We start from the raw sequence: 72,089 nt of genomic DNA, 5'->3' as shown, positions 1-72,089 counted from the left end.
GACAGCAACCCAAGTCATATACTGTTTTACAGTCTCCCTAATTGGGACAGGGACTAACAAAATCTGAAAATAGTGAATGTGCTTGTGAGAACTCAATTGTTCCATTCTAATCATGGTCACTCAGTGGCAGATCCAGAACTTCAGGGGGGGGGGGGCTTACTGTCTGACCTAAGGGGTGCACAATCCAGTCATGCTTCAGTGATTCCCTACAAAATAATTTATCTTAAAACAAACTTGGAATCTGTAGGAAATAGTTATCAAAGGTACCAGGATTATAATTTACTACGCCAGACGCGCGTTTCGTCTACATAAGACTCATCAGTGACGCTCATATCAAAATATTTATAAAGCCAAACAAAGGAAAAAGTTATTCTCATCGACTCGCTAAACAACTTGTGTAAATACATCATAGACAGTGCTGTATTTTAACATATGAAACACATACCTGGGTTTTGGTGGTTGCTGAGTGCAAGTCTGTTTTTGTGCAGGTACAGGAAAAGGTAGGCTGGCATGAACAGTAGCACTAGAAAGTGCTAACTCCTCATTTCTCTGGTGAACCTGCTCCAGTCTCCTTATCTAGATACTCTCCACAGAAGATGGTAAATCTACAAGTTGACAATTGTTTTACATAAATATTTTGATTAAACTTGAAACTGTTACATAAAGATAAAATAAATAGAAGATTTTTTTTTAATTAAGATTTTTTTTCACATGCAACGTCATAATATATTATTGTCAAATTATTTCTAGCAAAACTTATGCTTTATCATTGCAACTTTATATAAAATGCAAAATAAAGAAAATTACTAAACCATTAATGAAATTATCTAAGTAATAAATACCATCAACAGTCTGGCATGTTGGAGAACCATTCAGAGCTGGAACTGGTGAGATGGGTTCAACTGTAAACATTTGGTCAGATGTTATGCTGTCTGAAAATAATGTAAAAAGACTTGTTTTATTTAAAGAAGTGAATTAATACTTTATACTCTTCATAATAGAACAAATTATACAATTATTACAATTGTTTCTCTCTTCCCAAATTTGCATATCAATATATAAAACATTTATTTGACAGTACAGTTTACAGATCTGGAATACTTGTAAAATAACATAGTGACTGAAATTTGCTAAACAATCCTTGCTTTCTATAAACCTTCATTATGAACTGATCAGACATAATTTGGCATGTTTGCTATACAATTATAAAAACCATGCATATGGAACTGTTTATAAGTTACTATTTCAAGGCTTAATATATTAAATCAGTTGACAAATTGATTGCACTTCTTAGATTTGTAGAAACTTGAATTTCATGCATAATAATAAAGTCTCATAGGCATTCAGACCAAATCTTCTTAATATCCATGAAACACAATTTCTTAAGTAATTTATAGTAATATGTATAAATCATGTAATATATATACACACCTTGTGAGTGTCTGATGTTACAGGTGTCTTGATTAGAAATCCCTGAAAAAAATCCATAACTTTTAAGATGATAAGGCACAAAGAAAGATACCTCAATTATGTTTTTATACTGCATGCTATTTTGAAAAGGACTATAGACATGTCAAATATCCGTGGAAATTTAATCATTGCAAGTGCCTTTAAGATGGTATCAACAAATATTTATTTTATAATTATTATATCAGGAAGTAAATAAATTTTGTATGGAATTTTTACCGCACTTTTTTTTATTTATTTTTTTCAATGGGGCAAATTTTGACATAAGGGGCATTGCAAAATTGACCGCCATAATAAGGCCATGGCAAGAAAACATCAGCATTTAGTTATCATCTTATCCATCGTGAACCACAATTTGTTTTGTAGATGGTGGTTCTTTCAACAATATGAAATAAAGGAATTATATAAATAAAAGGTAACATGAATGTCATACTAGTAATCGCAAAACACATGAATCTATTTTTAGAACATTGGCGACGTCTGCAGGGAATTTCTTTAAAAGGGATATCCTACTGTCATAGCAGACGACTGCTTTAGTTTTGGGGTTTTCTTTGTAACTTTAATAAAGAAAACAATAAAAACAGACAAATTTAGGCGAAACAAAGGAATGAAAATTTCGTAATATTGCTATTTCTCAGAGGTCTCCATGCCACCGTCTATTCCCTTGAAGGAGGATGTATCTTTCATGGCATTAGATGTTTTCCTCTGTCATACTATTGGTTTTGGTGCTGGTCCTCCCCCTGTTTTATTTCTCTCCTTTCTCTCGTATGTAAACTTTTCCTTGGCATCTCGGGTTAGAATCCTGAATTTGGTTTTGACAGTTGAAAGTTTCCTGTAACTGACCCCCAGATCATTCACCTCATCTGTAATCTTGGCCCACATCTTGTTTTTTGCATCTGCAGTTATGTCAGGGCCAAATTTTCCTCTCAATAACCCTAGCTCCTCCACCACTCTTCTACTGATCAAATTCACTTCCATACTTGTGAAATTAGTCCCTCTAATTCTTGGTTGTTTCTTGTTGGGGGTTTGTTGTTCAGCCATTGTTAAACAGGAAGTGGAAGAATTTTGGGGAATTATGGGAAAATGTTAAATTAATCAGTTGTTAAATTTTTAACAAGTTGTAAGTTAACGCAGTCGTTAAATATTTTTGAACAACATAATTTAACACAGAAATTAACTAACAACAATGTTAAAATTTAAGGAGTTGTTAGGCTTAGTTAGTCGTTAGCTTAACGACACTTTTGAACAACTGGGCCCTGAAGGGATTAACATTTTTACTTTAATAAAAAGAAAAAAAAATCAAAAATAATGATAATACAATAAATATCGAACTCCAAGAAAAATTCTCATCGGAAAGTCCGTTAAAAATTGACAAAATCAACAACAAATGATGATTGGACTTTCCACTTGTTAGATATCAATACTTAAGTTTAAGTTCTTTCTGTGTTTTATGATAAAGATGTTTATTTAACACCTCAATACAGAAGGTTTCTTTTGATTTTTAACAGTGTAAGCATAACTCCCTTTGAGAAAAATTGATGCCAAGTTAAAGTAAACTAGAACACACTATACTAGAACACACCCGTGATATTGCGGGTCCGTGACTGCGTAAGCCTTATTTTAGTATAGGTATTGTCATCTGATATTAAAAGTCATGCCGATTATAAGATACATTGTTTTCTCTGCTTTTAATTTTTTTCTGTTTTATCTCGTCGACCTGGAACTTATCAATTATTGGTATATTAATTATTTGGAAAACGAAAGGTCCTGGAATGGAGTATTTTTAATCAACAGCATTGTCCTATATTATTTTGAATTCTTTGATTCGATGTTTAACGTCATGCCCGCTAACAAATTGAAAACTGTACCTATACGCCTTAATTTAAGTCCAGATTTTTAGTATTCGTATTGTTATCTTAGAAAGTCTTACTGATTAAAGTTTGAATTTAGTAGTGTTAACCCCGTGGTTATGACCCGTGTATATAGCAAAATCCTAAATATACCGTTTGGTGGTGCGCCTGTCAGATGCGGAGCGTACAGATAAGGTAATAGGTAACAGGTGAATATACTATTGGTATCGGTATCGGATTCGACCCGGAACTTGTTAATTATTGGCAATATTAATTATGTGGAAAACAAAAGGGTCTGGAGTGGTGTAATTTTTAATCTACACCATTGTCCTATATTATCTATATATAAAGTTGAATTCTTTGATTTGTTGTTTTTACCCGATGACGGCTGACAAATTGGACCTCGTTATTTTAGTATTATAGATAAATGCCCATAGGTAACTACTCCTATGAAAAGTTTTTTTTCGAATATCAAAAGTGTACCACGTATTGATTTTGTTTTTAAATAAAAGTTTTACAATTGCATCTTTTCGGGGAATGTGATATGGCCTGTCGAGCATAAAAAAAATCAATAAAAATTGTATTATTAACACAGGTAAATATGTCTCATTCGCAAATCGTTTATATAACAATGAAACTGTTTTCAATTTTACATGAAGGTATAATGATCATGTTGATGCTATCAAAACCAACTGGCTTATCGAAAAAATAAATTCTGTTTGTATAAAGATCAGCACCCCTATGATTTTTCTCGTCATGTTGTTCTATGAGCATATCTGGAACAGGAATGAGGTCGATTACTGTAAAATATAATTGATTAAATTGCTGTTACTTCAAATATAATTCACGTTTCATTGAACTACTTATGATAACATTGTATACTTTTATATAAAGGTTATTTTAACTTCCTCACCTAAAAAAACTAATTTTAGAAAGAAAATAAAATCTTTTGATTTAATTTATTAACAGTATAGTTAAGAAAGTAGACCGGGAGTAGATCAAGGTGTATTATGTGATAGCATAGCCTTGTGTCGTGTTCTTTCTCCTTAAAAACGTACATCCTTTGACTAAAAAAAATATGGCTCGTTTAATTTTCATAAAGTGTTGACAAAATATTTACTTTGGCTTGTTTTCAAAAATATGAACATTTCTAGAAATTTGAACCGCTCAATTTACAGGAATAATTTGGTTGGCTATATGGCCGTTTGGCAAACAACAATTTTGATCGTTGAAAAGCTTGAGTTCTCTTTACTAATAGTATGTGATTAATACACTCAACTGATTTTAAAGAGTTGACTTCCTTCGGTGTCCTGTACCACCCTAAATTAAAAAAACATTGCCAGACACAATTAGCTAAAAGAACTGAACATAGGGCGATTTCAGTCAGTGATAAAAATAGCAAAATTGTCTGTAAGGACATAATTGACATTTATATTTATTTTTGCAGCTGTCGACAATTACTTCAAATTTTATGACAATTAAATAGACAATTTCGAGTTCGATGCATTTCCGTCAAAAACTTTGGTTTTAGTGAACATCATTTGTGCGTTTCAATGTTGAGCGAGTGGTTGAAATATTATGATGCTATATTGCACGAATTATTCGGCAAATTGAATTCTCATAATTGACAATCAGCACTGCTATCATTTTTAAATTGTGATTAAGTACCTACGGAACAAACATTATTTCTATTTTATCCTGCACAATGACGATAACTGAGACGCCTGATGAACATTAATAGTGCAGGAATACAGGCGAATCCCCTATCTGGTAAATGATTCTGTTGTAATTTGTTTGAGAATAAATCCCCGATAAAAAGTCATCTATTTATTATATTAGTTTTTTTTAGCTTCGGATATAACATCACTAACGCTATTAACATCGGGATTTTTTATACTATACACATGGAAAAAAGTATTGCAACACCAAATTGAAATTCAAATTAAAAAAAAAATCTTGATTTTTTTGTGATAGCATTTGTTGAAATAGAACTAGTTTAACATTATTTAAATATCAACCGAGTTTAATAAATAAATATCGACTCAATAAGTTTTTTATCTGCACATGCAGATACTGTACTCGTAAACAATAAAATAGATGTTTTTATCCTCATTGTTTTCAACACTTTAAATAACCAAGTTTATAAAGTTATGTGATTGACACCTTGTAATTGGTCATCTACAACTCATAACTGCAGCAAGATGTCAGATAATCAGCATGAGAGATGCAGGTATGTCGCTGTGACAATTGCACATAGTGTTGGTCATCACCATATCACTATAAGTCGTTTTGAGAATAAAAATCGGGCAATAAACGATGTTAAAGACCTTCCGAATTCAAGAAGACCCCTATAACATCTGCTAGGGAAAATCAAGCATTGTGAAGGTTAGTCAGAAGGAAACCCATTGCAAACAATACAATCCTAAAAAGAATGTGTTGACCATACAGGAGTCTTTAAACAAGAACTGTTCGTGATCGGCTCATCGCTACTGGCTATCGTGCGATGAGACCATTTCGGGGACATTTGCCTACGAACAGACACACATTTGCCCGTATCCAATATAGTGCACAGCTCGCCAAAATTGAAAATTAGCATCGTGGAGGAAAATCCATTGTTCCAATGGAATTCGGTTTACCTTCCTTGGCCCGATCATAGCCCGAATTTGAAACATATCGAGCATATATAGGAAACTATTAGGCGTTAAGTAAACGAAAGAACACCCTAATTCAAACACGTCATGAAATAAACAATACCCTTCGTCAGGAATGGTTGCTGCTACTTTAGAAACAAATTAGTCGACTTATGGCAGGAATCAGAAGACGTTAAGATGCGGTTATCCGTTTGAATGGAGGCTGCGCACAAAGTACTAATTCTTTGGCGTATAACGATCAACCATGATGATGTGAACAATCATCTAAATATTAATTTTGAAATGTCTGACATTGTAGAGTTTGACTACAGTAAAAGTTCTATAAATGCATTTTTTTGTACAAAAAACACTTCATTTTGTTATAAAAAAATTGGTTAGATAAAACATATTTTTTTCATACATTTTTCGTTCGTTTTAATGCCAATGTAATCATTAACTACGTTTCAATATTATTTACAAATATTTAATCATATTAAATACAAAATAAGAGGCTGATTTTTCTAGTTTTAAAAAATCGAGGTGTTGCAATACTTTTTTCCATGTGTATATTACTATAACATGTTTCAGTCTCTGTTGTTTGCTTTTTTCCTGACTTGTTTTATTACTCCGGTGTTTACCGCTATTGTTTCTCCAATAGTAAAATTAATGGTCAAAATTCAAAAGCGGTATGTCCACTTGGGTAAAGCTGATGACCGTAACTCGATTTTTTTTTCAGATAAAAAAAAAGGTCAGTCTCTGTATTTCATGTTAAGGTGTTTCTACATCATTTTCTTTACAAAGCATACATACATTGGTATGATGTAAATTTATAACAGATTCACATGGAAATTACAAATTACTATCGAGAAATGTGCATGAAACAGGAAATTCGATTTGATGCGACTGTCATACCATTGAGAGGTTTAGCGCTATAAAACCAGGTTCAATCCACCATTTTCTACATTTGAAAATGCCTTAGCCAAATCAGGTATATGACAGTTGTTGTCCATTCGTTTGGAGTGTTTTATCATTTGAATTTGCCATTTGATTAGTGACTTTCCGTTTTGAATTTTCCTCGGAGTTCAGTATTTTACTTTTTACAGCTGATTTGTGATGTCTGGTCTGCGATGAGGAAAAAGTTTGCTGAATGAATTTGGGTGTGCAGTGATACAATGGTGTAGTATTGAATTATCTTCATCGCTCGAAAGCGTGTTTTGCATAATTTCGAAATGTTATTTTGTATTATATTACGCATTAGTGTTGCTTTTGTCGTACAAATGTATGTAGTGCCGTGAATAAAGAGTTGAATATATTTAATGAAATGACATAAAATACACGTTCGTCTTAGTATCTTAGGTAAATGGTTCTCTTAGATCAACCATAAGGGACAATTTGCTTTTTGAGATTTTTCTTATAACGAATAGGGACAAAAAGCACAAGAGAAGGAATTTATTGGATGTATTCAGGACTGCCCTTTGCTGTCATTGCTGTCAATGACTATACCAGAATTGAAGAAATTTATTGTAATAGACTTGAATCAAGCGCTTTCCTCATTTAGATTAAAGAAACTTGAACCAGTTAGATTTGCTTTGAAGCAATGAAAAAAAAATGGGTTTTGATTTCAGTGACTTTAAGTAGTGTTGGTTCATCAAAAGTAGCAAGAGCTCTGATTCTATTATTGGAATAGCTGATGATGTGTACATTGGTATAGCTATAAAAGTAAAACTGATAACTTAAAGAGCCTATTTACTGCTGTCTTTTTCAATTTTGGGTTTTAAATATTTTTTTTAGTATTAGGAAAATATCTTAAATGTTCTTTCCGATTGCTGCTGTCTTTCTTGTCACTTGTTTGCACAAATTCCATTTTCTGCCTTTTAGCTTTTAATCAAGCTTTTGCCATTTGAGCATATGCATTCACTTTGTATTTTATCGTAAATGTATGCGTTATTCATCATTCTAAGCTTTCATTTTATGTTCTGAAAACCAAGATGTTTCTCATAAAAAATAATCCTTTTAAAACGAAATTTGCTTTAAGCCAATGACCTTTATATCAATGCAGGAGCGACTGGTTTTTATGCTTTTAAATTTTCATATTTTTTCAAAATTTTGAAAGTTTTTTTCAAGTCCATTTTATGGATTTTAAAGAGTGTCATTAAATTTCGTAACATGTCACTAAACTTTTGAAGAGAACTAATGGGAAATTTGAACCAAAACCTTGCAGGCATGATTTACAAGATCTATGACTTATCATCTACAAAGTTTTCTCTTCAAGTTGATCAGAAATTCAAAATGGCTATCAGAGGTAATACTGGTTAATGATTTGCTAAACTCAAAATTAAAAAATCCTCTGAAACTACTGACGCAAATGAATTGTTGTTTTTCATGACTGGTGAATGGAATACCATGTACAATGTTTGACTGAAAGTTAAAAAAATCTTCTTTCAAGCTACTGTTCAAAAAGAACTGTAGTTTTGCAAACATTATCAATGGAAGGCCTTGTGCAAAGTTGACTCATTTGACGGTGATCGCATATCCAATATGGCTTCCACGGGGTGTGGTTGATTCGCTGATATTTTAAAGAATCCCTCCATTACGTGCCTAAATAAACCAACTTTACAGAAATGATGAATGTAATGTGTGTAAGCTCCTGTACAAAATTTGCTAACTTTGTTCGGAGGTCTTGTATGACTTAAAAGTTGGTATGCTGACGGAATCAATATCTGGACGGCTTTTTTTTTTTTAACCCAAACTGAATAGTCATTAAAATAGATGACAAATGCGACTATGTAAGGTACCTATATATTGAACACAGAGGAATGACGATCAATTTATTGTGGAAGGAAGAGATGCGACACACACAATGAGGTCTTTTCGTTTAATAGTATAGATGTATATACGGAAGGAATGGTACGTGTACTTTAAGGTGGTTGAACTAGGCTAAGGGAAATAACTCATTAAATTATCAGTACGTTTTGTGTCAACCATTTTCATAAATAAATTCTAATCTTCTAGGTTACATAGACTGATTTTAATCTGTTCCAGGTAAACGCTTTTAAAAATACATTGATGAAACTTGACTTTTACAAACGCTGAACTAGAGTTATCTCCTTGAACCTAGGTCTACCTCCTTAATTATCGACCATGACCCATTACTAATCACAGTAGTAGTATTCACAAAAATAGCAATTCAGCTTAATTACAGAGCAATAATTTAATTATTTGAGTGCATCATATTTTCAACCAATACCTTACATATACTAGTACATGATTTGACATTGTTTTAGAACATAATAACTGGATTGGTATGACAGAATTGAAAGAGGGAAAGTTTCGCTGGACATATGACTGGAGTAAATCATCAATTAAAAACTGGTATCCGGGTTATGGATCAAAAGGAACAAGTAACAACTGTGGTGCAGTCGGTTACCATGGTGGTCAACTCAGACCGTTCGACTACATCTGCTCCTACAGTTCCAGTTATCGATATATCTGTGAGAGCAATTTCTGTAAGTGAACTAAATATTAGCTGATAAAAGGTTACACTTAAAACACTCTAGTTATGTCTTTTTTATATTTGTATTAATATTGATTTTGTTATCAATAAACTAAAACCCAACTTAATATTGGGGTTATACACCTATATATTCACTATGATTTGATTCGAGCGCCACTGATGAGTCTTTGTAGTCTAAACTCGCGTGTGGCGTAAATACAACTTCAATTTCAATCCTGGTACATGGTATTTATGATGAGTTTATTTAACTATATATACAAATGTGTTATTTATAAATCATTTTACCGGATCTTGACAAATGTGATGACTTAAATTCTATAATACGCATGTAATTCAATGAGAAAATGTTCGCAGTTCGTGCGGGAAAGGGACAAACAAGTTCGTATTCTTTTTTCGTTGCTTACATTTATGTATAAACAGTGTGTAATTATGAAAAATGCATTAACTAGTATATTTGTTAAGGGACCAGCTGAAGGACGCCTCCGGGTGCGGGAATTACTCGCTACATTGAAGACCTGTTCGTGACCTTCTGCTGTTGATTTTTCTATGGTCGGGTTGTTGTCTCTTAGACCAATTCCCATTTCCATTCTCAGTTTTATTGTGATATAAGTTTGAAAGCACATTCAACTTATTATAATAAAATTATTGCATATTATTTACTTTTTTTATACTGATTGATTCGTATGTTTCAGGTTTTTGAAACTAGATATTCTGCTGAAGTCTTTTGAAGAGCCTTTTGACAAAACAATCAAAGAGCAGTTTTCTTTAATAAATTGTTTCTCTATGTTATTTTGTATGCTTTCATATGCTATCTTTGTATTATAACTGGTGAGGTAATGACAACAGAATGTGTTCTGTAACGCATTGGGATTTCTTTTCATTTTTTGAAATATCTATCCCCGTACATCATGTATATGTTTTATAAGTATAATACATGTGGTATCGGTGTCAATGAGACCGCTCTCCATCCATCGCAATGAGTACAAAGTAAGCTATTATTATAGGTCAATGTATGTACTTAATTGAACAAAGAGCCTTGGCTCACATCAATTAAATGTATGCTGGTTGCTTAACGTCTAGTGATAAATATGTCATGCATATTCAGAACGAGGACAAATTAACAATGAATACAATAAGTAAGTTAAGTAATAGTAGCGTCTGGGATTAAGGTCAGAGAAATTCAGACTACCACTGGAAATGAGGGTATAATAGATAGAGACAGAAAAATAGCCTTGCAACTAGACAACTTAAAGAGTTGTTGCAAGGGTTCTTAATGTGTAAAGAGCGTGAACACGAGGCATCGAATTCAACGGCCCCATTCTGAACGCACGCGGCTGAAAATTTGTACATATGCATAGCCAGGCGAACGCCCTACGTTGGCGATTTGTATACTTCCTGTCAGAGGAAGACCAGTGGTGTCATACATATATTCCCCAGTTACCCTTTGGGGTGGCTCCGGTTGTTGTCTCTTTGGCATATTCCCCATTTTCATTCTCAATTTTATTCACCGGACATGTTGGATGCCGTTAAAAAATAATAATTTAAACAGTTGAATATAGCAAAGAAAATTGGTATAGTTGCCAATGGGACACCTCTCCACAAGAGGCTTTATAGCTTGCTGTTTGGTGTGAGTCAATGCTCCGTGTTGAAGACCAAACTTTGACCTATGATGGTCTATCTTTAAAAATTGTGACTTGGAAGGAAAGTTATATCATTGTCAATCATACCATGCACATCTTCTTATATCTATTAACTCATCAGATGAATACAAATAGAAAACATCTAACTAAAACACAGAGTGGACGGGACCGGTGACTTTTATATCACAACAACAACAAAACATTAATAAAATTGAAAATAGAAATAGGGATTGTATAAAAGAGACAACAACCCGACTATAGAGCAGACAACAGCCGAAGGCCACCAATGGGTCTTCAATGCAGCGAGAAACCCCCGCACCCGGAGGCGTCCTTCAGCTGGTCCCTAGACAAATATGTATACTAGTTCAGTGATTATGGACGTCATAACTAAACTCCGAATTATACACAAGAAACTAAAATTAAAAATAACAAAGGTCAGAGGCTCCTGACTTGGGACAGGCGCAAAATTGCATGTTTTTGAGATACCAATCCTCCCTCTATACCTCTAGCCAATGTAGAAAAAACCAAATGCACAACAATACGTACAGTAAAACTCAGTTAAAGAGAAGTTCGAGTCCGATGCAAGAATATGATTCAAAAGAAAATGACAATAATACATCAATAACAACAGACTACTAGCAGTAACTGACATGCCAGCTCCAAACCTCAATTAAACGGATTGAAATATTATGTTTTCATCATATGAATATCAGACACAATCCCTCCTGTTAGGGGTTTAGTATTATACCATCATGAAATATGTGAGAAGAATATAACCCGTGTCATGCCAGCAACTGGCTTTAGAATAAATGTGTTTAATTCCGATGCAAAGACCCTATAAGTTAATCAATATTAAAACCAAAATATGCAATCTTTAATGACCTGACATCAGTATCGTAACTATTATATCCCTTCTTAATAAGTCTGTTTAAAGGTTTTGATAGCTGTTTGGTTGAATACTGATATTTTTAAGGTTTGTTAAGAATATAACCATAAAAGATTGGATGTGAAATACCTGAACGTACAGTGGAGATCACTTCTAACCTCTCATTAGAACTGTCAGAATATTCTGTCATAGAACTGTTCTAACCTGTCCTAGAACAGTTCTACCTAGAACAGTTCTACCCTAGAACTGTTCTAAGCAGAACTGTCAAAATCAGTTCTAGGTAGAACTGACTAAATCAGTTCCAGGTAGAACTGTCAGGATCAGTTCTAGGGTAGAACTGTCTAAATCAGTTCTAGGTAGAACTGTCCAAATCACTTCTAACCGTAGAACTATCAGCAGAACTGACTAAATCAGTCAGGACTGTAGAACAGTTCTAAATGACGTCACTGCAGTAAGGGCACTTTAGAATTTAGAAGAAATAAATCACTTCCAATTACTTTGCTATATATATATTAAATAGCAGATTTTCTATATTTTTTACTGATCAAACGACTTTTATTACGTTACATGTACAAATATCGAAGTGAATAGAAGGTTATCCAGCTTTAACTCATCGGAGAAACATTTTTAGAAGATTGCATACGGAAACATCATTGTTTACGTTTCTTCATTCCCCGTTTTTAACAGTCTCTTCCTAAATAAAACTCTGCATTTAATTCATGGAATTTTAATCGTAATTTACCTTGTTTGCCTTGGATTTACATTCATTTAAGATTCTGTTTTGACAAATGTTTAAACGAAAATTGTACAGTGGATGAATTTTGGGATATTAATGAAAAAAGTGTTGTATAACGTAAAAAAACTATATATACATTTGCACCATCTCGTCAATTTAGCCAGACTTATCCATAACGATTATAAATGATATCTGGGAGTCTGGAACTCAGAAAAATATACTGGATCTGAACAAGAATGAAACATTTGCCCCTGGACGTTCGGCTACAAACAAAATCATGCATTTTTCTTTGCCTTCTTCAAATTATATTAACAGTATACTATTCCAAGAAGAGAACTTCCCATGTACATGTACTTTTTATTTTATTTTTAAAATAAAGTATATGAATCAGTCATGTGAGTGTTGGATGATGCCATTAAATAGTTTTGTTTAAAAAAAAAACCATCACAAACTACTGACTTAAACACGTTAAAAAGTCACTTTAGCATGCTTAATAACGGTTCATTATTATGGATACAGAGAGGAAATAACGGCACGCTAAATTCTTAGATATGGTATATGTCGCTATTTGTCTGCCATTACTGGATATCACACAGGTTCCCGTAAAATTTTGACGTCATAAAACAAAATATCTGACGCCACAATGGAAAAGTCATTGTAGTATGCTTCAAAAGTTCAAGAGGCCGGGTCAGCCAGGATTAGCGATAAGGTGTATTGTGTTTCAAAGTCAGTGTCATTTTTATCATACGATCCGTCCTCACATAGAAATAATATTGGTTTACCATGTTTACAATGAGGCCATATACATGTATATTTACATGATAAAGTGTAAATAAGTTCAGTTTTGGTTGATGCGGTCAAATAATTTTGTTAAAACAACTCTCACTCAGTCTGATATATCGAAACCACTGAAATTTGTTTACAATTCAATATTTTGAATAAAAAGAGGACTGATATTCAAAATTGATGTGGAATTTCTTTTGTAGCCAATGTGTTCCAATATTTATTGATATTGCTGACATTTGAATTATACAATCCATCGTAATATGTATTACTATAAGTGATTTAGTATGCGGCTATATATATATTAAGATTTACATAACAAAGTGTGGTCAGTTTTGGTTGATGCTGTCACATATGGTCAGTTTTGGTTGATGCTGTCAAATATGGTCAGTTTTGGTTGATGCGAACAAAATTGTTTTCCAATATTGCTGTAACTTGTATAGTACAGTCCCTCTTCACCTAAAATTAAAACTAACGTACTGTGCAGCTATACAGATTTGCAGAAAGAAAGAGCAAATAATGTCAGTTTAGTTGATGTGGTCAAAAGATTTCTGTTAAACAGGTCCGTCCGAGGTATGAAAACTACTCGTAAACAGATATTACATTTGGTTAATGAGGATAATTTTGTTATGTGATAACGAGCCATCCTGACTCCCGGAATAACAAATGTAAAACAATTCAAATAATAACCAAAACAAATATTTCATACTACATTTGTGTACTACACATCAACAAAAGAAAATCACTGAATTACGGGCTCCTGACTTGGAACAGGCATTGACAGACATGCAGAATATGGCGGGGTTAAACATGTTCTCTTGCCGATTGTAAATCTGAAATTAATACGGCAAAATAGCAAAACTCTATATAATATTAATCGCTATTTTGCCGAAGCCTTTATATTAAGACAAATATTTCTTAAAACTTATAAATCAATTCTAGCCGTAGAATTCATAAATCAATTTTAGCCGTAGAATTTATAAATTAATTCTGGCCGTAGAATTTATAAATCAATTCTAGCCGTAGAATTTGAAATCAATTCTAACCGTAGAACTATTCTAGAAGTAGAACTGACCAGCTAGAACTGTCTAAAACTGTTCTAGGGTAGAACTGTCAGGATCAGTTCTAGCTATAACTGTCCAAATCAGTTCTAGCTTGAAGTTCTAACCTAGAACTGACTAAAAGGTGTCAGGCTGACAGTTCTACATACTGTTCTAGAACAGTTCTCCTGACAGATTCTGACAGAATTTATGAGAGGTTAGAACTGATCTCCACTGTATAAGTAGTAAGGTCGTGGTAAGATCTCAAAGGTCGCTGTACCGTCGTAGCGAGAGCGCAGCGAAAGTGTGGTTCTATTCGTGGAGACTTCGCTACGATCTCATAGAGATGTTATTACGACCTAACTACGATTATACCACGTTTACACCACGCTGTTCAAGACCATAGTAAGATTCTAGTAAGCCTATACCGTCCTCTTCACGCTTTTCTTTCAACCTGACTACGGTAATACTACGACCATTATGCTCATTGTCTTCTTCACATGATATATATAAAAGCTCTCCAGGTCTTGTTTGTCTGTATGCAATTTGGACTTCTTGTCCTTTTTCTCTAACGGCTAAACCATGATTGACACATCTGTGTCATCCCTGCTATCGATCACTAAAACATCGTTATTTTAGGTTTGATGGACCAACATAAGGTTGTGATTCAGGTTGGATTGGCCGGTCCGACATCTCTGCTGGATCAGGATTTGTTACTATCAGAGCTCCTTCTGCCTCTACATCTACCCTTACCACCACGCCCACGTGTTCTGGTAATTTTTGGTGACATGACTGTGTAGTTTCCGAGAAATCTATGTATTAATCAGATAAAAAGAGATGATATGGAACACGATGTTGACGTTATTGCTGAGAACGTAGTAAGATCGCGGTATGAACGTAACTTATAATAGTGGTAAGAACCTGCTATAATCGCATTAGAAGCGTGGTAAGATCGTGTTACAATCGAATATGGTCGTATGAGAACGCGATGAGCGTAGTCAGATCATGATAATCGTAGAAAAAGCGTGGTGAGAACGTGGTATAATCGTAACAGGATCGTTATAAAAACGTAATGAGAACGTAGTATCAGCGTGAAAACAACGAAAATTAAATGGTCATGCTGCTCATACCGCGACCTCATCACGATCTGAATTAATCTAAGATCGGGGTGAGCGTGCGATCATGGTCTAGTGGGACTCAGCTTAACTCTGTAGAATCAGCTGAACGTTTTAATTAGCTTCTATTGTTAAGAAGATATTTAGCTTCTCAATGATCAAATTAGTGTTTGTCAAACTGCTATATATGCAATGAAATTTTTCCAATCAAGTGTGTGGTTCAATTTTTATAATTTGTTTTTATAATTTGTTTTATAGTTTTGTAAAAAAAATTTGATTATTAAACGAGCAAAACTTAATTTTTAGTCAAGGTGATTGTTACTGATCGGTACTACCTTAATTCTTAACTACTTTTTGTTAATCCAATAAATGCTTCAAAGAGTAAAACGACATGAGTTAACTTAAAGCCTTTTTTTAACTGCTTTTTATGATTAGTTCTTTTGCTATTCTGTTACACAACTGTCCCAAGGTTGTTTTTTGTTGGAGGGGGAGGGGTTGGCATCGGACTAACATGTTTAACCCCGCCACATTCTGTACGTATGTGCCTGTCCCTAATCGATAGCCTTTAATTCAGTGCGTTGTCTGATGTTGCTGTGTAACATATCTGTTTAGCCTTTAAATCTTTGTACATAAAGAAAGTCGTAAATTTTATCTTTTGAATTGTTTTACCATGTTTACACTTTTCTTTTCGGGGCCTTTTGGAGCTGACTATGCGGTGTTGCTTTATACTTGTTAAAGGCAATACAGTGACCTATATATATATATATATATGTTAATTTCTGTATCATTTGGTCTTTTGTATCATAGGCAATCACACCACATCTTTTGTTTTATAATTACAAAACATATATACCCATTCATACTCATGAACTGTCTATATATAATTAAACATGTTAAAGACCTTGGAACTTTTTGAACTTAAAATAAAAAGTATATGATATAACGATATGTATTGTTAAGCTTTTAAAGAACATGTATGTTCGGACAGATAAAATGTGTAAATTGATACTGCACCTTGGAAAAAAATATACAACAGGTCAATTGAGGACCCCTTGAAGAATGTTTGCAAGCTGAACGATCTTTACAGTGCAGATTGGTGCCCTCTCCGTAATCGAGAAACACGATTCTATCGTCACTGGTTTTATAGACGAAACGCGCGTCTGTCGTAGACTCATTTTAAGTGGTATATGGGATGAATCTCGATACGCCCCATTCTGACCTTGCGTGGACGTGTATTTATGCATCACACACAGCCAAACAGTTGCTCCTTTCGAGCATGCGTTTTAAGTCTATTGCCACGGGGGAGAAAAACCTTGGTGTACACAATAAATCAAAATGTAGGATTGTTAGGTTGCCTTAATTGTGAATTTAAAATTTTGCAAGTTAAGCACTCGCTAAAAATGAGTCTACAGTTCGTCGTTCATCGTTTGTTAGTACAAACGCTACATTTGTTTCTTACTTCAACCTGATTAAACGATGTATTTGCTTCTATGTTTGTAAAATGTCCGTTTACCAACAACATGTGCATGACTTTTTGAAAGTTCAAACAGGGCCATTAAACACTGATTAAACGATGTATGTGTTTCTACCATGGTAGCGTTTAGAAAACAACAACAAACGCCACACAACGTTTACAAAATGTTGACTAGAAAAAAATGCACTCTAAATTTTTACAAACGATTACAGATGTTCGCACTAGACTAATAACAGAAATGGATTAAGAATAAACTTCTTGCACTGTACTTTTATTTTTCTTTCGACAAAAGGAGTATAGAGACAAAATAATTTCCAGGATTCATATACATTTGTACGTCTTAAAATATTAAATGTTACGATGTTAAATATTGTCTTTCATTTATTTTAAACGTAAATATTTTGATTATTAATTACTTGTTCACGTGTGTTTTTCCATTAAGATTTAAATGTATGCACTCAGAAAAATGAACTAGATTGAGGACAAAACATTTGAATCTACCCTTAAATATCTACATGTATATTATATTCAAGGTCTTAACGTGTGTCAGCAAAGATGATAAAAGTATGTGTCCTTTACTTAAGCAAAGATTACATCTTAAGGTAAGTGTACTTTATTTTGAACGATATATTGTATGGTATGTGTCGCTTGAGGGGTTTAACAACGATTAACATATACCAAAAACATAAAACAAAATGTAAAGCAAATAAATATTTCCAATCAATTGATGTATAGGCATGCAAAATGCATAACAGTACGCGGTGTGGCAGATTTCAACCTTCGAACAATCATGGTGACATGAAGTTGGAAGATGTCATCCCGCACAAGGCCTAGGTTATCAGTTCACTGACTTGAATATATATTTATTGTATACCGGCTTGGTTTAAATCGATCTACATGTACATTAGGATTATAAGGTCAAAATAAGGAGTTGAGAAATTCCAAATGCATTTAAGTAATACACGTAACTATATATATCTAAATAAATTGTTGGTTGTTTAACGTCCAGTGGAAAATATTTCATGCATGTTCAGGACGATCTATATATCTTTAGAGCAATATTATTCATAACGGAAGCGGAGTAATTATTTCGTGTTCGCATGCAGCATCATGCCCTGACTTGATGTTTTCATTGCACTCAAACATTATGAAATCACACTCGTTCATATCAAGATAATTTTTCTGTGACCAATGTGCAGTATGTATTTAGCATAAATGTTTGAAATTTTCATTAGATTTCAAAGTTTGATACAGCTGTACTAACAATTGAATCATGAAAAAGGTGCATTTGGTAAAATAGCGATGCATACTGCGCAGTGAATTTATTTGTCTGACAGCGTGGACAACAGGCTCTATGTTTTCTGTTAAATTTTCAGGTGTTTGACACCAGATAGGTTACTTTTATGTACATACATGTACATGTATGATACACGAGACATTTTTCTCAATATTCGAATATATATATTTTATCAACGCAGGCTAAAAACAAAATAATTACAAATTCAGAGGGTGAATTAAATCTCGGAAAGTACATTGTAAGACAAACAGACGAACAAAGCCCTCTGAACGTCTTGTGGTTTTTTTTTTATATATATAAATAGGTTGCTGTCTCATTGACAAATAGCTCAAGGCTCAGCAATTTGTAACTAAACAATTACTGAAATTTAACTAATGAAGTGCTTTGGAAGAATTATCTGTATTCCTACTAAGATATTTGCCGTGTTGAAACTATTAATTATTGTAGTTTTCTAAACGTACAGCAGACAGTATTTCAGGCATATTTGTAGTAAGAAACCTTTGGTTAATTAGTTTTCTTGTAAGCAGCCGCCTTTTATCATGCTTGTGTAGAAAAATCCGAAAGTGTAAAACCACAAGCTCTGAAACATCTGTATTGAACATTATACATTACAAAAACACATATATGTAAGGTACAATAAAACCAAAAAACTTTAGAAGCGTATACCTTGATACAGTAATAGAAATTAATGGGCGTGCAAAAAAAAAATATTGTTTTTATTTAGCTTATAAATCTCCAAATAAGACGTGTGTATACAAGACACATCATCTGAACTCTGACCAATCACAGAAATATGGCCAGTCAGTCGACATCTCAAGGTATTTCTTATTCAATATTATTTTATATGTACTCAAATAATTTTTATGGAACAGTAAAATAAAAAGCAACAAAATTAGTTCATGCAAAATGATATACACGCATTTCAAGAATATAAAAAAATTGGTAAAAAAATAAAGAATAGAGGATCATAATTATAATGCTAAAATATATATAAAAAATTGTAATGATGGCTACAATAAACAAAGAATAGAAAACAAATGGACTCAAAAATACAGAATAAAGAAAGCAAGACAATCCCATTCAAACCCCAACCCCGACATCAACTTTTATTCGTATCAAAAGTCATTTAAATAATAATTAATGTACTTTAATTTATGTACAAATATTTATAAATAGTTTTTATATATATAACGTACAATATTGAAAATGAAATATCATCAATAATTTCATGTCTAATGCTTTATCAACCTAGTTTTACGGAGTTTTACGGGCTTTTACCATATATGTTTATTAAAATATTATTAGTTATGAATATTTCAAAAGTATATAAACAAAAAAGCAGTCAACAGTATCATTTTTTTTAAATTGCTATGATTTGTGACATTTAACACAAATCATGCTGACACATCACAAAATATAACATGTATAAATATAAAAGTTAAAAATAGATTCAGTCGGCAAATGTGTAATGGCTGGATACGACAACAGCAACCGTATAAAAGGTAAGCATGGTTCATACATCGGTAAAAGTTTCAAAATCTGCTTTTTAAAAATCTGCATTTTTTTCTACTAGAACATGAAACACAATATGATTCTGCCATCAAATGTCGAAATGAATAATGCTGAAACAAAATAGCCAACATGTACGTTTACATTGCTCTGAACTTAATTAACCTTCAAGTTGGATTCTATAATCAATCAAAAAGTCAACCAGAATTAACTACATTTAAATATTTACAAAAATCAAGATGGTATCAAACTCTTTAACATTCGAATATTGAATACACGTTTTTGTGATGATCTAACATTACAAATTATGCAATCTCTATAGATACGGAAACATATAAGTGACATATAATTATTTTCCCCATAGATGTTGCATTTTCTTGGAGGAGGCGATGGTAGCTAGTACATCTCCATGAAATCTTTCAGTCTGTATGTTAAGAATCAAAATTGATTGTTTTTATACGAAAAAAAGGAATTTCCACAACTTAAGTTGATAATTCGAAGATTTTAATCGATAATTCTGAGAATAGCTTCCATAATATTAAGATTTTAATCGGATTAAGGAGGAAAGGACAATTGAGGAGGAACGGACGATAACTCTGTCTGTATGGGAGATTGGTGTTTGCATTCATTTTCCCAATCATATGGATGCGATGCTTCCGGTTTTATACTTACATGATCAGCATTACGGGTGGAGCTTTTCAATTAATAATGACCAACTCTTCAAAAGCCGGTTTATAATCTTCGTGTTGTACAAGGGTTATATATAAAGTCATGCCGATTATAAGATACACAGTTTTTTTCTGTTTGAACCCGTCGAACTGAAACAATAATATTAATTATTTGGAAAACAAAAGGTCCTGGAATGGAGTATTTTTTAATCAACAGCATTGTCCTATATAAGTTATAAATAAAGTTGAATTCTTTGCTTCGCTGTTTTACGTCATGCCCACTAACAAATTGAAAACTGTACCTGTACGTCTTATTTTTAGTCCAGATTTTTAGTATTCGTATTGTTATCTTAGAAAGTTTTACTAATTAAAATACTACAATAGGTAACAATTTGACAATTTAGTAGTGTCAACCCTGTGGTTATGACCCGTGTATATAGCATATTAATCCTGAAAACAACGTTTGGTGGTGCGCCTGTCAGATGCGGAACGTACAGATAAGGTAATAGGTAACAGGTGAATATACTATTGGTATCGGTAGCGGACTCGACCCGGAACTTCTTAATTATTGGCAATATTAATTACGTGGAAAACAAAAGGGTCTGGAGTGGTGTATTTTTTTAATCTACACCTTTGTACTATATTAGTTATATAAAAAGTTGAATTCTGTGATTCGTCGTTTCTACGTGATGACGGCTGACAAATTGGACCTCGTAATTTTAGTATTATAGATAAATCTAAAAATAAACAAAAAGTGTAAAACGTTACCTGTGCCGGACGTTGTCAAAAAAAACTTCTATCGACTCTGGTCGGTCATTCGGGATTTGCAGGATCACTTGGCACATTACTTTTCAAGAGATTTTAAAGAAAATTTGAATTTACAACAGGATGGGTTGTGATAAAATAAAAATGATTGTTTTTTAATCTCATGCCAATGGAAAACTTCTTGAAGAATAAAATACAGATATTTAATAGAAACCTTCATATCGAACTAGATCTTAATGATACGACTGGTTTTTGTTTGTTGAGGAGCATAACAAAAACAACAATAAAAACCGGGCAATGAGAGTCATGCATGCACTTGTGTAATATTCTAATCAAAACATTGACGCATATGTTTCTTTCTTAATCTTCAGGCTATTCTTATGCTGAACCAGAAATCCAACAATTTGTTAAAGATTTTAGTAAACTAATACTAGATGAAGCTCTTATACCACAAACTGATCCAAATACTAAAGTTCTCAATTTTAGGCAACCATTAGACTTGCAAGTAAGTATACTAAATATAATGATTTATATGTTTGGAGGTTAAGTTTAATTTTACGATACTATGAAAGACAACAGCAAAGTTTCATGATGTTAGGAAAGGTGGCTGGTCACATTTGGGTCCTTCGAGATCTCTTTTTCATAATCGCCCTTTAAAAATGTTTTGGGCACCATGATTGGTTAATAAAATTATCTTATCTTATCTTGTTCATATGTTACGATGAAGGAGAGAAAAATGGTAAAAAAAAAGAGAATATTGGGACGCTAAATTATAAAGAATAGAGGATAATGGACAACAAAATACAAAGACTATAAAAAAAATAGATAGAAATGAAGGACCCAATCCCCTTCCTAATTCAGATCCTAATTGTAATAAAACTATGATTTCAAGGAAAAACATAACTAGAATACTACAATGTCTAGCATATATATACTTACCATTGACCATGTTTTTATACACATCTTGTAATCAATTCTTTTCGCAGAAATTTTTAGATCTGGAAATTTACGAAGAACCCGTACCACGTGAGAAATTGTTGGAACTAGGAAGGAAAGTTATAGATGGTAGTATTGTACCAGGTATGATCACCGTATATTGAACGTTCTAATGATACGTTACTTTTCATAGAATTCTATACGGGGAGATTAAGAGGGATCGTGGCAACCTTTTTTCATCGATTGGTTGATGGTTGCGCACTGTTTAGTATCAACTATTCTATAGATAATCAAGACGAGAACATATTAACGCAAGTTTTGCAAAGTGTATCGACCAGAATATAGGGTGACATGCTTACTATCGTTACAATGATTTGCCAAAAATGTAGACAGCGTACATGTAGCACACGACATCTGTCTACACCAGACATCTCGTTTAATGTCCCAGTTCCGACCAAACGTGGCAGAGTATTTATACATCCCGCTCACCCAAACGGACGCATCTCTGTGGCATGGATGACTGAGAGTCCAGATGACAACATGTTAATACCCTAGAAATATTTTGCCGTTTGTGTATATATTAAGATACATTCTTGTACGTACACAAACTGAAAAAGGGTTTTCGGATGTTTCACTCAGTGTTCCTGTTTCACCTTTTTATTTATATAGTATAGTATTGATATGTTTTTGTAGGTCATCCCCGTTTCCTCAACCAACTTTATTCTGGAGTTGATCCATACAGTTTATTTGGGGCATGGTTGACCGAAGTCCTGAATTGTAATGTGTAAGTGACTTAAAAACTAACGTAGCAAATTCTAAATTTATTTTTAAAAAGAAATGACAATTGCAACAGTAATACAATTTATTACAGAGAGTATTAAGACATATATTTTAAATATATATTTTCAGGCACACATATGAAGTGTCACCCGCCATGGTGACGCTAGAAAATTATATTTTCAAAAAGATATCATCACTAATTGGATATCTAAACGGTGAAGGAATTTTCTGTCCAGGTACTTATCTAATAAAACTATGCTATCTTATTATTTTATTATTATTACATAGCTTTTATATAGCGCCTATCTAATAACATAATACTCTAAGCGCTTAACATATAAAATTGAAGGAAAATATATATCACAATGCATACAATAATAGCAATTATATATATATATATGAACATACGAATAAAACAGAAATTAAATAGAATAATGATGTAAATTAAGAGCATTTAAAGGGGAAATATATATCACAATGAATACCATAAAAACATATTAAATATAACAGTCAATCAAAAATTAAATAAAATAATGATGAAAATTATAAGTAATGTCTTGTAGAGTTTCTTGTTTTTGGGTAAACACTCTATCATTTAAATCGGAGATACATGTGCTTTTATGTTGTGTCACCGTTGTGGGTTTTTTTCTGACGAAATCTATCTATCTTATAAGCTATCTTTCCCAAACATTCAAGTATATAAGAAATTTAATAAGGAATAGAGAATAATGGACAATACAAACAAAGAATTAAGAAAAAAATTAGAAATGAAACCCCACTAAGTGCCTCATTAGTTCTAATTGCATGGTAATTTTTCATAAACATACCTGTAATTCTGTTTTTAAAAAGTAAAATATCTTTTTATTGAAATGGTTCAATACATTATAATTTTTTTTTTATAAATAGGTAGTTCCTTCTCGAATCTTATAGCTATACATTTAGCTAGATTTAGACACAATCCCACTTTAAAGGAAAAAGGTCTGTTTTCGTGTGAACCAATGGTCATTTTAAAGTCTGAGGACGCACATTATTCTGTTGAGAAAGGTGCTAACTTTCTAGGATTTGGGACGGAAAATGTTGTCAAAGTCAAATCCGATGATAGAGGTAGAGTTATTCCGGAAGACTTAGAAAACAAGATTCAACAATGCAAACAAAAAGTAAGTATGATGCAATTAAAATATAGTAGTAAATAACACAATTAAAATTAATTCTCAAAACAACGACTTTGACAGATTGCAGATACTTTTTGGTATATCTACCAAAAAATCGAGAGAAAATTTTTCAACCCAAACAAAAACGTAATTCATGAGCAACACTACAATAAATACGTAGGGATGACTGGTATCTCGATTGTTTCAGAACTAGTATTGGAAATTTTATAAACTCTTTTATCCTGCAATTAGCCTACTAATGTACAAATAACAGGTATACGTAACAAATACGTTTATATGCATATTTCTGTTTTGAAATTAGTTCATTTTGGGGTCCTCTTCGCGGTCCGCGTTTCAACTACGTCGATTTCTTTGAGAAACCGAGACAATGATTTAGATTTTAATAACTAAATTCAAGTGTTGGGAGTTATTTCAGGATAAACACAATATATATATATATATATATATATATATATATATATATATATATATATATATATATATATATATATATATATATTACTGTAGTACGCCGCTAGATTAAAACTGACGTGGAAAGGTAACACATGCCCACCGAAAGCTCTTTTTTTGAGAGCCCAGGTGGTCGTGTGGTCTAGCGGGACGGCTGCAGTGCAGGCGATTTGGTGTCACGATATCACAGTAGCATGGGTTCGAATCCCGGCGAGGGAAGAACCAAAAATTTGCGAAAGCAAATTTACAGATCTAACATTGTTGGGTTGATGTTAAGACGAGTTGTATATATATTATGTACACAGCCATGTATCACCATCATTGATGGCGATCCGATGGATACATCTGTTGTAGGGTTGTCACTGACTCAGACGTACTTATGAATATAATTATTTTCTGTGACTGTATCTTACATTAATTTGTAGGATCCTTTACTATAGATAATTTAGCTGATCTGTAACAATAACATCTTCATGCCTTATATATCATGTACTGTAGTACGCCGCTAGATTAAAACTGACGTGGAAAGGTAACACATGCCCACCGAAAGCTCTTTTTTTGAGAGCCCAGGTGGTCGTGTGGTCTAGCGGGACGGCTGCAGTGCAGGCGATTTGGTGTCACGATATCACAGTAGCATGGGTTCGAATCCCGGCGAGGGAAGAACCAAAAATTTGCGAAAGCAAATTTACAGATCTAACATTGTTGGGTTGATGTTAAGACGAGTTGTATATATATATATATATATATATATATATATATATACATTGTCGGAAAATATAAAATATTATTTGTACTCGCTGCGAAACAGGAGAAATTTAAAGCTCGACAGAGCCTCGCTTTTTGTCCTGTTTCTAAAGCTCATACAAATAAATTTTATATTTTTCGACAACATACATATATTGTATATGTCTTGTATTGTGGTCAATATGCAACGGTTGAAGACCATTATTATTAATTTTGCTGCCCATTGGGCTATGTGACATTGATATAGGCGTGCAACTTACATTTCCTTTTTTTTCATTAATTTTGCATTACATTTACATAAGAAGCATTACTCGGGCATATTTGCCCGTTCAAATATAAATCATAATTGAAAGATTGGTTGATTGAATGAGTGTTAGTAAACTTCCACTACGGTACCACTGGGCGACCGAAGGCATTTATGGTTAGACGTTTGATATAATTATTTAAACATTATATATATATTTTTTTAGGTTATATAGATCCTTTAACACATATATACAGCTCATCAATTGCATATACAAATGACTTTCTTTTGAAGATAACTAAATTTGCTTGTATTTCAGAAATGTGCTCCTATCATGTTTATGGCATCTTGTGGGACAACGGTGTTAGGTTCGTTTGATGATCTTGAGGCTATTGCTGATATTTGTCAACGGAATAACGTCTGGATGCACGTCGATGTACGTATTGTTTTGAATAAGAATAATATTTTGGCAATAGAAACAAATATGATATTTTCGTCTCATTAGTTTATGCATGCAAACATCCCAAGGGGTGACTTGCTATCTCAATCTTTTACCCGACAAACGACATTTATTCGAATATTCAATGTATACAACAGTTCGTGAAGCATGTATTTAAAAAAGAAATGCAAATCTATTGACACGTAAATATGCATCACCTGTGTTTTAAAAAGAAGGTCTATTCAAATGATTTAGCACAAACATATAAACTATGCATACGTCTCAAAGGCAGTTGGTCATGATTGAATTGTACCCCTGAAAATGGCACAGTTTAATAAATTGCTAACACATTCATGAAAGGGAATGGGATTGTAGTTACGATGTGAGGAACATATCCGATATCATTTGTGAAACGATTATTCCATAACGGTCAACCAACTCGTGATAGCGTCCGTAAATTAATAGATCAAAGTACGGTCTTCATCACGGAGCCTTGACTCACACCAACAGCAAACTATTCAGGGCCCCAAAACATGTAATTATTTCAAACGTACTTTTTCTTTCTTTTAAATATTGTTCATGTTATTTTTAGGCAGCATGGGGAGGTGGTGTCATGTTGTCTGATAAATTGAAGTATCTTACAAAGGGCATTGAAAGGTTGGTATATAACTACTATACATCTTATATTCAAGTTTTAAGTTGCAAAATATAATACATATATTAGGTCATTAGTTTTCTCGTTTGAATTGTTTTATGTTGTTATTTCGGGACCTTTCATAGCTGACTATGTGGTATGGGCTTTGCTCATTGTTGAAGACCGTACGGTGATATATAGTTGTTAATTTTTGTGTCATTTTGGTCTCTTGTAGAGAGTTGTCTATTAATACTTTGCACATTAAACTATTAAAATTGTTTTTATTGCGAATGATTGTAATGTTAATTTTATATTGTAGGTCAGATTCTGTAGCATGGAATATACACAAAATGTCTGGGGCAGGTATCCAGTGTTCCGCTTTTGTTGTTAAGGAAAAGGTTATAACAATTAATTAATGTATATTTTAAGGTAATATGATTTTTCTTTGATAGACGGCACACGTCTCTTCAAATCTCCAATTGTTTTTATGCATTTGACCCTCAAATATATTTTCTTCCGACAAACAAACTGTACACTTTGACGGTCGATACCGATTTTTTTTCCCAATACTGGCAGCGTACTTAATTGGTCTCAGTATTTTTCACTACACACATAACCTTTATGTCTAATATTTGGATTAATGATGATACATCTAGACTGATGAAATAGTATGTATACATTTTGTGTTTTTAAAAAGACCCATTGGTGGCATTCGTTATTTTGTAGAGCTGCCTATATTGTATTAAATCATTATTTGCTCCTTGCTGAAGGCCATGTATATGTTTATATTTTCGTCCTTTGGTCATTGGAAAATAAACGGACGCATAAGATCAAAGATGTCTACAATGAGTTAAATTGGTTCAAATATAATCTATATTTTACAGGGATTTTTGGAAAAGTGTAATGCATATAGAGCAGAGTATCTGTTTCAACCAGACAAAATTTACGACACTTCTTTTGATATAGGTAAATATCTTTTTGATATAGGTAATATCTTTTTGATATAATTGATAAGGCGTGTTGTATTAAACATGTTCAAACATAAAGTTACAGTAAAGTTTTGATGCAAAAATATATTAAAGTGATATTGTTCCCTTCAAACGGCAAGATTATCGTAAAAAAATTATCCTGTTTTGAAAACTAAAACTGTATTCTTCAAACGAAGATTATATCAAAACTTTCGAAATCACTGTTATGAATTTAATTAAAATGATACAAATATTCATTTCTTGTAAATACAATAATAATTCGGTATGTTATAGATAGTTGCTCTAAATATCAGATTATCAGTGATCCCTCTGTATTTAATTAGGGGACAGAACAATCCAGTGTGGTCGTAAAAATGATGTCCTTAAACTGTGGTTGATGTGGAAAGGTCGTGGTGATAAAGCTATGGGCGCTAGGATAGAGAAAGCATTTGATCTAGCAGCGTAAGTAAAACATATGGTTATTAATAACCTTCATTTTTTTTTTATGAATGAGAATTGGAATTATGAGGGGAAAAAATACAGAGATGGTCGTAGTAAGTTATTAAGTTTGTTTTTCATGACAACAAGTTAGAGAATGAGAAATATGTATAGTTTTAAGGGAAGTTTTCGTTAGAAAATGGAAAAGTTTAAATTGACAATTGTGATTATTTCTATTTTTCAAACGTTTAAAAGGAATTATGCAGTCTGTTTATATTTGAATTTTGCAGTTACCTAACAGAAAAACTAAAATCAACAGAAGGATTTCGATTAGTTTTACCGGAGGTATGAAACATATATTATTAATAAGATACAATATAAAATAATTTATTTTATAAATCATGACAGTAAAGAAGTACTGATGATAAAAGTTTTGACTTACACCTCATTAGGAGATGCGTCGACTTTTTTGTGTGTGAATAAACTGCTATTTAAAACGCATGTTCGTGTTACCACATATAATGAAGGAACAATAATACCACATTTTGCCTTGAATTTGTATGAAATATTTGCCACTGGGTGTTTAGCAAAGCAGAACCGATCAACATATTCACAATTAAAGGAAGAAGTTTAATATAATTAGCTACATTTGTATCATAACACGAGTCAAAATATCTACTCCAACAGGACGTACTTAAAGTTTTCGGTGAACTTTAATGCTACCAAAAAAACCTCTAGTGTCAATTGACTAAAACATGGCCTAGTAAACTCAATCTAGTATTTATTTTTAAGTGACAACGTTCAATAAAGTAAGGAGGTTCCGTAATACAAACGATTGATATTGATGACCCTCTCATTACTAGTTAGCCCAAAACTCGTCTTTTATATTTCAAATAATAGTCTACGCACATTAATATTTAAGTCTATTTTTACGTAAATTTTAATTTTCAGTTCCAATGTACCAACATTTCATTTTGGTATATTCCACCACGCCTCCGAGGTAAACAAGAAACCGCAGAATGGTGGGAGGAAGTCGGAAAGGTAGATTACACGTAATGTTAATAAGTTTTATACTTTTAAATCCACGGATGGCTTAGGACATATGCGTTTTTATAACTTATCCTGCAATTAGCCATCTATTGTACAAATAGCAGGTATACAAATATTTTTTTGTTTTATTTGTACTTGTACAAAATAATTATTTGTACTTTACTTGTACACATAAAGTCTCCTGTTACCCCACAATATTTCTGTTTCCTAACCAGTTCATTTTGGGGTCCTCTTCATCTATGTTGATTTCTTTGAGAAATTAGAGACGATCATGAATGATATTAGATTTTGATAACTAAATTTTCAAGTGTCGGGAGTAATTTCAGGACAAACACAATATTGTCGGAAAATATCAAATTTATTTGTACTCGCTAGGAAACAGCTTTTGGTCCTGTTTCTAAAGCTCATACAAGTAAATGTGATATTTTCCTACAACATACATATATTGTATATGTACAAAGCATGCTCCAAATGTGTCACCAATATTTGAAAAGTCTTATAACTATTTTTTTGTGTAGAGACAAATTAAAGAATGTACATTAAACATGGAGTGCATTTCTTTCTTACACAAACGATACCAGCGGTTCAGCGAACACACGCTTAGACCATTTTTTTCTAACATACGTTTGCAAAGTTTGCATGCATGAACGTTGACAAAATATACACTCGCTACAAATGCGTCTACAGTTTGTCGTTCGACGTTTGTTTGTACACAATACTCTGAAATTTCTTTCTAACTTTAATATCAATTATCTTTTCATATTTTTCTCACTTAAAAAAAGAGATTGGTTCTAACAAAGAAAAAGAGGTATAAATCTGATTGTTATAACTCAAAACAATGTCAACAGTTACTCAAATAGGTATTTTATTATGCACTCCTTTCTTTCAGTGAAGCTATTTTACATTCACCAGATGACGACGAAGAACTGACAATAAAGTTAAATATAAACAGTAGTCATGTGTGTCTACAAACATCTTCTTTGTTGACATCTCTTAAAATTCAAACCAATTGCAGAATCACTAGTCATTACTTTTTAAAATGGCCATATGTATGCTTAACATTATTAATTTATATATTTATTCTAATTATTTTATAGGTAGCTCCAGCTATAAAGGGTCGGATGATGCTTAAAGGTTCCATAATGATCAGTTATCAACCTTTATCTTCTAAGGGATTGGTCAACTTCTTCAGAGTCATTATAGCAAATCCTGTGTGTGAAAGATCTGATATGGATTTCATTGTTGACGAGATTATAAATCTTGGACAAGATTTGTAAAATATTTTTATTAAAATGATTATTTATACAGATTACATCTTCAGACTTTTATTTAAAACAAATCGATAATGTGTTGATAAAATAAAATATTATTCAACTGGCCATGCAGGACGTAGATGTTCTTAACAAGTTCACATCCATTTTGATATGCGAAATAAATCTTATGACGTTCATGGCATGACTTAAATTTTATGAATTTCAAGGCTTGTTTAAAATCTTGTACATAAAGTTATCTGATAGATAAATCACAGTCAACTAATTTTATCCTTTTTTGTGTAATCTATTTTGAACAACTGCAACATTTTCATGAGGCATATGCGATTCCTTTCGAGACCATGTTAAATATTTTATGAGTCGAATGGTGTTTTTTTTCTCTCTGAAGACTATAACCCCTTCTCAAAATTGTACATACAAGAACGAACATTCAGAAATCAGCCAGTAAAGTAACTAATGATTAAATAAATTTCAAGTTTTGTAGATTAAAGATATTTTATTAGTATGCTAAGAAGTAAGTCCTTGATAGATAAGACACAATACGCTTTGTTTCGTGTGGTGATAAAACAGCTGCAGTATATTCTGGATTTATCGTTATTAGTGAAGCTCTAACTGAAAGAAATGAAAGCCAAATACCTATAAAAGTCAAATGCATCCAAGGTCAAATTTTCCTGAACCTTCAAGTTAGTTTCTAATCAATTTCTACATATATAAAAAGACTTTTTTATATTTGACAAATAAGGTTCTTCTGTTACTTCTCTTGAACAGGTGACAAACGTTTTGTCATGACTTCAATAAATAATTGTATGGAGATGATGAGGTGAAAGTCAATCTAATTAAAAACCGATCTCTCATCGCTCCTGTTTCTGATATGTCGCGACGCGACATATCAGAAACAGGAGCGATGAGAGATCGGTTTTTAATTAGATTGGGTGAAAGTAAGCGAATCATTATGTATTTAAGGTCGCCGTCTTTAACTCCAGACCTGCTTATTGTATATGTACCTTTCCTAAGTCAAGAGGCTGTAGTTCAATAATTGTTTGGTTGTTGTCTGTCATATTTGTTTTTATTTTTTGTATCGTACATAAATAAGTCAGTTGTTTTCATTTTCAGTTAATTTGTATGTTGTCATGGCAGGGGCTTACATAGCTTACTATACGGTAGGACCTTTGCATATTGTTGAATGATATACCGTAACCTAATGTGTTTTTGTTTTTGTACATGAACTCGTCATAGATACAAGGACTGAAAGTGTGTACGCCAGATGCGCGTTCGTCTACAAAAGACTTATCAGTGACGCTCGTACAAGTACCAAAACAAGTTACATCCTCGTCCTTTGAGCTCCCATTGATAGTTCGGATCACTATTGTCATTATATCATTTCCCCTAATATTCATATCAATTTTCTTATATGAACGAATATATATTTGGTGGTGAAGATGCAAACAGAAAATGTAGGTTAAAGTCAATGGTACAAGCAGGATTCAATTTGTATTATACAGTGTTCACTCGGCTGAACAATTTGTCATGCTCTATTTCCTCCGAATTCATATGTGTTTATGATACAGACTGCAGTGTTGCATTTGGTATAAAAAATGCATTTAAAGTGAATTTAGTCGATGTTTACAATTCGTTACGGTAAATTTATGAATGTGTAATGGCCGAATCCGACAACAGCAACTGCCTCAAAGGTAAGATTAAATGAAATATAACCATTATTTTTAAGAATTGTTTTACCTACATCTTTGATAATTGTATTGGAAATTCTGTTTGAAATCATTATAAAATTATTAACGTGGTATCAACTTGAAATAAGAAGTTTGAAATTTGGCTTGAGCATTCATGGAAAACTCTCCGGACATAGGGCACACGCTTTTTCATACCTTTAGTTGCGTTATTTTTATTATTTCTGTTTTGCACAACTAGGGGCGTGCTACCAGGGAGATTTACGCCAGTCGCGCTTTTCGTTTTTAAAATAACTTATCAGTAACGCTCGAATTAAAAAAAATAAAAGGGTATATTAAGTACGAAGTTGAAGAGTTCTGAAGACTGGGATTTTTTTTGAAAAAAATATATTATGATCCCCAATTTGATTATAAAAATATTCTGGTCAATTAGTTCTTAAAGAATATTCTGAATCCATATTTTTCTCATACCTTATAGTGATAAATTTAGAAAAAAAATAGTTTTTTGATAGCGTCGAAAAACTAGATAAATATTTTTTTTTTTTTTGCCTTAGAAAAACCTATAAACCCCCCTTTCCCCCTTTGAAGTTAAATGGTTGCTCCACAAATATATTCTAGCAGACATTTACTCACACTCTGTAGCCCAATTAAAAATAATAGAGATGGGGTTTTATTTTTCTAAATAGTTTGTTAAATACTGATGCTAGACACATAAAACGTGATAAAGATCACAGTAGAAAGTTAGTAATCACCGCAAAATTGAACACAGAATAAATTAGTGCTAATATTATAGAAATTTTAAACATTTTGTTGATCGACACGGATGATATTATAATATTTAATATGCAGCTTTACCACAGATTTTATTTAAACAGTTCAATCAGTTAAATTTTCAAGTTATATGCTAAGTGACTAACCTATATAGCGTGTGAAGTATTATGACGGCTTCATCATGCGATTAACAGTTGTATATCATATAATCATCTGAGCATTCACACGAAAGTGCATTACCCAAATGGCGTGAAGCAATTGACATTACAATGAGAAATAGTAATATCAAGGTCCATTGGTTTACATCATGCAAGGACAGGAATTTCATGTACCATGTACGCATTAATTTTTTTTTCAAATAAATAAAAATCCAGGCCTGGAACTCGTATGTGCACTACAGTAATGTTTAAACAAGTACAATTCAGAAACCTTTAATATTATTTTCTATCAGAAATTAAGAAATTTATAGTAGTACGTAGAATACCAGATGAAACTTTAATAAAACAAAACTTCTTTGTTAAATTTTTGTTTGGTGATGTAACATTTTATTTTTTATAGTTATTAATAAGCCCCCAGTGGTGAATGGGGTATAGAAATATGACAACAACAAACAAGTCTTCATCCAAACAGCAATAAATCCCTTGCCAATGTTGGACGTTTGATTTGATGTACAAGTACGCTGCCACGTCCCGTCAGAACGGGGATGCTAAATCTGGGAGATTCACTTGTTGTCGAGTATCGAGTTGCGAGTTAAGAAAATCGAGTTGCAAGTTAAGAAAGTCGAGTTGCGAGTTACAAAAGTCGAGTTGCGAGTTACGAAAGTCGAGTTGCGAGTTACAAAAGTCGAGTTGCGAGTTACAAAAGTCGAGTTGCGAGTTACAAAAGTCGAGTTGCGAGTTACAAAAGTCGAGTTGCGAGTTAAGAAAGTCGAGTTGCGAGTTACGAAAGTCGAGTTGCGAGTTACGAAAGTCGAGTTGCGAGTTACAAAAGTCGAGTTGCGAGTTACAAAAGTCGAGTTGCGAGTTAAGAAAGTCGAGTTGCGAGTTACGAAAGTCGAGTTGCGAGTTACAAAAGTCGAGTTGCGAGTTACAAAAGTCGAGTTGCGAGTTACGAAAGTCGAGTTGCGAGTTACGAAAGTCGAGTTGCGAGTTACAAAAGTTGAGTTGCGAGTTAAGAAAATCGAGTTGCGAGTTAAGAAAGTCGAGTTGCGAGTTACAAAAGTCGAATTGTGTAAAAATGTGGAAACTAAAATATTTCAATTTTTTGGTGTAACTGATAACATTTCGGAATGATGATTTCTTATAGAATTGTATATAGTGTTGTTGATTATTTTTGTGGTTTGGACTCTATCTGAGTCTCTTGTAAAAATAAAATGGACTAGATAATCACTACGTTTAGTATTTTCTGAAGAAGCAGATAGCCTTTTGAAATACAGCAGATGGCTTGCATTTTAATTATTTTTAAATTTCATACATAGCACCGTCGTATTAAACGTAAAGGGACATAGCAACTAAACTATATTTCATATATGTAAAAAAAAAAACTTCTGCAGATTTCGTTTAAAGTGGGCTTTTTGGGGCAGCTGCGGAGCCGGGCAATATTCGTTAGGGACCGCAAAATTTATTGTTTGTCAGTGACACTCAAAATTGAGGATGTTAAAATTATATATGTCTTATGCATTGGCTAGAAATGAAGGGGATATGATGGGCGTGAATAAAACCAGTTTAAACACGACGCTTTTTTGTGTCTGACCAATTTCAGGAACCTTTAGCCTTTGTTGCTCTTGTATACATTTTAATTTTGGTTCATCTTTATATTTAGCAGCATAGAATGGCGTCTACATTCTTTATCTATCTATATTGTGTTTTGGGCCTGCTCAGGGCTCCCTCTAGGTGTGTGATTTTTAGCTGTGTTAATTTGTAGACCTAATGACCTTTGGTTGAATTGTATATTTTGATTTGGTTGCTGTCTTTTTGACTCATTCCCCATTTTTATTCTTTATTTTATAAATGTAGCTGTCAAAGATACTATTGTAAAAACTATATTTGCGCCATTTACAGGTAAGATTCAATTGGAAAGTATAAAATGATTATTGCTACATCGTGATTTCATACGTATTTTTTTAAAGTCAGTGGCAGATCCAGAAATTTCATAAGTGGGGGCCCACTGACTGACCTAAGAGGGGGCCCGCTCCAGTCACGCTTCAGTGATTCCCTATATAAGCCAACACTTTTTTTTCCCAAAAAGGGGGCCCCTGGCCCCGCCCCCTCCTAAATCCGCCTCTGAAAGTATTGGGTAACTTATTAAACTGAGTCACTTAGGTTTAAACTTGAGTTATATAGACGTGTTCACATGTTTGATATTGTCAATTATAAGTTATTTTAAACTTAATTAAATTAAACATCAACCCAACAATGTTAGATCTGTAAATTTGCTTTCGCAAATTTTTGGTTCTTCCCTCGCCGGGATTCGAACCCATGCTACTGTGATATCGTGACACCAAATCGCCTGCACTATATATATATGTTATAGAGTAAAATTACTTGGATTGTAAGATGATGAAGTTCGCAATTTGAATATTGCTTATAGTGATTTTTTGTCTCTCCCTTTCCATTCTTAAAAAGTCAATATACATTTTAAACCTAGATACTTATAATTGTAAACACATTCTATTATATCTTTTTCGCAATACAAATATTCTTTTAAAATTTTTCCAGGTTTGTTAAACATATTAACTTTGGTTTTAGATAGAGTGACCTCTAAACACTCGTGTTTGAAAGACTTGCTTTGGAACTAAACAAAAAATAACAAGATCCTCTGCATACATGAGGCACTCAATTTTGCGGTCATTTATATCAACAGCATCTAGGGTTTCATTTAATGCATCCGGTTAAATTCTTTTATAAAAATCTTAAAAAGGTTGGGATTCAAAATATCCCCTTCGTTTACTTCAATTTGGGAATACAAATTAGAAGTAAGCACATTATCTATTTTCGCACATAATTCACTTTTATTATACATATCTGTCACGATTGCATGGAAATTACTACCTATGTTTGGCGGCAAAAACACACGTTTTTCAAAACGATGGATGTAATAATGAAAACGGAAAATATCGATCTTCAATCGGATTTAAAAAGTCTATATATATATCGATGTAGTTTTAAAAAGATTAATCTTATTTGAATCGATCTTTTTTCAAGGTTTAAATGTTTAGATCGATCGCTTTTGTCAGGTGAATGTTAATATATATTCAGATATGAAAATAAATCTGTGCATGTTCGGCGTGTTTAAAAATGATGGATGGAATACGAAAAGTAAACATAGATTCGGCTATTTTTTTTATTATCTTCTAAATCAATAAGTTCTATTTGTTTGCTGCAAATCCTCATCTTCAAACGCATTGGCCGTTCGTTATTTAGCGATAGATATATAGTTTACACACATATCTTTGTTTAATGACTTGTGATGTACGATCCAAAATAATGATTAATAAGTCCATACGAAATTCCAATGAGCAAACTATTTTCTCAATGATTTTGCAATGTGTTATAGTTTGCGCGAGATGCAGAATTTCCTTTACTATTCTATTTTTAGGATTATTTGTTTACGAAAGGTAATTTATGGTCAGATCGGTTTTTTTGTTGTTGTAGTGTAAACGCATTGAATTAAATAAGATCAATCTCGTCCATTAAGGATACATTGTTTTTTTTTAAATGCTTCCAGAACTTAACTTATATTAGACTCTAATAAATAAGTATCACATAAACTGTTTCAAATCCCACAATCACGGGAATAACTAAGTTCAGGTGCATGCATGTTTTGTTTATCAAATGTGAATCAAACCTGAAAATTCGGTGTAAACAATATTTTTTTAACTCGCAACTCGACTTTCTTAACTCGCAACTCGACTTTTGTAACTCGCATCTCGACTTTTGTAACTCGCAACTCGACTTTCTTAACTCGCAACTCGACTTTCTTAACTCGCAACTCGACTTTTGTAACTCGCAACTCGACTTTCGTAACTCGCAACTCGACTTTCCTAACTCGCAACTCGACTTTCCTAACTCGCAACTCGACTTTCGTAACTCGCAACTCGACTTTTGTAACTCGCAACTCGACTTTCGTAACTCGCAACTCGACTTTCCTAACTCGCAACTCGACTTTCGTAACTCGCAACTCGACTTTCGTAACTCGCAACTCGACTTTTGTAACTCGCAACTCGACTTTCGTAACTCGCAACTCGACTTTCCTAACTCGCAACTCGACTTTCGTAACTCGCAACTCGACTTTCGTAACTCGCAACTCGACTTTCGTAACTCGCAACTCGACTTTCGTAACTCGCAACTCGACTTTTGTAACTCGCAACTCGACTTTCGTAACTCGCAACTCGACTTTTGTAACTCGCAACTCGACATTTGTAACTCGAAACTCGACTTGCTTAACTCGCAACTCGACTTTCTTAACTCGCAACTTGCAACTCGACGATAAGAAACCCTCTAAATCTGGGGCTTCGTTTAGAGAGTGCCACGTTGTCTGCCCGTTAAAAACCTAGCAACAACTCTAAAATAGTCCGCGTGTGGCCTGTTGCAAAACAATATTACAGTCCTTATCAAATTTACCCTCATTTTCCAGTAGCAGTATAAATTCTCAGACCGTATCCCGACAGCCTATATTACAGGACCTACAACAAAAATGTACATATAGTACTTATTGTTAATTTGCTCTAATCTGTCATGAAATATTTGCCACTTGACGTTAAACATCAAACAATCAATCAATAAAGTTAGAATGATTCTGGAGAGTATTAGATTTGTATTTTATATATATTGCTATTTCTCATTTTCACTGGACAAGTAGGTAAATAGAATCAATGAGATAAACTACATGTACCGATGTCACTTACTTATAGAATTTCAAAGTGTACATGTAATGTGTACTGTGTATCGTACCAGAGTTTTCTCCTTGATACTGGAAGATGGGTCCGTGTATATCTGCGTCCATTCGTTTTTCGTTTTGAAATATCAAAAACAAAAAACGAAAAACGAAAGTGTTTTCATTTTTCATTTTGATTTCATAAAAAACAAAATGAAAAACGAAAGTGTTTTCATTTTTCGTTTTTGATTTCTTAAAAATTTAAAATGAAAAACAAAAGTGTTTTCGTTTTTCGTTTTTGATTTCACAAACAAAAAACGAAAAACAATGGTATTTTCATTTTTCAATTTTGATTTCTCAAAAAACTAAAATCGAAAATTGAAAGTGTTAACGAAAGTGTATTTATGTTATCTTTCCAACACAGTTTAATTGTCATTCAAAAAATGACAATGTTGTCATTTGTCATTCATTTAAAGGTCGTTATTTAAAGTATACATGCACAGCGGTTGTCAGATCAATACTACTTTAATCGAAGATAATGTCGACGGATGCAAAAGTCTTTATCAATCTAAATAATAAGGGTGAGTGATCTTTACTTTTAAGTTTAGAGAGGTTAATCTAAGATGATAATATTGTAGCGTAACTAGCCTCTTTTACAAATAAAGCAAACTATTTATTGTTGGCGAGTGAAGGGCTCAAGGACTCCAGAAGAACTGGAAAAAAATGATACAAAATCTTTCACACCCTTTCTTCATCTAAAGCGCAAGTTTTAATTTATCTATTTTATTATGTTCTGGTCTCGGAGCAAAATATATAGATACAGTGTAAGACTTTTAGTATTTACCTATGTATGAACAATATCAAAAGACATATGTAGGATGATGAACAAAATAATGTAATCCACAAAGTCAAGTGTGTGGCTATTGTCACTGGTATTAAAGAGATAATAGTAACTGCAATTACGATTATCCCAATATGGCGACGGTAGATATAGGTAAAATCTTTACACTCGTTTTTCTTAAATGTAGCATGTTTTTGTCAATAGTTACTCAGCTGCAAGGTTTATCTATACCATTACATCATATTTGAATCGTAACGGTGCACTGGAATTGTCTAAGAGCTGTGAAAATAGCCGTTGAAAAATTCGGGATGATAATCGTAACTCTATGGTATTTTTCTTCTTTGATAATCGTAATTTTCTTTATATGATAATAGTAACTGAAACATAATAAATGTGTCTTTCAGCATTTCAATGGTATTTTGTGTGTTAAAAATGTAAATGCCCAGTTAAACGATGACATTAACGCATATAAAAATAAATGAAGAAACTTACAGGTTAATATCTAGGATAAATTTACCTATATATCTCTAATTGATGAGAAAAAGGATGGATTAGCTATATCCCATATTCCATAAGTGCAATCCTTTCAATTCATTGCTCAAAATGAAAGTCACGTATACCACATTTTCATATGTCAAAAAAGATATATGCCTGTTTCATTGATTTAAGGAAGGCATTTTATACTATTAATAGAGATGCCCTCTTTTACAAATTGTCTTATTACAACATAGATGGTCCCTTTTTTTAGTATAATGAAAGATATGTATAAAGAGGTTTTGTAATTGGTAAAGATCTCGGAAGGTATCACTGATTTTTTAAATTCCTCAGTTGGGGTAAAACAAGGGTGTATTTTAAGCCCTACATTATTTTCTTTATATATTAATGATTTACCATCTATTTTTGACTCAACATGTGAACCACCCAAGTTAAATGATAATGATATATCATATCTGTTATACGCTGATGATTTAGTTCTTATCAATAAATTCAGCCGTCCATATTTTTCCTTTGGATTCACTTTTTTCTATTTTATACTGATATATGATTTTAAAAATTAAATTCAAATGTTTTGATCAAATTCCCATGTATTTTAGGACGTTTCTTTAAACAGTGTGGATGGTAAAGGATCTAGAATAGTTACCAGTTTATTGTTACTATTGTTTATTGTCACTTTTGTTTTTTGTTACTTTTGTTTATTGTTACTTTTGTTTATTGTTACTTTTATTTTTTGTTTTTATTAGCCTTCCTATAGTCTTACGAAGCATTTGACAGACGAAAAAAAACACAAATATGTATATTGATAAATTACATCAAAGGGCCAAACATGTAGATTATCACAGTCGGAACTGGTTTAATTACAAAGATTTTTATAGATTTTAAAACAAATATTTTGTGCTTCAGAAAAATGCATGAAAATTAGGAAAGGCTAATTTATGTTTTCATTTAATAGAAAAGTACTAATTATATGGCAAATATGCAAATACAAAAATGTTCCTTGTTTAGTACCTTCAATATTTTTCTCTACAATATCTTCCATGCATATGTATGCAGCATACTTTTCATATACCGAATATTTATGAATCTTTAATAAGTTTGTTTCTAATTTTGCGGAATATGCGTTATTTTATTCTCATCTTTGCAGTCATTCTTTGAATAAGTATTTCTTGTAAGAAAATTTAAAGCTACATCAATTTCATTTTTTGATTTTCGGGCTTTTGGCCAAACTATAAAAGAACACAAATCCATGTTTGTCAATGAACTCCACGTTACTTAATTTCATAATACACAAAGAATCCCATTTAGGGCCAAACATTCTCTAGTCTTATATAGCATTAAATGTTTTAAGGATGTCATATTATCATAATTCAAAATTGAATTTGTGTTGTTTATAGTTTATATCTGAGATACTGAAATTTCAGTGACAGTCATGAAGTAGCTAATATGAATAAAAAGATGTGGTATGTTTGCCAATGAGACAACTTTCCACAAGAGACCAACATGACTCAGAAATTAACAAATATAGGTCACCGTACGGTCTTCAACAATGAACAAAGCCCATACCGCATAGTCAGCTATAAAAGAAATGACACTGTAAAACACTTTTCAAAGTTATCCCTTGTTCATCATAACTTTTAAGTTGTGATATCATCCATGAAAAATGATCGAAGTGACATGAAAACTGTAGCCAATAATTTCTCGTCAAACGGTTTTTGACGAATACTAAATGTCTTTCCTACTTCGTTATGGCATAATAGGGTATGTTCTAGAATTAAATCAGCAGTGGCTTCCCGGGGGCAGAAATAGCACATATAACCACCTACAATAAAATAATTTAAACAATATTAACTATATTTACTATTTACTTCAGGATAAATTATTTTTTGTTTACTGTCTTAATCAGAAATCTGATGTAAGGTGACACATGCGTGTCGCCTGACAATTATTGTCATGTATCATAATTTCCATCGCTCATTCACATATTTTGTAGCATACCTAGTTTAATAAATTTCTGTATATTAACAAAGTTCGTGTTTTCCCATTTCCAAATTTCTTGAAGCTTGTTCATACTTCCAATTTTATAATATACTAGTATGTAGCTGTTTTCATAAGAACAATTAATTATATATGCATAAAAAGAAATGTCATAAGATGTTGGGACGTTTCGTAAATAATTCATCGCCATAATTCCATAATATGCTATCAGATATACGTTTTTAGTGTCAATATCAATAAAACAGTTTCCAGTTACGATTATCGTTTTTATTTTTAAATACCATAATTACGATTATCTTTTTTCCGAGTTACGATTATCATCCCGAATTTTTCAACGGCTATTTTCAAAGCGCTTAGACAATTCCAGTGCACCGTTACGATTCAAATATGATGAAATGGTATAGATAAACCTTGCAGCTGAGTAACTATTGACAAAAACATGCTACAATTAAGAAAAATGAGTGTAAAGATTTTACCTATATCTACCGTCGCCATATTGGGATAATCGTAATTGCAGTTACGATTATCTCTTTAATACCAGTGATTGTTAGTTTAAACATATTTATTAATAGTGGATTGGAAATTTTCTCACCGGAACGGGGATCGAACCAGGAACTTATGTTTTTGTATAGTCCGATGCACTAACCTATGTTACTTTTGTATAATGAGGATCAATGGTCTAGTTCCTCGTTGAAGACCCTCCAGCTACTTTCAAGATGAAGAACAGGCATAAAAGCCCTGTTCATTAATAATTTGTATTTTTGCTATATATTGTGTGCGATTTTGTCCCGTGTACATTTACTCCACATCTCTTTATTTTCTATTTCGGACCTGGACACGGCCCAATGCTAGTTTAGACCTGCAATGTTAAAGGTCATATGTTTTTTTTTTAATTATTTGATGCCGTGGGATTGGGATTTTTAGCTTTAATGTAAACCATGTCAGGTTTTTAACTTGTATTTACAGCAAAGATAGCCAGTTTTGTGTTCTGTAATATACTGTAACAGTTTAATTTTACTTGTCCGGTCGCATCGGAACTTCTCAAAACATCTTCCGAACAATATCTGGACGTCGGTTTCGTGGGCATGTACAATTGCTAAACCACACATGAACGTTCTTTAGTCTTCGTAGATCTATTCCAACTTCAGGGGCGGATTTAGGGGGGCCCAGGGGGCCCGGGCCCCCCTTTTTGGGAAAAAAATTGGTTGCTTATATAGGGAATCACTGAAGCGTGACTGGAGCGGGCCCCCTCTTAAGTCAGTCAGTGGGCCCCCACTTATGAAAATTTCTGCATCCGCCACTGAACTTGAAGTCTTTTTGAGTCTACGACAAGCAGAATATGATATTTTATACCATTAAATATTGAAGCCATAGTCATGAAGATCGATTACTTGATTGATGTTCCGTTAACGTAGCCGCAGAACAAAAACGCTACTTTTGAATATTTCTACAATTTTAATTAGTTTTCCACTCACAAACACAATAATATTTTCAACATTTATTAAAATAATTTTTTTTTACACTTTTTACACTTTTATGTTGTTTTAAAATATCAATTTGACTTGAATTTGGGATCCCGCTAACATGTTTAACCCCGCCACATTCAAAATGTATGTGTCTGTCCTAAGTCAGGAGCCTGTAATTCAGTGGTTGTCGTTTGTTTATGTGTTACATTTTTGTTTTTCGTTCAATTTTTGTGCATACAAAGTTAGTTTTCTTGTTTGAATTGTTTTACATTGTCATTTCGGGGCCTTTTATATCTGACTATGCGGTATGGGCTTTGCTCATTGTTGAAGGTCGTACGATGACCTATAGTTGATAATTTCTGTGTTATGTTGGTCTCTTGTGGAGTGTTGTCTCATTGACAATCATACCACATCTTCTTTTTTATATTTATATGAGTATATTAAATAAACATGTATATACCAAGCTAAGTCAGTTTATATCTTGTTTTTCGTCTGACTATACTAAAGGCGAGGAGAGCTACTTGATAGATCAGGTTGAGTGATAAGCTGTCTATATAAAGTAATGGGACAATGCATGGCATGAAGACATCACCAAATCACCGTATGCAATACTCAAAAAGACATCCAGAGCTTACCATATAGTCACCAACTACCCACCAACAGGTCGTGAGCTTTGGTTGGCTCTTAACTCAAATCCAAGAGCACAGCAAAATGTCAAAATATTCTATTCAAACTGGGTGACCTGGGAGAAAAACATTAAAATTTTCCAAAGAAACACACACACACCTCAACTTTTAATAAGGAGATTTGGTATTAATACAAATGAGTCGACTATCCAACAAAGTTCAAATGTAGTGGATGTAAGCAATTATATATAGGCAACCATATAATCTTCAACAATGAGAAAAACATACGGTATTGTCGGCTACAATAGTCCATGAATTGAAAAATATGAAACAGTTCAATTGAGAAAAATAACAGCCTATATATATAGCTATTTTAAAACAACATGAATTACGAAAAACACATATAAAAGACATCAACAAACGAAAATCATTGAACTACATGCTCCTGAGTTGGAGCAGGCACATACAATATATTGTGGCGTTTAACATGCTTGTAAACAGCCAGGACAGTTTTGTTACAGCACAGCATAAGAACAAACTATACAAATCAGTGGAAAAGGGCTTAACGTATGAGATCGATACAAAACAGAAGGAAAAAAAAGGTCTAACAAAAACACATACCGAATGTGGCAGGGTGTTTTTACCTCGTTTTCAAACAATCAAAGTACTGAAGTACTGAACATCGAATGACTGCAAGTTCTTTTGGATTGTCACAAGCACTTGTCTCAGAAAAAAAATCACATCTCTATACTTGAAAGTGAAGTTAATGTACAGATATATTTTTTTTGAAACTCAGTACACATATTCTATATCATATGATCTTTTTAATTTCAATGCCAAATATAGAGTTCTGACCCTCAATTCCACGGTCCACTAGACATGGAAAATGATAGTGCGAGTCGGGCATTTATGTGGTATGGACACATTCTTATTCAAATTCTTTATTAAAGAAGTCAGTAAATTTACTACAGATAACACTACATTTGTAAATTAGACGAACTAATCTAATCAAAATGTATATCTCTGATTTCGTAATACTTATGTGTATGAGAAAAATAATATATATATTAATTTTAATAAGATTGTTGAACGAACGCGTTCAACCTTGGGATTTTATTCTTGTCAATTTTTCCAACCGAGCAGAGCGAGTCGAAAACAATTAAATAGACGTCTTTCAAGCAAAAGTTAATATGTTTGCTATACACACATATGATTTTTATTAAACTTGGTTATCAATTGTTAATCAAAAATACAGTCCTAGATAATAAAAAATCATGAAATATTTGGTCTAGTAATAAAAAAATCACACAAAAAAAAAGTAGTTGTCGTTTGTTGATGTCGTTCTCGCTTCTCGTTTTTTAGCTCACCTGGCCTGAAGTGTCAAGTGAGCTTTTCTTATATCTTGGCGTCCGTCGTCCATCGTCGTAACTTTTACAAAAATCTTCTCCTCTGAAACTACTGAGCCAAATTCAACCAAACTTAGCCACCATCATCATTGGGATATCTGGTATAACAAATGTGTCCGGTGACCTTGCCAACTAACCAAGATGGTCGCCATGGATAAAAATAGAACATAGGAGTAAAATGAAGATTTTGGTTTATATTTCAGAAATCAAAGCATTAAGAGCAAATCTGACATGGATAACATTGTTTATTAGGTCATTATCTATCTGCCCTGAAATTTTCAGATGAATCAGACAACCTGTTGTTATGTTGCTGCCCCTGAATTGGTAATTTTAAGAAAATTTTGCAGCTTTTGGTATTTTCTTGAATATTATTATAGATAGAGATAAACTGTAAACATCAATAATGTACAGCAAAGTAAGACCTACAAATAAGTCAACATGACGAAAATGGTCAATTAACCCCTTAAGGAGTAATTGCCCTTTATAGTCATTTTTTAATAATTTTCATAAATTTGTACATTTTTACAAAATATTTTCCACTGAAACTACTAGGCTAAGTTCATTATAGATAGAGATAATTGTAAGCATCAACAATGTTTTGTAGAGTAAGATCTACGAACACATCACCATCACCAAAAACACATAGACCAAGGTGAGCGACACAGGCTCTTCAGAGCCTCTAGTTATATATAGAGTTTAGACCTTTGGTTTTCCCGTTTGAATGGTTTTACACTAGTCATTTTGGAGGATCCTTATAACTTGCTATTCGTGTGAGCGAAGGATTCGTGTTGAAGAGGGTACTTTAACCTTTAATAGTTTCCTTCTACACACTGTGACTTGGATGGAGAGTTGCCTCATTGGCACTCATACCATGCACATCTTCTTATATCTATATATTCTTTCGATATTTTTGATTGGGGTCTGGAGCTGACATGTCAGTTACTGCTAGTAGTTCTTTGTTAATTTATGAATCATATTCGTTTTGTGTAGTTTCTTTTGTTTACTATTTTGTCATCGGACTCGGATTTCTTTTAAACTGAGTTTCTCTGTGCATATTGTTGTGTGTTTGTTTATTCTACATGAGCTAGATATAATTGTATAGCGGGAGGGTTGAGATCTAACAAAGCATGTTTAGCTCCGCCGTATTTTTGCGCCTGTCCCAAGACAGTAGACTCTGATCTTTGTTAGTTTTTTTATGTTTTTTTTTTTTTGTCTAAGTTAAGCCCCAGTCCCACTAGACCACGATCGCACCACGCTCACCGCGATCTAAATTAAATTCAAATCGTGGTGAGGTCGCGGTATGAGCGGCATGAAAATGTAAATTTTCGTTACTTTCACGATGCTACTACGTCCTCATTACGCTTCTACAACGATCCCGCTACGATTATAACACGTTCTCACCGCGCTTATTCTGCGACCTTCCTACGCTTATCAAGATCTCTCTACGCTCGTCACGTTCCCACGACGACCATACCACGAGTTATCTGATTGCAACACGATCTTACCACGCTACTACTGCGATTATAGCACGTTCTTACCACGATTACACTACGTTCAAACCGCGTTCTTACTACGCTCTCAGCAATAACGTCAACATCGTGTTCCATATTAATACAGTATCATTCCTTCAGTTCTATTTCTAATTAAGGTGGTACGTAACACTTTAATTTCGTTTAATTTTCTTAAAATTTTGACAAAGTATTTACTTTAACCCTTTGACATAAATATAAAAATTTCAAAAAATTTGAACCAACCGTTTTATCAGAAAAATAACACTGGTTATCTAACAGTTTGACAAACACTTATTTTGATCATTGAGAAGCTTAATATTCCCTTATGAACACTACGTCATTAAAACGTTCTGCTGATTTTACAGAGTTATCTACCTGAAGTGTTAGGTACCACCTTGATACGTAGATTTCTCGAAAAAAATACAATCAAGCCACCAAAATCTACTAGAACACGTGGGCGTGGTGTTAGGATTGATGTAGAGGCAGATGGAGCTCTGATAGTAACGAATCTTGATCAAGTAGAGATGTCGGACCGACCAATCCGACCTAAATTACAACCTATTGCTGGTCCATAAAGCTGAAATGACGATATTTTAGTGAACGATAGCAGATATGAAACAGATGTGTCAATAGATATAGGAAGATGTGGTATGAGTGCCAATGAGACAACTCTCAATCCAAGTAACAATTTTTAAAAGTAACAATTATAGGCCAAGATACGGCCTTCAACACGGAGCCTTGGCTTACATTGAACAGCAAGATATAAATTTTAAAGGTCCCAAAAATTACTAGTGTAAAACCATTCAAACGGGAAAACAAACTGTCTAATCTATATGAAAACAAGAAGCATGGTTGAGCCGTTAGATAAAATGGACAAGAAGTCCCAATTACATACAGACAAAGAAAACCTGGAGAGAATTAATATATTTTATGGGAAAATGACAATGAGAATAATGGTCGTAGTATGAACGTAGTCAGGTCGTAAAAAGAGCGTGATGAGGACGGCAAAGGCGTGCTAGAATCGTACTATGGTCGTGAACAGCGTGGTATAGTCGTAGTGGAAGCGTAGTTTGGTCGCGGTGAGAACGTGATGATCGTAGTGAGGTCGTAATAACGTCGCAATGAGATCGTAGCGCAGTTTCTTCGAATAGAATCACGCTTTCGCTACGCTCTCACTATGATGGTACAGCGACCTTTGCGATCTTACTACGATCTTAGTACGCTCTCACTACGCTTCTACTACGACCTTATTTGGCCACGACCGCACCACGATTGTTTTGAACATGTTCAAAGTTGGCCACGCTCATCAAGATCTTGAAGACCTCACCACGACCGTGATACGACCTTACTGCGATCTACAACTCGTACTACGATCATCAAAATTTTCATTTTTTTTCACAGATCGTAGTGCGATCATGGCCTAGTGGGACTGGGGTATTAAGTGTGACGTCCATTTTCACATTACTAGCATATATTTTTATTTAGAGACCAGCAGAAGCCCGGATTTTCTCGTTGTGTTGAAGACTCATTGGTGGCCTTCGGCTGTGCTCTTTGGTTAGGCTGACTGTTGTTTCTTTGACACATTTTTTATTTCCATTCTCAATTTTATTGATTGATCAATTGATTGATTGATTGATTGATTGATTCATTCATTCATTGATTCATTGATCATTTTACTACAAGCAAAAGTCATGATCATTTGAGAATCCTTTATTTGTATTGTAGTGTTAATTTCACCAATGAAACTCGACATTAATGTTTGTCTTAATATTAAATTTCTTTGTAAACTCTAAAATTACCATCTGATTATAATAAGACACGCAAGAATAAAAAAAAATATTTGACCTCCAATGTCTCAACCTTTTTTAATGTGAGTAACTTCATTGTTCATTTAAGATTTCGATTTTGATATTGTTTTTGCAAGTTTCCATAATAGATTTCCGTTAATTGTTCTGCATAAAACCCTATCGGAAAGCACATTAACTAAATTTTCCAAACGTTTATTGGAACCTAATGATTTGGCAAGGTGTTGCAACCTGTAATGTAAAAAAGTTACAGCCGATTGCACTGAGTGTGTCGGCAAAGGTAGCCTATCCTTGGTTAGCTTGTTTGTATTATTAGGTTAGGTAAACTACCCTCCTGTAAGAGTAGACTAGTTCGACAAATAACCAATCAATCTGTCTGTAGGACTAGGCTCCTTCTACAGGAGGGTGGTATACCTTACCTAGTTACTTCATAGTTCAGCTAACAAACAAGCGATCCAAAGATATTACCTTTGTCTACACACTCAATGTAATCGGCTGTAATGAAAATGCGGAGTTTGTAAGACCAGGCTCAAGCAACCAGTCGGTAGCAGTCAGTTTTCAAATATATATAAACAAATATTGCATAACACTCAAACGTACTTAAAATGTTTTTATTAATATATAACCACTATATCATCAGTTTCTAAAATATAATTAAGCAGTCAAAGACACTTTTCAATGAATTTTAAAATTTCATTTCTGGTTTATTTAAGAATTGAATGCTTCTTTTTGTAAATTCATTGGGGTGTAAAAGCGTTGACCGAAGTACATTTTGTATGAAGCGCGGAAGTGCTTCATTCTAAAAATGTGCGCACGGTCAACGCTTTTACAACCCTATGAAGTTACAAAAAGAAGCATTCAATACTTATAATAACATTTTTTAGCTATGATCAAGAAAAAACGAATTTTATATTGTTTTTATTAAATTCACCTGTGCACTTTATTGTGGGACCACGTGTTATCATGAATAAAAAGTTTTATTGAGTGATGCAATTGCTTACGGAATAACACGTGATGTGCTGTTAGCCAATCAGAATAAAGTATTATGATCAAACATACATCTAATGTAATTATTTAAGAATTGAATGCTTTTTTTTTGTTACTTCATTTAGGTGTAAAGCGATGACCGAAATACATTTTGTATGAAAAACGGAAGCGCTTCATTCTGAAAATGGACGCACGGTCAACGCTTTTACAACCCTATGAAGTTACAAAAAGAAGCATTCAATATTTATAATTACATGTTTTAGCTAGGATCATGAAAACGCGATTTTTATCAAGTTTTTATTAAATTCACCTTTGCACTTTATTGTGGGACCTCGTGCCAACATGAATAATGATTTTCGTTGTGTAATGTAACATGAGATGTGCAGTTAGCCAATCAGAATAACGAATTATAATGAAACATACATCTTATGTTATTATTAAATATATGAAGCCAAAATCAATCGCTTTCAATATATATCACAGCGTACTGCCCGCTTTACATTTTAAATAGTCAACACTTGGAGTGTTTATAGAATCGTAAATAATTATGATTTTTTTTAATGATGGCAAAATTGCACTATTGGGTGAAATAGCTTTTCTTATTATCGGCATCCTGTCAAATAGTTCATGAAAAGTAATAATAATTCTGCATTAAAGGAAAAGAAAGTTGCACTCGTGCTTTAACTTTTTTTTGCCACACAAAACTGTTTTTACAAAACATTATACCTCTGAACTAGGGGATTTCGCTTAAATATGACTGGACAAAAGTTTGTTTTTTGTATTCAAAGTATGGTGGGCAAGTAAATTATTTATTAGCTTAACAAAGATTGATCCGTGCTATAAATTAACTTGTAATTTTGATCAAATAGGCCCTAGATCTCTAGCTTACGTTCTCATCTAGAGCAGATAAAAGTATTGCCGCATAATTTTTTTATTAACTGTCTGGTAAGGGTTTTTGTAGGGTATACGACCTCAACTTTAGACCTACTTTAGAAGAAAAAAACTAAGCAGAACAACACCCTGGATTTTTCTACTGTAGACCCCAGCTACACTGTAAATATACCTGACGCCTGACGCGTCCGGACGCGTTCAAAATTTGTACACCGAATGTTCAATATTTTAACGTCATATGTTAATGCTTAGAGACGTGTTCAAAGTTTTAACGTTTGTGTTAAAACTACTAACATGTGTGTTCAGACACAGTGAACACCAGTGTTCAAATTCTGATGTAAAAAAAGAAGACAGTCGTTTGTCCGATTTTCTATCCTTCTAATTGGCAAATTCAAAAAGAAATTCTTTAAAATATATGAATGTATACGCAGGATGATGATCTGTGAATTTTTTACTAATATTTTAGTAATTGGGAAATATTAAACTTCCAAGCTGGCATATACAGGATATATGTATAGTTTATGAACTTATTTTATTATTATTACTAGTTTTACTTACAAGTGACAAAATAATGCATATCAATTAGGCCTGTTATGATAATATCGTAATAAAAATATGTCGATGTTTATCTTATTTCATGATCCGTTCAGTTTATTAACATTACATGTTCAATCAGTGTTCAAATCGCTCGAAATTTTGAACACCTCGCGTTAAAAAATATATACCAGGGTACCAAATACCGGAAACAGATATCGGCTGGTGATTTAGGCGGTTTAACGAAGAATGGATACACATAAGGAAGAGAACTGGAGAAGGGACTTCTATCCCACATGAACATGAAAGAAGTGAGTAACAAATTAGGATAATCTCCATAGGTAGTTCGATGGCTTCCTTGTTATTTTCTCATGTCAGATATATATTTGTCAAATATTCATAACTGTTATATCCAAATATTCAACAAAATAAAAGACGAATTAAAGAACAGGATTTAGATTAAACGTTCATAACAAATGATTTCCTAAACTGATGAATAACCAGTCTGTGATCGTCTGTCTGTTATACAGAATAAATGATGATTGTTGCCAAGTTATCCACGTATATTAGCTGAAGATCGCTGAACACTAAGTGTTAAGAACTCTAACATCAAGTGTTCAAAAATGAAACACAAAGGCATTAAAAACTGAACACCACACATTCAATTGATGAACACTAAGTGTTTAGAACTCTAACATGAAGTGTTCAAAAATGAAACACAAAGGCATTAAAAACTGAACACCACATATTCAAATGATGAACACTAGTGTAAACATTTGGAACACCATTTCAGTTGACTTAGAAAATGCATTCGTTTTTTTTTTATTTGCAGGAATCGTTAGATTGAAATGTTTGAATTAGGAACCGGTAGCCAATAATCCCACGAAGGTCATTTCTGCATGCTATAAAGTGTTGGAAAAAAAAGATATAAAAAAAGGTATGACAATATATGTTTATTAATAGCTTATGTGGGTGTATCATTTCTATATCTGTATACCTTAGGTCAAGAAATCGACTTTTGTAATTTATAATGTCAAAACTTGCATTTCAGTGCCATAGAATATCAATTTGTACTCTAGACGTAGTATATATCGAAATTAAAGCATAACAATCATTGCATAATTTGATGTTTTATAAAAAAAAAACTCTCTTCTATTAATTTTAAATTTTATTTTGCAGGATATATAGGCTCATAGACATTACTTGTTGTGGATGACTTTGACATTTGGAAGTTGATAACAACACATAAAATGCCACTTAGTTGATAGCTTTAAGTGAAGATGCACTGAAAAGTGGAGCGTTCATTGTATGTGATCGTACAAGAACTCTTGGAATTTGCAAACTTTTAAACTTTCATTGTGACAAATATCTATATCATAAACTATCTACTTATCACTTTGACATCCTTTTTCGGTTAGGATACACATGATGTAGCAACTATCTGTTCGTGTAGGGGTAAATACTTATTTGTGATGTGAAGTCAATTTAAAAACATTATGTATGTGATTTCACTGACTGTTACTTGTGATATCATAAGGTATTCTTGTGTATTTTTTTTACATGTCTTACATATATGCTCATTTGATTATATAAAGAATTACTTGTTAAAATATGTTTTATTGTTATATTTTGCCTGATTCAATATAGTTTTTATAACAGTTTAATTAAGTTTAGTATTTATGGAACATTATGTACGCTTGAAAATAGAACATGTTCTACATTTGAACACCATCACTTTGAACACCTATGTCAACTGTTCTGAATGTTAACATCTGGTGTTCTGGATCTTAACATTTCTGGTTTTGAACATGTTCAGTGCGTTCAAAAAGTGTTACATGGCTGTTGAACGCGTCGACGTATTAAGATTTTGAACATTCGGACACGTTAAATCGTTGAACACTAATGTTAAGGTCTCTAACATCAAGTGTTCAAAAATGAAACACAAAGGCATTAAAAACTGAACACCACACATTCAATTCATTAACACTAGTGTAAACATTTGGAACACCATTACACGTTCAAAAAGTGTTACAAAAAAGCGTTCAAGCAGTGTTCTATTTGTTAACACTTAGATTTACAGTGTACCCTTTGCACCTAGTGAGGACAATTTTTATTACATTTTCGGTAAGGATGGGGTTCGGTGTTCGACCCCAACTTTGGACCTATCTTTGAAAAAAAATAAGCTAAACAGCAACCTTGATTTTTTTCTCCAGCAGTCATCAGCTACCAAGCTCCCCTTTACACATTGTTCGGACAGAAGTATTTCCGTAGACATTTGTTTATTAACTTTTATGTAATGATGGGGTAGGGTGGGTAACTGCGGTCCACTTGAAAAAAAATTACAGGAACTCCAATGTGGTGTAGTTTATGCAGAACAATTACCGGAAATCTATGCAAAATAATAGTCTTTTTTTTATAATGTGATATGTAAAATGTTGGTAAATAATGAAAGCATGCTTCTGAATTAATAGACATAGAAATAAAGATAAACCATATGATAACCAATAGCAATCTCCCAGAGACAAACTAACGTTCATTAAGGCAACTAGTATGATGGTCTGGATTCGGGGTTCTTAATTTCTGTATTCTTTTATATTTTATGCCATATTTCTCTTCTTTATACTTTTTGACAATTATTCTCTTATCATTACATTTTAACACCATTATTCTAGCTATTTTATTTATTTCTTGGTCCATTGTCTCTATTATTTATATTTTTTGTCCACTTTTCCCAATTCCATAATCCCCCATCAACGACCTCTAGTTAATGTCACCTTATAGTCTTCACAAATAAGAAAAATTAATACCTTATAGGCTCCTAATGACAAACCAATTTAATATCCCAGTTTGAATTGTGAAATTGCGGAAATTTTGAAAATTAAATCAAGCAAAATACATTATCGTCCTCGTAGTTCGTAAAATACTGGCAGATGGATCTTGGTCATCAATTCTAATAAACTTGGATCGACCTTTCTAAACTTAAAAGTAATAAAGTTCACGCATCCATATTGTTCCGATTGCTAAAGACTTTTGCATCCGTCGACATTATCTTCGATTAAAGTAGTATTGATCTGACAACCGCTGTGCATGTATACATACTTTAACGACCTTTACATGAATGACAAATGACAACATTGTCATTTTTTGAATGACAATTACACTGTGTTGGAAAGATAACATAAATACACTTTCGTTTTTCGTTTTTTGTTTTAAATTTGTGAAACCAAAAATGAAAAATGAAACACTTTCATTTTTCGATTTTAGTTTTTGAGAAATCAAAATTGAAAAATGAAAATACTTTTGTTTTCCGTTTTTTGTTTGTGAAATCAAAAACGAAAAACGAAAACACTTTTGTTTTTCATTTTGATTTTTAAGAAATCAAAAACGAAAAATTAAAACACTTTCGTTTTTCATTTTGGTTTTTATGAAATCAAAAATGAAAAATGAAAACACTTTCGTTTTTTGTTTTTGATATTTCAAAACGAAAAACGAATAGACGCAGATATACACGGACCAAGATGCCCTGTTCAAGCTGTATGAGTTGAATTTCTATCGTAGCGACTTCTTTTTCCTATACATTTACATGCATCAGGTCTGATACTAGGTGTATGACCACAACATTTATTTTTGGATAATACCAAATATCTGTTTCCAATGACTCTTAGAGTGTGTGCTGAGATATATGCAACACCTTTGCTGCAAAACGTGTGAATGACAGTCCAAAATTGTACTACTGAGCAGAATATTTCTGAGTTTTCAAACCATAACCGGTTTGTTCCAGAATCAAAATATATGTAACAGTATATGTGCCTGTCCCAAGTCAGGAGCATGTAATTAAGTAGTTTTCGTTTGTTGTGTAACAGGTTTTTTTTGTTCATTATTTTTTACATATTTTTTTTCGTTTGAATCGTTTTACATTTTCATTTCGGGGCCTTTTATAATAGCTATTTGTGGTGTTGTCTTCGCCCATTGTTGAAGGTCGTACGGTGACCTATATAGTTGATAATTTCAGTGTCATGTCTAGATTTGTCTAATTGGCAATCATACCTCATCTTATTCTTATATGCATGTATATTTGTTGACCTCTCTAAATTTTTGTAGTTGTTTCCTTATGTTGTGGGAATATGAAAAAGAAGGTATTATTGCCAATGAGACAACTATCCACAAAAGACCAAAATGACACAAACATTAACAACTATAGGTAACCGTACGGCCTTCAACAATGAGCAAAGCCCATACCGCATAGTCAGCTATAAAAGGCCCCGATAAGACAATGTAAAACAATTCAAACGAGAAAACTAACGGCCTTATTTATGTAAAAAAATGAATGAAAAACAAATATGTAACACATAAACAAACGACAACCACTGAATTACAGGCTCCTGACTTGGGACAGGCACATACATAAATAATGTGGCGGGGTTGTTTCATTTACGTATATCCCAGTCTCTCTTTATATACAAACAAAACGTAAACCACTTATGTCATATACATGCATGCATATTTCTTTATCTACAGGATATTCCTATGCTGAACCAGAAATCCAACAATTTGTTAAAGATTTTAGTAAACTAATACTAGATGAAGCTCTTATACCACAAACTGATCCAAATACCAAGGTTCTAAATTTCAAGCAACCTTTAGACTTGCAAGTAAGTAAATAATTGAGTTGTATGCTTTGATTTTACTCAACAAATTATAAATCTGTGTCATACTAGAAACATGATTAATTGTATACATTTACTTGCTTTATTTCCGGATTTACGAGTGTTATTTTTTATTTGTTTAAATTTTATAATTTTCACAATTTTACGATTTAAGCAGTCTACGCTGGGCGTTTTTGAAACACCTAAACTGGTAGATCTACACATAAATTGTTTTAGATGTTTCGTTTTACTAGTCTAAGACTGGTATTTTGAAGGGAAAAAAAACATAGTTACTGTATTACATGATATTTATATTGGATGACTGTACTTGCTACGTCATTTGCTTGCATATTGTTTGAAGCAATTGCGATTCCAAAATTTACACCGGCGTAAAACGTAAGGAAAAAAGAAACTTTCTTGAATTTTAAATAAAAGTACCAAACCTCAAGTATAGAACAATTATCCAAAAAGGTCTGTTCACGTTTGTTACATGTCCTCTGGTAAAATTATACCAATAGAAACTGTTAATATTATCATACAAATGTAGTACAAATGACGCATGTACATGCTTAAACAATTCGATGGCAATGTTTTAAAAGAGCTTAATTTATAATGTCCTTATGCAAATACAATTTTGTGTTTTTTTTTTGTAAATTTAACTATTTTTTTTTGGATTATATAGATTAATTTTTCACTAGAAGTAGATGTGCTAAAAATCAAATGTCAAAGACAAAGAGACAAAATAATCTAAATATGGCTTACATGCTTGTTACAGATGTTCTACATTGAATTTTTTCTGTCCATACATATATAAATTCTAACTATTTGTACTTGAGTGTGGTGAATGTATTACCATCACGTGCACACGACTTTGTTTTGCCCAACAATTTACCGCACTGTTTTTGTTATGCATGTACACTTCCTCAACTTCAATTAACCATTTGATGCATTTGGATTTATACTGTGCATGTTAAATAAATCTCTTCACCCTATTTGATCAAATTTTTTTTACAGAAATTTTTAGACTTGGAAATTAACGAAGAACCTATACCACGTGAGAAGTTGTTAGAGCTGGGAAAGAAAGTAATAGATGGAAGTATTGTACCAGGTAATGCAACGGAAAAATAAAAGAATTAAATGAGGAAATTAAAATCAATATGTCATGTTTCTTCTTGAGGAAGACTATTCTTTACCATATATATATATTGTTTGTTAATTTGATTTTTTTTTCAGACAAATTTAGAAATTGTACATAATTATCATAATGCTGAAAAACATAATCGCAATATATGAACAATTTAATCAAATCTTATTACACGAAAAATACAATTGTCACTGCATTGGTTGTTATTATCTGTGTGTATTTTAAGGCTTTTTTGTTGATTTATTTCAACCTTTTTATAGGCCATCCACATTTCTTCAACACAATGTACACCGCCATTGATCCATACAGTCTATTTGGAGCGTGGTTAACTGAAGCACTGAACTGTAATGTGTAAGTGAAGCCTCTTTTAATGATTATATTACAATTAAAAAATAGGCTTTTTTCTGGCTTTACCTTCACCAGAATGTCCTAAGATAAATATTCGAAAGTCGAGGATGTATAAGTACCAAAACCCATGAAGACCTGTATTAACAAAAGGTAACTGTATCTTTAAGAGAGTGCGGGTTTGTGTTCCTTGGAATAATGATAAATTTCTCACTCATACATTTAAAAAAAAAGATATCAACCAATGGAAAGACTGAAAAAACAGCTCCTTATTTATAGAACAGACATTTTATGTAGAAAATGGTTGTTTATTAATTTTCCCTACTCATCGAGCTGATTATACTTTATAAATCTATACTGTTTATTTAAAGTCAATCGGAATACTTTTAAAGTGATTGGTTAATAATAATAATGAAAATGTAATTTAATATGCATGCATAAGGTTGGTAAAATAAAAAAAATGTTTATAATTATAGAACAAACATTATTATGCAGGCATACATATGAGGTGTCTCCAGTCATGGTGACGCTAGAAAATTATATATTCAAGAAGATATCATCAGTGATTGGATATCCAGATGGCGAAGGCATTTTCTGTCCAGGTATGAATATTTGATCAAAAATATCAAATTCAAAATATGAACTGTCATATAAACTTCAAACATTAGTACTGATAGGCATGACAGTTACACGATTTTACTGGTAGAATTTGTGTGGGTTTTTTTTCAGTTGAAAGAATCAAAATTGGTTTTATGTTTAAGGAAACTAAATTTCTGATAACGTTTAGACACTCTTCAAAACGCAAATTTTGCTGAATTTTTGGTTGCTCAACCATGACTTTGATGTTATAAAATTATTCATATGGCAAAATCAAAGGTACTTCAATCAAATGATTTGCACCACGTGACTTTGTCCCTTTTGATCAAATTACTTCCCTTAGCTTTAGATTGAAAATATAATTTATTTTAGATTTGCGGATAATCCAGTCCTTTTCTGTCATGTATCTAAAACAAATGTATCTTTAAAACTTCCTTTGGCTGATATTTACAAAAATGCTGTGAAATTCTATAGGACAATGCTTAAAATTTTACTTTACGAAATGGGAAGGTTGAAATCATCATGTTTTAAAAAGAATTTGGCCGAAAACTTAAGAAAGCAGGTAAGTCAAGAGTTATTTAACTTTAAAATTCAACCTACAAGGTGTTTCCCTATATGCGAACAAATCATGAACAATATCTTCTTGCATATGTATTGCTGTTTTGAATCTTGCTATTTTACACAATTCGAACGCCATCGTAGAGTCGTATATAGGTACGCGTACTGGTGTAATAAGTTATTACGTCTTGTTTTTTGGTCAATTTGTATGTAAAACATTTAGTGTATTTATGAACTGAAGTGATTCAACAAAATGAAGAACTCAATATAAAACTTGATCGCTTTGTTGCGGGTGTTTCATTCGAGTCGGATATCCCTTGAATGGAGAACAAACGATCTCAGCACGTTGTGTTAACTTTGTGAATGGTTTCTATATGTTTTGTTGTATTAAAAACAAAATTCTGTTGATGTCCAAAATACTAAGTTTCGAGTTGCAGTCCAAACGTTCACTCTCTCACCCGATTGACCTTCTTATATTAATTGCCAATGTATTAAAGCCCCCCAAAATATGTATGAAATATTTATCACTGTACGATGTTAAGCTACCAACAATAATTTAAAAGTCAGAATCATATCAATAAAATTGAGAATGAAATGGGGAATGTGTCAAAGAGAAAACAACCCGACCAAATAAAAAACACAACAGCAGAGGGTCACCAACAGGTCTTCAATGTAGCGAGAAATTCCCGCACCCGGAGGCGTCCTTCAGCTGGCCCCTAAACAAATATATACTAGTCCAGTGATAATGAACGCCATACTAATTTGCAAATTGTACACAAGAAACTAAAATTAAAATAATACAAGACTAACAAAGGCCAGAGGCTCCTGACTTGGGACAGGCGCAAAAATGCGGCGGGGTTAAACATGTTTGTGAGATCTCAACCCCCCCCCCCCCCCTATACCTCTAACCAATGTAGAAAAGTAAACGCATAACAATACGCACATTAAAATTCAGTTCAAGAGAAGTCCGAGTCTGATGTCAGAAGATGTAACTAAAGAAAATAAACTAAACAAAATGACAATAATACATAAATAACAACAGACTACTAGCAGTTAACTGACATGCCAGCTCCAGACTTCAATTAAACTGACTGAAAGATTACGATTTCATCATATGAACATCAGGCACAATCCTTCCCGTTAGGGGTTTAGTATCATACCATCATAACATATATGAGAAGAACATAACCCGTGTCATGCCAACAATGCATATATAAGGCAACAAATTCTCATCAGATGACAATTTGTATAAATTATTTATGTATTAAATAATTTGTAACTCTATACATGTTTTTTTTTTCGTTTTTGTCTGGTAAGTTTTATACTGGTTCTGTATTTGCAAAATATTGCACTCAAGAATTGTATTATTTACTAGTCTAGATTTATAAGGAACTTTGTGTTCATACTTTTTGCAGGTAGTTCCTTCTCGAATCTTACAGCTATACATTTAGCTAGATTTAGATATAATTCCACTTTGAAGCAAAAGGGCATGTTTACCTGTGAACCAATGACCATTTTGAAGTCTGAAGACGCACACTATTCTATTGAGAAAGGGGCAAGCTTTCTCGGATTTGGCACGGACAATGTTGTAACAATCAAAACCGACGATAGAGGCAGAATTATTCCGGAGGATTTAGAATACAAGATACGTCAGTGTAAACAAAATGTAGGTATGCTTTAATCTTAAGTAAAATTATGGTGTGGATAGGTTTTACACAATAGAGAATAATGGAATAACAATAACAAAAAAAAAACGAACAGAAAATAATGGGAAAATAAAACGTATAGAGAATAATGGTATAAAGAATAAAGAATCGAGAATAAAGGTAACTATGCTTGAATATAATTTAATATATCACATTAATTTTTCAATAAAATCGTTTATTCAAACTGAGCATACATAAATCAGAAGCTTAAATATTACTACCACATACAATGTATGTATACTATATATATACAGAATAAAATTGAGAATGGAAATGGGGAATGTGTCAAAGCGACAACAACCCGACCATAGAGCAGATCGACAACAGCCGAAGGCCACAGAATACTTGTTTTCATCTTGAATATCGAATTTTTCACTGAGTACTACTTTTTCTTTTTTTCAAACAAAGTACAATAATGTTATCCTTATATTTAACTCTTTATAAAAACAAAAACAGATTTCAAGGCAAAAATTACGATATCAACATAAATGTCATGATCTTGAAGCAAAAATTATAAGTGTCATAGGAACAAACCTTTTCTACAATACAATTTATTTAGAGTCAAACATTGCACTAGTCTTATGTAATAAATACATATTGAATTCTCCTATAAGTTCGTCTTCAGAAAAATAGAAACGACTTATTTAAAGTGTAGCAGAATAAGTGTTTGCAATAGGTCTTCTGTTGAAGCCTTCGGTGGAATTGAATGAAACATAAGGCCTGGGTACACATAAAATGTCACTTGAAGTCAAAAATAAGTTGTTTTGTTTGTAAGACTCCTGATAAATCTTTCGAAATAGGATTTTACTTTTTCTTCTTCGGTGCACAGGGTTGGGTCGTCTGATGTCGTGTAGCCTATACGATTGATGACGTTAAGTGATGTTGGTTTATATTGGTCGATCCCATTTGACATCACTGGTTCTGTTATACCGTGTCATAATAAATGGTAGCAGTCCATACCAACTTCAATTTTCTAAAAGGGCACACATGGTATTACGGTCATTGTGATTTTTGCTATGTCTAGATTACTCTGTCTTACATTTGTCTTTGTTGGTATTTCAAAACCACCATATGTGGAAATGAGATTGACGATTTCTGCCTGTAGGTAATCCAAGTTCTTGTTGGAATAAAAAGACGGTTCACTAGCTATGAATCTGTTTCAGGGATACATGATGAAACAGTTTGGATGAGGAGGAGTTCATCGGTATATATGCCGTTGCCAGCAAAGATGTAAAGTAAATGTGAATTTCTTGAGGCAGATAATTACACAACACATGTGAATGGCTTAGGATTTTACCAATCATCTGAAGGGTCCCATTAAATAATGTTCTTGCATCAACTCTAGGGAGCTTATGATGGTTTCCAATGCAGAACTTCATAACCACTGACATAAAAATAAACGGAAATCATTTCCCTTTTCTGTCACACCCTCTAACTCCAATGCATTTTCTTCCCCAACAAAAATACAATTGATGCTGTGGTGTACAATGTCTGGTTGACTTCTGTATATACTTAGTACATCTTCAATGGTGTCTTCTCTTTTTACAGTGACATTGACGACAGGAAGTAGGCCCACGCGTATTTTTTCTCTTCTTATATCTAAATCTGTGAGATCTGAAAAAATACAGTGACAATTAAAATGCAATCATTCGGTATAAATTCAAACATTAGATTTAGAATTATAAATGTAAGTATCATCTAGAAATATATTACTTTCACATTGTATACATGTAACAGAGTTTTTTTGCAAATAAGATTACTTTATAATTTGATCTTTGGGGCCTCGATGGCCGAGTGGTCTAAGTAGCTACTACTGTAATCACTAGACAGTCAACACTGAGGTTGTGAGTTCGAACCCCGCTCGTGCGGGTGCACTCGACTCCAAACTTAATTGACTTGGATTGTCAGTTTTCCAATCGAAGGTTGGTGGTTTTCTGCAGACACTCCGGCTTCCTCCATCAATAAAAACTGGACGCCACGAAATAGCATAAATGCGGTGCTTAAAACACCAAAAATCAAATCAGATCATTTAACATTTGTAGGCGTATAATTCAGTGTTCCTTGATGAGGAAATCCTGAATCTGTTTTGACAAGGACTTGTTCCCTGAACTTTAGAATATAAACGGATTGCATTTGTTTATGAAATTGTCACAACTCTTAAATAAATAGTTTTACCTACCTTTCCTATCGTACAAGCATAACAATGTTGTTTTCAATGAGAAAGAAAAAAGAGAAAGAAAAAACGTCGAACGACTGCCGTCCAATTAAAATAGTTGTTACATCGTTCTTCGGTATATTTAGAATCCGAAATAAACCTAGATTTTATGGGAAAATGACATGTTTGATTGTCTGAAATTGAGATTATAATTATCTGAAGATGAATTCGGATTATCTGAAAATCGTTCAGAAAAAAAATGATTTTTTAATTTGTTTTTTTAGATAAACCGTGATTTTTCCTAAATGATAACTTTCCAGTATTTTCTGAGATAAACTTGGATTTCTCGAATTTGAATTAAGCTGAGATAAACAGGGATTATCTGAGAAAATTCTATTTTATCTGAGATAATCTAACTTAAAGACTAAGTAATAAAAGTGTTTCAGGCGTGCCATACTGCTACGTAGAAAGATATTATAAGAGGGGTCTTTTAAGATTTACGTTTGTTAAGGATGTACTGAGGTTTAGGAATTTTTGTCGATTGTTCGAACTCCTTTGTTTTATTCCTATGATACAGGGTAAATATTTTGCTCAATAACACATATTTTTATTTTCATTTAATATATAAAAAAAAAAAAGATGCGGTATTATTGCCAATGAGACAACTTTCCACAAGAGACCAAATGACACAGAAATTAACAACTATAGGCCAACGTACGGCCTTCAACAACGAGCAAAGCCCATAAACCGCATAATCAGCTATGAAAGGCTCCGACGTGGCAAGTGTAAAACAATTCAAACGAGAAAACTAGCGATGTTGGTCATTTGGTGTTATATCGATGTGACAAGAATAGTGAAACGTTAAAGTTTTTATGACATTTTATTATTACAAATTAATCAGAATCTGCTTACCCTGCCGGAACACTTTAGATCAGTCCCCCAGTTTTATAATCGGGTTCGTGTTGCTTAGTCTTTAGTTTTCTATTTTGTATTTTGTGTACTATTGTTTGTCTGTTGGTCTTTCCTTAGAAACAACTATCGGCCAGACTTCAATAATCTGCTATTTTCTCAGCCCAATTTGCTAAAAATATTATTCCTAATATATTTGTGAGTGGGTTTTTTTTCTTCTTTCAGGAATGTGCTCCCATCATGTTTATGGCAACGTGTGGGACAACAGTGTTAGGATCTTATGACGATCTTGAAGCTGTGGCGGATATTTGTCAGCGGCATAACGTCTGGATGCATGCCGACGTATGTACTATTACTGTTTAGAAATTAAAAAAATGTCTCAAAAATGTTTCCCGTTACATGAAAGCTTTCAATTCGTTTGATTGGTTGTTTGAATTTTTTAGTCACTTAATCGACTCTAGACTGTATCGCTTTTAATTTTGTCCAGTGTTTTGTATATGGATGAAGCAGAGCAGGATTGCTCGGAAACAACCACTGATCTTTGACAGCAAAACTGACACTCATTTAGCCAATCAGTATTGCAGTTGAACTATCCTATCACCATATGGACTCGAACTCCCATCCTCACTGTCGGAAGGCTACCAATCGCTGAAAATGAACTAATGAACAATGCAAGACCAATCGGCTATATAACAATATAAAAGAAACATGTGCACATATGGTATTCAATTGTACACGATATGTTTAATGCAGCCTGTTTTGTTTCAGCTGGATTGTAATCTCATTGGTCATTGCATTATATCTTTATGTGTATACTAATTGCAATTTATATTTTAGTAACGTGTCTTTTTTTGTTGATAGGGAGCATGGGGAGGTGGAGTAATGCTGTCTGATAAGTTGAAGTATCTTACTAAAGGAATTGAAAGGTGAGTATAAGTAAGTAAGTGTATTGTTTATTAAAGTGACATGTGTATAATTCTATTACAATGAATGCATTTTCAAACAAAAAGTATAAGAACACACGGCCCATTCAATGAAATTAACATAAACGAAAGATAAATAAAGAAGAACAGTTACGTGTTATTGTAAAGGAATTGTCTGTGTTTTGTAAAAGCTTTGCATAAATATATTGCAGATTGTCTAGGAAAATGTAAAAAAACAATTGAAAAACTGTTCACATTTAGGAAGATTAAGAAAAAAATATTTCATCCCGGTGTGTACTATATGTATAAATACCCCCCCCCCCCCTAAAAAACAAATTTAGGTTAATAAAATTAAAAGACGTTAGCATTTATCATCAAACGGAACCAATGGAAAACATCTCCTAAGAAACGGGAGGTTAAACCTGGTTTTATACCTAGCTAAACCTTCCACTTGTAAGACTGTGATTCCGTTAAGTTGACCAAATTTGGTGGCCAAGCGAAACAGATATTAATCATTAATGTAACAACAATTGGGCTCCAGCAGCCGAAACTGTGGTAACATCTATTCATCACAACTGAATCTTACAGAAAAGCCAACAAAAAACTCATAGTACGTAATTTGACAAAGATGGCAACGATAAAGTTTGTCCTAGTTGATAGTACATAAAGTGTATATTTTACACTTTCTCGATTAAGTAAGATAAAAACAAGGGTAAACAAAATTAAAACTTTAATATATAACATCTTTCTTATCGTATCGTATCTCTGTGCCAACTTGAACCGATAACGCATGAACAAAAACAAATAGGGTGATGCACAAGTACCGAGTCATTCAACCAAAAGGAACCCACAAAGACTGAAAAAAGCGAAAAATCTGCAATGTAAGTAAATAGATACGCAACAACACTCGAACCCTTCTTTGTTTATTTGTGACGAAAACACTAAATATTTATCTATTAAGTCTTGGTTCTTTCCTAGGAATGTTCTGCGAAATATATAACTATTTTTACTAAGAAGATTATCCTGTCTAGTTAAAATATATTTTATGCAATTATGTGTTTTTCTTAATTTTATTGTGCAGGTCAGATTCAGTAGCATGGAATATACACAAAATGGGTGGTGCAGGTATCCAGTGTTCCGTTTTTGTTGTTAAAGAAAAGGTTATCATATATATCATTTGAATGATTTCTTCAGGTTTCCAAAATGTAATGTAAACTATTGGCCATTGATACAGACAATTTGAAGTCAGCACAGTGACGTCTTATGTTTATATTTGTAATTAATTAGTAATTATTTTTTAATTGATCGATTGATGTTTGATTAACGTAGCAAATTTATCATGCAAAGTTAGGAGTTTAGAATCCATTCATTCTAACAAGAAGTGGCTGTGTACATGTACTAATACATCCCGCAAAACCAAACAGACGCCCCACATTGACAAGTGTTTTATTGTCAGTCGGAGGAAAATCGAAGTGGCTATATTTCTATTCGTCAATCATCCTTGGAAATTGAAATTTTGTTTGCGAAATCTTACACCAATGGGAAACATAGCGATTGTAATGTTTTGGAGCTCGAGAAATAATATTTCTTCAAATCCGACGAAAGGCGGAAAATAATCACTCGCAATAATTGTCACTGTGTTAAAGATATTCTAACATGGTGGATCTTTTAACAGGGATTTCTGGAAAAGTGTAATCATGCATATAAAGCAGAATATTTGTTTCAACCAGACAAAATTTACGACTCATCATATGATATAGGTAAATATCTTTTTGACATTGAAGAGACGTTTTGTATTTGATATAAAGTTACAGTAACAGATTGTTAATATATTAATTGAGTACTGACATAAGAGGTCTCTAAACACATTAACTCCAAATGGAGATTTCGTAAGTAGAAACCATATTAATTATGTGAATCAGTAGGCTAAAATGTGTAAGGCTAAAATAAATACATTTTACCGTAACCAAGGAAAATCCCACTTGGGCTCTGAACTAGCTGCTGGTTTACTTTGATGCGCCGGTAAACAGAACCGCCGGATACTTTTGATCGACAAGTTACTATCATTTGATTCGTATCTATATAAATAGGGAGCAAACTTGAATCCATTATTTTGCCTCTGATGCAGGTCCACTATGGACCAGAACCGGTGATACTATCAAACAAAACCAGGCGCCGTTATTTATTTGTTTCGCATATACAATTTTTTTAAGTTACACACAACATTTTGTAAAAAAGATGGTGATTTTCTGTTCAAATTTATAGAAATAATCGTTGCTAGTTATTATAGTTATTAAACTTTATTTTAGATATTAAATTAAGATTACATTTTTTGAATTTTTCAAATGGTTCTAAATATACGATTGCGCTGATGCTCATATTGTCTTTTAAAAAGGTGACCGAACAATCCAATGTGGTCGTAAAAATGACGTCCTCAAATTGTGGTTGATGTGGAAAGGTCGTGGTGATAAAGCTATGGCTGCTAGGATAGAGAAAGCATTTGAAAATGCCGCGTAAGACATCCCTTTATACTGTTCTAATTAAATGTATCTTAATGAATACGTACTTTAATTATGAATGTTGGGTCCTCAATCCTCTTTGTACTTTTTTTTAGCATTTTTTTATTTGAGCGTAACTTATGAGTCTTATGTAGACGAAACGCGTGCCAGGCGTTCAAAATTTTAATCCTGTTATTTTTATGATGAGGTTATTATAAAGAATCTAGTTCAATAATGTAAAATTTTCGTATCCATTATAAATATAAAAAAATGTGTATAGTGCTTACATCAAAGTTGAAAAAAAGGGATTTATACGATAAAATGAATAAACGGAACAATTGTAATGCTGATTATATAGCTTTTTGATAACCTACCAACACTATAAATATTCCAATTCTTAAATGTTATGTTTTACAAACTTTTCTCGGTGAGTTATTTACTCTAAACATGTGAGATAATTGCACTTAGTATGTTTTTGCTAGGTGATTTCTATTTTTTTTAGACTTTTATTTCCAGGTATCTAACAGAAAAACTCAAATTAACAGAAGGATTTCGTTTAGTTTTACCAGAGGTATAAATATTTATATATAATTGTAATTTATTTTTTTTAAATTTGAAAAATCTTTCATTCGTCCTCCTTTTTATTAGCTCACCTGGCCTAAAAGGCCATGTGAGCTTTTCTCATCACTTGGCGTCCGTCGTCGTCGTCGTCGTCGTCGACGTCGTCGTCGTCGTCGTCGTCGTCGACGTCGTCGTCGTCGTCGTCGTCGTCGTCTGTCGTCGTTAACAATTTTTCAAACATCTTCTCCTCTGAAACTACTGAATGGATTTGAATGAAACTTAACATGATTGTTCCTTAGTATATCCTGCACAAAATGTGCGCTTCGATTTTTGATCCGTGAAAAAACATGGCCGCCGTTACTTAAAATAGAACATAGGGGTCAAATGCAGTTTTTGGCTTATATCTCAAAAACGAAAGCATTTAGAGCAAATCTGACAGGAGTAAAAATGTTCATTAGGTCAAGATCTATCAGCCCTGAAATTTTCAGATGAATCAAACAAACCGTTGTTGGGTTGCTGCCACTTAATTGGTAATTTTAAGGAAATTTTGCAGTTTTTGGTCATTATCTTGAATATTATTATAGATAAAGATAAACTGTAAACAGCAAAAAAGATCAGCAAAGTAAGATCTACAAATAAGTTAATATGACCAAAATTGTCAATTGACCCCTTAAGGGGTTATTGTCCTTTAATGACAATTTTTCACAATTTGTTCATCATATTTGCTAACTTTAAAAAATCTTCTCCTCTGAAACTACTGAATGGATTTGGTTAAAACTTAGCATGGTTGTTCCTTAGATTATCTTGCACAAAATGTGTGCTTTGATTTTTGATCCGTCAAAAAACATGGCCGCCGTTACTTAAAATAGAACATAGGGGTCAAATGCAGTTTTTGGCTTATATCTCAAAAACGAAAGCATTAAGAGCAAATCTGACATGGAGTAAAAATGTTCATTAGGTCAATATCTATCAGCCCTGAAATTTTCAGATGAATCAAACATCCAATTGTTGGGTTGCTGCCACTTAATTGGTAATTTTAAGGAAATTTTGCAGTTTTTGGTCATTATCTTGAATATTATTATAGATAAAGATAAACTGTAAACAGCAAATATGATCAGCAAAGTAAGATCTACAAATAAGTCAATTTGACCAAAATTGTCAATTGACCTCTTTAGGAATTATTGCCCTTTAAAGACTTTTTTCACAATTTGTTCATCATGTTGACTTACTTTAAAAAATCTTCTCTTATGAAACTGCTGTATCAATTTTCAGCCAAACTGAGGCTAAATGAGTTTCAGAGTTTCAGAGTATCTAGTATAAATTTTATATTTCATTTACATGTACAACTCATTGTAAGGCACATATTATATCATTACAACTGATCTAAAACAACATGTATCCGTTTGTCTGAGTGAAAATTTGTTGAAGTTTACTGATGCAGTAAAACTATTAATGACTAACATCATGTGAGAATATTAAGAATTTAAAAATGATTTAAAAATGGAACACTTTCAAAACAGTACAACAAAAGAAAACCGTTCATAAATCTGAAACAAATGCGCTCGCCAATGCTTAGATTACTGGTTCGTCGGTTGAAACTATGACTGGATCATCGTTTGAGGCCATGATGCTTTCTGTATATGGTAGCTACATTTAAATTTTTAATATGTTTTTAATTTTTAGGTAGCTCCAGCTATAAAGTCTCGAATGATGCTCAAAGGTTCCATAATGATCAGCTATCAACCTCTATCTACAAAGGGATTGGTTAACTTCTTCAGGGTCATTGTTGGAAATCCTGTTTGTGAAAGATCCGATATGGATTTTATCGTTGACGAAATTATAAGACTTGTTGAAGATGTGTAAATTATGTGGGTTACAATGATTCGTGTAGCTTTATTCTGACTTGGGTTTTTTTCAAAATGCTTTTGATGTATGCTTGATTTTTTTAATCAATTAAACATCTTGATCATAATATTTTATCCTAGTCACATCAACAGCTTAAAGGAGCACTAGCTACGAGATACATATAAAATTTAAATAAATTTTTTGTGTTCAATCATTAATGAAAGTGAAATAGTGACAAAATAATTCGCCAATAGCAGCTAATATGGTTCAATTTTGTCAAAATAAGCCATTAACATCGATGATGAATAACATTCACTCGCAAGTGAATAATTCGACCTCATTGCATCCGTATTCGTGTGAACATCAATTTAACCCCTAAGCTAGAGATGGATTATGCATGATTGATGCGTGTTAGGCTATTAAAAGAGAAAGAATTTCACATTGACAGTGAAATATACAGATAAAATCATTTTTTTTTTATCAACATTGAAATCAAACAGAATAGATAAATCCATTAGCACAAGGTCCATTTATCGATTTATATTTTTGTTTATGTGTATATCGTGTTATGTGACCATCGGTTGTTTTCTTGGTCATCTCGATAGGCAATTATATGGCGTTTAGACTAAAATACCCACGAAACGAAGCAACATGTTATCAAGCTCGTGTTCTGTTAATTGTTTAATTTGGCTGAATGTTTTACATTGTTATAAATCCAATATGAAACTTTGAGTCAAATTGGGGACACGAATTTGACAGCTAGTACCCCTTTAATTGGGCGCGCATAATTGACGAACTTTTCCTGTGAAGGACATAATTCGAAAATGGTCTATTCTTATCCAAATGCATGCTAAATATCATAGATTCAATATTAGTGGTAACCATCAAACTGACATACCTTTGGTTTAATATCGTACGATTACATATGCATTTGTTGTTGTTTGAACATAAAGTTATAGATGTTTGCACATAATGTTATAGATGTTTGCACATAATGTAATAGGTACTTGTACTTTATATTAGTGGTGATTGCAATTAACGTGCATGTTAAAGGTGTTTACACATACCATAATAGGTGTTTGCACATAATTTCAAAGGTATTTGCACATAACGTAATAGGTGTTTGCACATAATGTAATAGGCATTTGCAAATAACGTAATAGGTGTTTACAAAGTTATAGGAAGATGTGGTATGAGTACCAATGAGACAACTCTCCATGCACGTCACAATTTATAAAAGTAAACTATTATAGGTCAAGGTACGGTCTTCAACACGGAGCCTTGGCTCACACCGAACAGCAACCTATAAAGGGCCCTAAAAATTACATGTGTAAAACCATTCAAACGGGAAAACCAACGGTCTAAGATATATAAAAAAAAACTAGAAACGAGAAACACTTATGAGCCACACAAACAACGAAAACTACTGAACATCAGATTCCGGACTTAGGACAGGTACACACAATTGCAGCGGGATTAAACGTTTTGGTGGTACCAAACCTTCACCCTTATCTGAAAAAAGAGTGTACCATCACAACATAGAATATAAAATATCAATTGGAATGGTTTAACTCAATCAAAAACGTAGAAACACAAATGAACATACACTGAACGAATAAATTTGATCTATGTTACAATGTAAATACAAAGTTAATATAAATGAGTGATGAAGTACAAGTATTATACCTTTGTGAAAACAACATAGCAGAAATGTGTATATCGTGTTTTGTGACCATCGGTTGTTTTCTTGGTCATCTCGATAGGCAAATATAAATGAGTGATGAAGTACAAGTATTATACCTTTGTGAAAACAACATAGCAGAAATGTGTATATCGTGTTTTGTGACCATCGGTTGTTTTCTTGGTCATCTCGATAGGCAATTATATGGCGTTTAGACTAAAATACCCACGAAACGAAGCAACATGTTATCAAGCTCGTGTTCTGTTAATTGTTTAATTTGGCTGAATGTTTTACATTGTTATAAATCCAATATGAAACTTTGAGTCAAATTGGGGACACGAATTTGACAGCTAGTACCCCTTTAATTGGGCGCGCATAATTGACGAACTTTTCCTGTGAAGGACATAATTCGAAAATGGTCTATTCTTATCCAAATGCATGCTAAATATCATAGATTCAATATTAGTGGTAACCATCAAACTGACATACCTTTGGTTTAATATCGTACGATTACATATGCATTTGTTGTTGTTTGAACATAAAGTTATAGATGTTTGCACATAATGTTATAGATGTTTGCACATAATGTAATAGGTACTTGTACTTTATATTAGTGGTGATTGCAATTAACGTGCATGTTAAAGGTGTTTACACATAGCATAATAGGTGTTTGCACATAATTTCAAAGGTATTTGCACATAACGTAATAGGTGTTTGCACATAATGTAATAGGCATTTGCAAATAACGTAATAGGTGTTTACAAAGTTATAGGAAGATGTGGTATGAGTACCAATGAGACAACTCTCCATGCACGTCACAATTTATAAAAGTAAACTATTATAGGTCAAGGTACGGTCTTCAACACGGAGCCTTGGCTCACACCGAACAGCAACCTATAAAGGGCCCTAAAAATTACATGTGTAAAACCATTCAAACGGGAAAACCAACGGTCTAAGATATATAAAAAAAAACTAGAAACGAGAAACACTTATGAGCCACACAAACAACGAAAACTACTGAACATCAGATTCCGGACTTAGGACAGGTACACACAATTGCAGCGGGATTAAACGTTTTGGTGGTACCAAACCTTCACCCTTATCTGAAAAAAGAGTGTACCATCACAACATAGAATATAAAATATCAATTGGAATGGTTTAACTCAATCAAAAACGTAGAAACACAAATGAACATACACTGAACGAATAAATTTGATCTATGTTACAATGTAAATACAAAGTTAATATAAATGAGTGATGAAGTACAAGTATTATACCTTTGTGAAAACAACATAGCAGAAATGTGTATATCGTGTTTTGTGACCATCGGTTGTTTTCTTGGTCATCTCGATAGGCAAATATAAATGAGTGATGAAGTACAAGTATTATACCTTTGTGAAAACAACATAGCAGAAATGTGTATATCGTGTTTTGTGACCATCGGTTGTTTTCTTGGTCATCTCGATAGGCAATTATATGGCGTTTAGACTAAAATACCCACGAAACGAAGCAACATGTTATCAAGCTCGTGTTCTGTTAATTGTTTAATTTGGCTGAATGTTTTACATTGTTATAAATCCAATATGAAACTTTGAGTCAAATTGGGGACACGAATTTGACAGCTAGTACCCCTTTAATTGGGCGCGCATAATTGACGAACTTTTCCTGTGAAGGACATAATTCGAAAATGGTCTATTCTTATCCAAATGCATGCTAAATATCATAGATTCAATATTAGTGGTAACCATCAAACTGACATACCTTTGGTTTAATATCGTACGATTACATATGCATTTGTTGTTGTTTGAACATAAAGTTATAGATGTTTGCACATAATGTTATAGATGTTTGCACATAATGTAATAGGTACTTGTACTTTATATTAGTGGTGATTGCAATTAACGTGCATGTTAAAGGTGTTTACACATACCATAATAGGTGTTTGCACATAATTTCAAAGGTATTTGCACATAACGTAATAGGTGTTTGCACATAATGTAATAGGCATTTGCAAATAACGTAATAGGTGTTTACAAAGTTATAGGAAGATGTGGTATGAGTACCAATGAGACAACTCTCCATGCACGTCACAATTTATAAAAGTAAACTATTATAGGTCAAGGTACGGTC

The 72,089-nt window shown here is 33.0% G+C and overlaps 2 protein-coding genes and 2 long non-coding RNA genes across 5 annotated transcripts in view; 3 read left to right on the top strand and 1 right to left on the bottom strand.

Moving 5' to 3' along the window:
- The window catches only part of LOC139491193 (uncharacterized), a 2,517-nt gene extending 496 nt beyond the window's left edge, over positions 1 to 2,021 (bottom strand). Inside the window, exons 1-3 of the long non-coding RNA XR_011656477.1 lie at positions 1,432 to 2,021; positions 843 to 932; positions 446 to 605 (exon numbers count right to left, since the gene is read on the bottom strand). This is a non-coding gene — a long non-coding RNA (uncharacterized lncRNA). The remainder of the gene's footprint in view (positions 1 to 445; positions 606 to 842; positions 933 to 1,431) is intronic.
- A 15,598-nt stretch (positions 2,022 to 17,619) lies between these two features.
- Positions 17,620 to 30,538, top strand: LOC139491191 (cysteine sulfinic acid decarboxylase-like). 2 transcript variants are annotated; one of them, XM_071278666.1, is made up of 15 exons: positions 17,620 to 17,737; positions 19,157 to 19,250; positions 21,746 to 21,879; positions 22,361 to 22,454; positions 23,004 to 23,094; positions 23,220 to 23,326; positions 23,997 to 24,247; positions 26,020 to 26,136; positions 26,732 to 26,796; positions 27,093 to 27,171; positions 27,658 to 27,739; positions 28,086 to 28,203; positions 28,470 to 28,524; positions 29,131 to 29,220; positions 30,327 to 30,538. In XM_071278666.1, the coding sequence occupies exons 2-15, from the start codon at positions 19,226 to 19,228 to the stop codon at positions 30,504 to 30,506; spliced, it is 1,488 nt and encodes a 495-aa protein (XP_071134767.1). In that variant the 5' UTR covers positions 17,620 to 17,737; positions 19,157 to 19,225; the 3' UTR covers positions 30,507 to 30,538. The 2 variants fall into 2 exon arrangements, with proteins under 2 accessions (XP_071134767.1, XP_071134766.1); XM_071278665.1 differs by lacking the exons at positions 17,620 to 17,737; positions 19,157 to 19,250 and adding an exon at positions 19,824 to 19,934.
- Positions 30,539 to 32,027: 1,489 nt separating this feature from the next.
- Positions 32,028 to 68,296, top strand: LOC139492772 (cysteine sulfinic acid decarboxylase-like). The gene is made up of 13 exons (XM_071280923.1): positions 32,028 to 32,191; positions 54,910 to 55,043; positions 56,052 to 56,145; positions 56,442 to 56,532; positions 57,022 to 57,128; positions 59,097 to 59,347; positions 62,677 to 62,793; positions 63,313 to 63,377; positions 64,456 to 64,534; positions 65,050 to 65,134; positions 65,770 to 65,887; positions 66,389 to 66,443; positions 68,117 to 68,296. The coding sequence occupies exons 1-13, from the start codon at positions 32,158 to 32,160 to the stop codon at positions 68,294 to 68,296; spliced, it is 1,410 nt and encodes a 469-aa protein (XP_071137024.1). The 5' UTR covers positions 32,028 to 32,157.
- Positions 50,017 to 51,787, top strand: LOC139491190 (uncharacterized). Its single transcript, XR_011656476.1, has 3 exons — positions 50,017 to 50,702; positions 51,224 to 51,328; positions 51,571 to 51,787. It is a non-coding gene; the product is annotated as an uncharacterized lncRNA (long non-coding RNA).
- Positions 68,297 to 72,089: the final 3,793 nt, after the last annotated feature.

Source organism: Mytilus edulis, chromosome 10 (genome assembly GCF_963676685.1).
Source record: "Mytilus edulis chromosome 10, xbMytEdul2.2, whole genome shotgun sequence".
Taxonomy (NCBI): Eukaryota; Metazoa; Mollusca; class Bivalvia; order Mytilida; family Mytilidae; genus Mytilus; species Mytilus edulis.
The sequence above is the reverse complement of the archived record's forward strand: the minus strand, read 5'-3'. Positions and strand labels throughout refer to the sequence as shown.

What these genes read in the sequence shown, in the direction of transcription:
- LOC139491191 (XM_071278665.1), top strand. Translation starts at nt 19,901, where the DNA reads ATGGCTGGATACGACAACAGCAACCGTATAAAAG. An exon ending in CAACAGCAACCGTATAAAAG is followed by an intron (nt 19,935 to 21,745) that starts GTAAGCATGGTT and finishes CTTAATCTTCAG; the next exon opens with GCTATTCTTATGCTGAACCA. An exon ending in CTTACAAAGGGCATTGAAAG is followed by an intron (nt 26,797 to 27,092) that starts GTTGGTATATAA and finishes TTTATATTGTAG; the next exon opens with GTCAGATTCTGTAGCATGGA.
- LOC139492772 (XM_071280923.1), top strand. Translation starts at nt 32,158, where the DNA reads ATGGCCGAATCCGACAACAGCAACTGCCTCAAAG. An exon ending in AGCAACCTTTAGACTTGCAA is followed by an intron (nt 55,044 to 56,051) that starts GTAAGTAAATAA and finishes TTTTTTTTACAG; the next exon opens with AAATTTTTAGACTTGGAAAT. An exon ending in TACGTCAGTGTAAACAAAAT is followed by an intron (nt 59,348 to 62,676) that starts GTAGGTATGCTT and finishes TTCTTCTTTCAG; the next exon opens with GAATGTGCTCCCATCATGTT.